Raw genomic sequence first — 72089 nt, 5'->3', positions numbered from 1 at the left:
TATTTTAATTTGACTCAGAAGAAAAGCAAACCTGTAAACTGCCAAAGATTTACATATTTAATTCCATTGCTCAGTATTACAGTGATAAAACCAGTTTGAGAAGGCATGAGTGGGAGGCCCAGGGAAAACATTAAACCTCAGTAGAAAATTAAGCCATGTATTTTGTAGCCACAATTGATTATAAACTCCAGAGAATTAAGCTGATGTATTTGGGACTCTTAAGACAGATAAAAACACAATGATGAACCAGCCAAGTAGGCAGTTTTTTGGAGTTTAATCATGTTTGGTTTCTAAAGTTTTAAATGCAAGTAATAGTGAACTTCTGAGTCATTTATCTGATTTAAACTGTACATTCATTGTCATGTTTTAATATATTGATTTTGAAGAAATATCCCAAAATATTCAGGTAGAGTGATGCTGTATCATCTAATAGCCTTTATTTGATATTCCCTAAGGGACATTTAGATAAGTGCAATCATGTATAAACTCGAAAATAAATATTTTCTAGTACACAGAAATAATTGTATAATCAGTGGTTCTACCTTTAATCACTTTCTTAAGCCACAGATTAAAAAATGTTAATAGATGAAACATAGGCTCCTATTACAGTAAGATATTAGAATAGATAGTATACTTTAATGATAAAGCCTATTAAGTATTGCAGTGGGCAAGTTCTCCTAAAATATTGTATGTTTAGTTGGAGCAGAATTTCTAGGGGATGGCTTCTGAAGTCATCTTTGGTTCCTAAGATCATATATTTTGCTTGCAGTTTTTTTCCTTTTATGAATAATGTACCTTACACATAGCAGTAGTTCTGAAGCCAACATAGAATTGGAGATTTACTATATGACATACCTTAGATTTCCTTGATTGAGTTTAATTACACTGTATCTTCATGTTAGTGGACTTGGAGAATGCAGTAAAAACAACGCAATCAAGAAGATATGTTAGATCTTGTGTATGAGTTAAATTGTTTTAATCAAGTCACCTTTATATACAACTAAAAATAGACCTCAGTTACAACCTAATGTGATTGCCTAAGCCTTCATTTTTTTAACCAAAATGGATAGTATATTTGTGAAAAGTTAAGATTAACAGAAAACATAGTTTTCTTCCATGTCATTGATAAAAAGTAAAACAGATTGCTTGCTAATCCTTTAAAATTGAAAATGTAGTTTAAAATTGAAATTCAATTAATTAAGTCTAGTTTTTTTTCCTTACAAATAATTAAAGCCATATTTCCTGGTATTTACATTCTGTATGTAAATTTACTGCTTTCCCTATGTTTCTCTCTTCCTGTCTCCCTCCTCCTTTTTTCTTTCCCTCCTTTTCTTACTTCCTTCCTCCCTTAATCCCTTTCTTCCTTCCTTCCTTTCTTCCAATGTTAATTTTTTACATTAAAAAATAATAGTTACATACTGAATTAGACTATGACAATCTACATTAACAGATATGTCAGATATTTATTTATAATGGTTCCAATTTTATATGCAAACAAAGTATAAAATAAAATAGTTGTTTATGGTAATATACTCTATTATAGTATTGTAATAAACATCAAATGTATAATTAATTTGATAGGACTTTTTTTTTACTTACTTATAAAAACTTTTTACTGAATTTGCCTTGTCATATAGATTTTGACTTTAATTTTTGATATATTTTATCACCAACTCTATGATGTAGTTAAATCATCTGGAGGTATTATCCCTGTTAGGGGCTAAAAACCAGTAACACAAAAGACTGTGAAAAGCCACATGGCAAATAGAAATACTGGAACTTGAATCTGCATTTGGATACTTTTTCCCGTTATTTCTATAGGAATCAGCATGGTGCATTGCAGCGTTTTCTAAAATATGGCTTAGATACAGGAGATAGTTTTTATGTAGTTGTCTTAACTAGAGTTATCTGTAAATGGGCCCCAAAACAAGGGTTACACTGGTAATGTTATTTGGGAGCTCAAATCCAAGGTGAAGAGGCAGAGTGGTGAGACAAAGAAGGATGTTAACTAAAGCGAAGTCATGTACAACAGTGCTGGCTACTCCTTTAAGAAAAGTTGTAAAGAGACACAAGTCTCTTGCTATGTCTAGGCTGGTGCATGTAAGACCTCTGGGCACACATTGGGGGGAGCCATGTCTGAGAGCAGTCCGTGGAATCAAAGAAAATGAATTTATCTTCTGAGCTCCTTCTTTCTCCCAGTTCCCATTGGTCAAAATTTGCTTCTCAGGGAACTAACTCCCCTGCAATTACAGGTGGAATCATTTGACCCATGTTAGATAGTTCTAAGAAAGGCAGATTTTAGGCTCTGTTGATCTTTCACACAAGTCCAAAGTAATGTTCAAAGTCACAGAGTGGTTCTATGGCTGTTCAGCCTGGCTGTGCGATAGGAATAGTGATGGATTCACCTCATACAATGGACACAAGACTTAGAGGAGTGAAGGAGAAGAGGCACGTGAGGTGTGCTTCCATTACTAAGTAGAGGAGCTACTTCATTCTCATGACTTTCCACCCAAAAGATTTTGTACAAGCTGCTTACATCTGTGTCTTGGCTTATTACCTCACAGGGTCCTTTACTAAAAACATGCATTCTCCCCTAAACGTCAGGAGTTCAACTCCTCCTCTTCCTCTAAAGCCTTGTCTCCCACTATTTCTCTGGCAGTAAATTGTTGGCTTGTTCCTGCTCCCACCCTTACAGCCTCACAGTTCTCAGCACCTCTTCCTTCAGCATGCCCACCTGTAAGCTTTCAGGTCACTTCCCATTCTTCAGCTCCTTAAAGTTTTCTCAATATTCCCCTTCCCAGCCCTTCTCCTTAGATGCAGTTTACCTTTCTGCCCAAATTTCTAATGCCATCAGACCTTCATTTGCTTTCAGCATATCATCCCAGAAAAAGACCCCACACCCACCTCTCACAAGGCATCCCCCTCTCGGCTAGGCCCGCACTATGCTTTCTACATCCCATCTCCTGCTTCTTAGTGCCAACCTTTGTAACGCCAACCGTAAAAGCCTCTCTCCGGGCTCTGCCCCTTCCCATTAATCTGTTGTTTTTAACCCCATAGTTTTAGTTCCTTATTGTATTGTTTTTCACTTCTGTCTAGATTCTGCTTCCTCATTTGCTTATAGAATAATTGAGGAAAATGCTTTTAAGATTTTTCAAACCTTACTACCCAGACTCCTGATCTCTAAACCAAACGAAGGTACAACTTTTCAACTCTGTTGTGGTATAAGGTGTATCTCTCTGAAGGATGCAATACAGAGGGGTCTGTAGAATGGAGGACTTGACCTTTCTCTCTTTTCTTTATGATTGTGCTCTTTCAGGGATGTTCACATCCCATCAGCTGTAGGAGGAGATCTGGAGCCCAGGAGTCTGATGGGAGGCTTTTCCACAGAGTTGGTTGATCTTGAGTTATAGATGAGACATCTGTCCATGGAGTGAGAGTACATTCCAGGAAAGGCTATTGTGACTCTCTGTCTAGCAATGAGGAGACACATGAGATGTTGAGTCCAATGTCATGGAAAAATTATTAAGCTTGGTAAATAACAAATAATGAGATTTTGGGAACACAGAAAAGTGGAAATATCATGGAGTTTGGGAAGAGAAAAAACAGTTTAGATGGAAATTGTCTTACTAGCAATGAGGCATAAATTGATTTGATTATCTCATTTTATTGAATTTTAGTTTCTTTATATTCCAAAAAAAATGATAAAAATTGTAACACTATAAGGATAGTTAGGATGCTAGAGAAGGTAACATAATATTATGTTATAAATATATATTTGAAACATAACAGACATTCAATACATATGAACGCCCTTCTCCCTAGTCCTCTTTCTACCTTACTGAGCACCTTTAAAATATGTGTGCGGTGTGTAGTTGTCATGAAGAAAATACTTACTTACCTAATGCAAGAAAATTTATATGAGTGTTCAGATTGCCTCTGGTGAGGTTTATGTGGAAAAGCATAAGGGCAAACCTCTTTTTCTGTTTTTCTGTGATTTCTGTTTTTCTGTGTGTGTGTGTGTGTGTGTGTGTGTGTGTGTAAATAAACCCTCTCTGAGGAGAATGCATTGTGAGGAACGGGCAGATGGAAGCTCCAGAGGAATGTGTATGGATGGCTCACAAGGCTAGGATGGAAGCAGACATCTTCAGGCCCTTCAGGGAGCAGAGCCCTGCAGCATGATCTGTACTGGCGATTTGGACAGAGGCAGAAATTTTAAGGGAAGAATCTGTGTGGTGCACTTAGGAAGGTTGTGCCAGGACTGCTGCCCACACCTATGGCACTTTTACTTGTATTAGAAAAGGTATCTTTTTGTCTATTATGCAGTCAAGCACAAAGGCTAATGGCCTGATGAGTGGAGGTCTCTGTTCCTCCAAGATCCAACCCTCCCACCAAATGTAGAGTAGCGTAGGAGGGCCTTCCCACAACTCCCTAGCCCAACATCTGTCAGAGAATTAGCAGTGCTGTTTTTAGAGGCCACGTGGACTTTGACAATGATTACTTGAGCCTGACCATTATGTATTGGAGACTTGCAGCCCTCTTCCTAATTTTCGATGATCATAAAACTACTCCCCCCAGATCCTTGCACAACTTCCGTGATGACTGAAACCAAATGCTGTGTCAACAAAGTGGAATTGTTGCTACAATTCAGATTTAATTTCATTTAAAGGAAATAATGTATTGCAAAATTTCTTGCACATCTGAGTTTCTAGGGTTTGATTTATAAAGTTTCTAGGTGAGTTTTAACCTTTTGGATATTTAAATTGCATCCTTGTTTATATATTGTGTATATATACAACATATCTTTTACATATATATTATATATGGTCTTTACATATATAATGTATATAGTTTAGAAATAATTGATAAATTATATATTGCATTATTTTTCAGATTGTTGGACCTATGAGTTTGTAAATATAAAAGGAGAAACCATTTCATAAAAAAGGACATCCTACATAGAAATTAATTCATAATTCTATGTGAATACATATAGAATTCATAATGTCAAATTTTATAAAATATACAGGTGGCTTCAAAACTGTCCTTTGTTTCAAAATCCAGTTTCTAGTTTATTATTCCATAATGCTTTCACTAAAATTAAAATATTTAATCTAGTTCATTTTAGAAAGTTATATAAAGCAAAATCTTTATTAAGAAGAATACTATTGAATATATATAATAATCTTAGTCTCTGAATCATTGAATAAAAGCCCCCTTTAGTATTCAGGCTTTCCTTTACATATCCCCAGATTTTTTCTCTCAAATAATTTTCAGTAACTAAATAGAGTCCTAGAATATGAAACAAAAATATGCAAAATTTTCAGATATCTGTATATAATATTATGTTCTTACTGAGGAAAGATTTAAGACTTCTTTTAGTAAAGAGGGTGTAATTATCCTCCTTAGCAAAATAATTTGCTATTAATTCTATTTAAATATTAATTCTATTTCAAGAGAAACTGGAAAAAAATATAGTTAAATAGATTTGCAATAAGGTAAATCTCTGATTTTCCTAGGTTAGTTGCTTGAAAATAATTTGATCCTTGGCAATTTACTTAACATGTCTAATTATCAATGACATCTTCAGTAACAGGATATTTTTGACATCATAGTTCAAGTATAAAGACAAAACAGAGTTCATTATTTTATTGGTATAATACTGAGAAATACCCATGTATACATAGCTAATTGATATATCAAAATTTAGTCTTATCTGTTCGTGAAGTTAAATGTCAAATCCAATTTGTAAATATATTTCAATCTACCGTTGCTTTCAAAAATATCAAGAATTTTTATTCTGACACCACCAACCCTCCACCATTGGAAATCTTAGGGTTAAGGGACATTGCAACTACTAGTGTTGATTATGGGGAGATGAACCACATGGAAAGATCCTGATGAGAATGCAACTAATCCAAAGACAGGCAGCGGAACTGAAGCAGAGAAACAGATAATGCTGATGCAGTAACATCACTGCCTGCAATAAGCATATGAAAGCAGGAAAAAAATATATTCAGTAGAGTTATATGAGTCAATCAACTTTCCTGATGGCTGAAAAAGTTACAAATTCTAATCAGTTATGTTAAACTTAGATAAGACTTACTAAGTAAAGACTTAGTTTCCTGTACACTTATTTTCTTTAAAAACGTTCCGTTCTATTCCTTGATTTGAATTTTTTACACGTGTTTAGAAAAGAGGATGATAACATCTGATGTATGGCAATTAACATTTTGTAGGAGAGATATTATATGATACTGACTCAGGATCTACTTGACCAAAACTAATTCTAACAGCAACTACTGGCTACATATTAATGAAAAAATTTATACATTTTTATGCTTTTTTCTTTGCCTTTTCACAAGAGCTTGACATTTATTTGTCTTTACTCTTAGCAACTGGTTTATTCTTAAATCAATGTATTCCTGAAAACACAATTAATTGAAAATATTAAAAACAATATGGACCATTTGTCCATGTCTTAACTTTCTTTTAGTTTTTCTGGATTACTTTGAATGAATTTAAAAAATGAAACAAAATATGTGTATTTGTGCAGCCCCATTGTCGCTGAGCTAAACAAGACAAAATGAACTCCTCCCTGTGTAGGTTACTATTGAAACTACAGGAAACCAAATATTTCACAGGGATGTTTTTCACTTAGCTCATTTACACAGGCATATTAAGCCTAATTAGTATTTTTTAGTCATAAGTTATTCTTAATAACCTGAGGACTATTGCATTAGTGTTACAATTTATGGGTTTATAAGAAAAGCAAGTTCGAGAAGGGACAATCCCCTAATTTGCATGTGCTAATTAGAAAGATATTAATTCTAATTTTAAAATCAGTAATTTAACATTTTTGGTAAACTAGGACAAGATAGTAATTCTAATTAGTTATACCAAATTGTTACTAAATGAAACAGATTTAATAGTCCCTTTGAACTTGTTAAGAAAAGTTTGGTTGTAATAAATATCTCTGTGTATTGTTTTGACCTCTGCTTCAACTACACAATCCCAATTTGTTTTAAATGCTTTCCTAGGTACGGGACTCTATGATTAATATCTCTTGCTGTGTTATCTCTGCTGCTAATGAAAAGCATTGGGTGTTCTTTCACTTCACAGAATGCAAACGCAGATGAAAAAATTTCACAGGTGAACTCCTTATGAACACTTCTAATTGCTTAGGAACAGTGTTTGAAAATCTCAAGTAATTTGCCATTATTATAATGAATAGCATAAACTGTAATTTTTCATAGTAATTAACTTGTGTCAGCACCATTATTTTTCATTAATTATAAATGAGAAAGAATGAAAGAACACCCGCAGGAACAGATGTGCGAAATTGTCTCTTAGGTTCTGTTTTAGGTTTTGTTTTTTTTTTTTTTTTTTTTTTTAAGCCATACTCAATATACTATTTTGGGTATACTATCAAACTTGGGGAAAATGCAGATAGTAATATCTCTTTGAGGCCCAAAGGGACAAAGAGCATTTAATTATGTTGTTGCCTATAAAGTCCAGCATTTTAGTAGAGAAAGTTGTTTTTGACATGCCAGATAAAACTATTGAAAAGAAAAACCTTACTTTTGGTTAAATGCAACTAAGATAATTTGAGAAAAGGTATTTTGATCATTGTTTTCTTTTGTTAAAAAAATAAAACTCACTATCTAGTTTTGTCAGATTTTAAGCCTATGATGTGTTATATGAAGTCAAATTAAAAAGATAAGGAGAGAGGGAAGGTAGGAGGGAGGAAAGGGAGGGTGGAAGAAAGGAAGAGAGGGTGAACTTTATAGTCATATTTCGGTGGTTAGATGTCTTTTTTTTTTTTTTCCCCAGTTCTACACAACACCTTTCATGCTATTCCCACAGGACAGAATACAGATATATCTTGGGTGTTTTTGTTTTAAATCCATTTCTTTTAACTGCTTATAAAATAATTCACTGTGTTGCCCTCAGTTTTTGTACTTTAGGCTTGTTAGAGGCATAAAAGTCTTAAAATCATTGTACTGCAAATCTGCTGTGACTTAATTCATTAAGATAGTAACCTAAAGAGCAGAAATCTAGAGAGATGCTTACTCTTGGCTTTTTACAAGTTTTGGTCAGGACCCCTCAGAATCATTCTTATTGCCTGATGTCAAAAAAAAAAAAAAAAAAAAAGGCTGAGTTGCCAATTTTGTCCAATGTGAGTTCCTCTGAAAAACAAATAACAGGTGAAGAAAGGAAGCCATAGCCAAATACTTTAAGGACAAGTTGACAGCATTAAACAAGATTTTTTTTTAAAGTACAAGATTTTTCAGGGCTTATAAATGGATGATGTTCACTGTGACTCTCCAGGAGGAAAATAAAACGTCATAGAGCATTCACTATTTCTCAAACGTTGTTTATATCCTGTAACCACACTTCATGTAACTCACATATCACATCATGTTTTAGGAAGTATGTGCATGTGGCATCCTCAGGAGGAAGTGGTGCTAAAGAGGAGAAGGTATTATTTCTTTTCTATTAGCAAAGACTGTTCATCCCTGTGAAACCAGGATGATGGGTGCAGAAGCTTGAATTAGGGAGAATTTGTTCTTTATCGTAATTCTGTTCAGCTTTGATCCACTTATTTATCTTTCGCTTTATTGAATCTCCCTAGATTTATCCTATGTTTCAGATTCTTTCTACTCACTAAATCCAATTAAAATGTTTCAGCCTTAAAACACAATTTTGAACAGAACTTCAATAGAGAAACTTCAAACAGGGTCACAATAGTGGGCTTTTTTCCCCGTTGGAACTACTGAATCAAAAACTACTAACCCAGATAACAGAAATAATATATTTAAGTTTTAGTCTTACACTAATGCTTGCTTACATTTGGGATTATGATGATGATTAAATGAGATGTCATATGAGTGCATTTAGCAGAGTGCCTAGGATTCAGTGGGTATGTATCAAGCCTTAATCTATTTCAACCCACTTTTCTTTGTATTCTAAGGAGTACTTATTATTCTTCTTCAATAATTTTAACTTACAAAAATTGGTTAAGTACTTGCAACCAAGGAAAATATTTCTCTTCTTGATTTTCATCATAGATTTTTAGTCTTTTAGTATCCTACTTCTCAAATGTTTCTGCCAAATCATCCTTAAAGTGGGAGAAAGGGGGAAAATGTACTTACACAGATATGTGGGCACTTGCTGCAGGTGTAAAGTTTCTCTGAAGCCTCTTCACTTTTTCTAAAATTATGAAAAAATTTTATTTGATTCTTAATATCCCTTGTGAGTTATATTTTCCCCAAAATCCCAAGGAAATTTGAAAATCCAAAAAGCTAGACAATGTTTGTACTATTAACATCCATATTAGTTTCGTTTGAATATGTAATAAATTACCACAAATTTGGAGGATTAAAAATATAAATTTGTTGCCTTACAGTTCTGGAGGTCAGAGGTCTGAAATTTGGGTGTCAGGAAGGCAGCCCCTCCTCTGGTGACTACACAGAGCATTGCATTCCTACCAGCTGCTGGTGGCTCCCTCATCCCTTGGCCCATGGCCACATCACTCCAATCTGCCTCCACAGTCACACTGCCTCTTCCTCTTTTGTGTAGTCTCCTCTTCCGTCTGTCTCAACTCTCCCTCTGTCTTTCTGCTATCAGGACACTTGTTATTGGACTTAGGGTTCCCCTGGATAATCCAGAATTAACACATCTCAGGATCCTCAAATGAACCACATCTGTAAAAGATTCCTTTTCCAAGCAGGAAGGCATTTACAGATTCTGGAGATTTGACCTACGTAGCTTTCAGGTAGTGGGAGGCGTTTTCAACTTACCACAGCTTCTCATAGACGTAAGCTCTCAGCTTCTTAGCCTGGAAATAAGGCTTTTTTGTTATATTGATACAGTTTTTAAGTAGGAACTAATGGGATAAAAAAATGTGGATGCAAAGAGGAACAGAAATCTTTATTCAGGATTTAGTTCCATGAGGACAAATCTTCTTTGCTTTCCTAACACACTCAAAATAGATGAGTAGAGGAAAGGCAGCTCTCCTCTGACCATGCTTGCTATGGTAAAAATAGCAGATTTATATGTATTTAAGAGATTTATACCTATTTATTTATGCCTATTTTTAATACCTATGTATTTGCACCTATTATTTATTTATAACTATTTAAGAGATTTTTACATAGGATTTTTCAAGAGAATAACTTAAGGTCACTGTCACTGTACCACAAGTAACAAGCTAACACCTAGAGATGTCATCTGTACTGTCTTCTTTGAAACACCTTAATTTTCTACAAAATTTGTTATAAGCTTATGATGGAAAAGAGACTAGGGTATTTTTTTAAGTGTGATACATCTATAAATATGCTGATCTCTGCTATTCAACATGTCAGTAAGAAGTGCTGAATATGTACAGGCTACTTTTTGATGAACAGATAGTTAAAATGTATCTTTCTTTTGATACAGAATAGTAATAGGAGTTAGAAGCGTGTGTGTGTATATATATATATGTAGTTTCATTTAGCTATGGTTTCTATAGCCACATTTTTTGGTAAACTATGATTAAATATTTATGTTAGGTTAATTAATGGAAGACTGATATAAGGGCTATTTTACAATAAATGTCATGTTTACTTCTATTTAAGTATAATCCTCTGTTGTCTCTTGTATCTTATTTCAATGTCCCTGTCCTCTCTACTTGTCTCCTTGCTGTACCCTGACCCGCAATATATTTGCTTTTGTCATTCCTCCTACCTGCAATGTTCTTTCCTCAAATATTTGCAGAGTTTGAGACCTCAGATTCTTCAAGTTTTTGCTCAGATCACACATCCTCAATGAACCCCTATTTAACACTGCAAATTTTCCATCATTGGAACACTTTTTCTCCTTTTACTGTATCAATTTTTCTCCATAGCATTGAGTACTTCCCAGTGCAGTACAATATATAACTTATTTTCCATGTCTCCCCACTAAAAGATCTCTTCCTTGGAGGTAAAGGGCTTTCATGTTGCTTGTTTTGTTCTCTTAAATACCTAGAGCACACCTAGTATCTAGTGTTCTCAATACATATATGTTGAATAAATTTACCCCAAAATACCTTATTGAGCATTTGTTGTAGTGGTACTTAATGCTATTGGTCATACCTTTGCCTTCAACCTCATATTATCTTTCAGTTTCTAGAAGAGACTTAGAAATGCTCAATTTGAAATGTTCATCATCTATTTTCTATGCTACAGCCAGCTTAAATGAAATGACATATAATTTAAAAGTTTATACCATGGGTACCTTGAGGCATATTTTAAGTTACTTATACATAAACATGTTTAATATTATTTTGAAACACATTTCAAAATGATACCAATAATAATTAAATGCAATTCAGCTTTCAAGTTAATTAATTAAACATCTTTCTTTTATATGAAATAGTATGATAACTTCTGCAAGTCCTCAGGTATGTGAGTTAGCTTGGAACCAGTGAGCAATAATCTCACAAAGCCTGGGGTGTTCACAGTCCTTAGTCTAGGGTTATTTAGGTGATTTGTAATTTAGTGATAGAATGAAGGTGAAGTCTCACAGTAGGTACATGTTTGTAGTGTGTTTATAGGTTCCTTCCTTAAAGAAATCAAAAAAAATATTCATTCATGGACTCTGACTCTGATTTGACTCATGTCTGAAGGATGGGGCACACTGTCTGGCTTAGTGCTGTCATTCAGACATCTAGTTGTTTATATCTGAAGTTTGTACTTTTTTTTTACTGTTACCTGTTCTTTCTGTTGTTTTTTGGCTATACAAATCACTTGAGATGTCAGTGAATTTCCTAGTGATTTCACTACTGGGAATTCCACAATTAATTAACTATGACCTCCATTAATCAGACCATTCCTAAAGATGCTGTTGCTTTTCCCATCTTAATTCCTGTTGTACATTTTGCCTTGTAATTAACTACTATCTCTTGTGCTCAGCCTCAGTAGGATTATCTCACCTTTGATGATATAAGGGAAGCCCATTCAGTTGTTGCCCTCCCCCACCCCGCCCCCAGCCTTCCAGGCCTATAGAAAATTGCAGATTTGGCTTGGTCTGTTTATTTAGGCTTTGCCACTTTGCCAGCCATAGTAAATTGCAAGGAGAGTAAGTAAGAAAAATGTGGGAATACCTTGGCTTCACGAAGTATCAATGGGTGCAAAACTCATGATGAGCTGATTAAACCTTCCTGTCTCTCAAAGTCTTGCATTTCTTTTTCCCCTTTGGATAAAGAGATTTCTCACATTCATTGGCACTTAACATAGGTTATTTACAGTCCAGTTCTCTTTCATATTATTCACCCCCAAGATCTATTACAACCTAGGCCAGCTGGTTGAATCTCTGCAGGGTGTTCCAGTGTCACTGCGGTCAGTTTGGTTGAGACTTTTGGTTCGTTCTACATTCTTGGGCACTTTGAGTTTGAGATGCTTTTGAGCTAACTTTGGCATTTTTTTCTCTTTATACCTTTTTTGTTCCCCAAACTTTCTGCACTTCCCCACACTCCTTCACCATCAATAATGGCAGAGCTTAAATTCTGGCTCCTAGCTAAGAACAAAGAATTAAGATCTAGGAGGAAGCTGAACTTCCTTTTATGAAAGAGGAGTTGCCTCTGCAAGAAGAATAGTGCCAAGGACAGTATTTCAAGGAAGTTAAGTTATTTTTGTTACCCAAAGCTTCCAAGTGTTGTTATTACAATGACTAGATTTCCCTAATGTTCTCAGCAAAGACAGGATAACTTGTATATTAAACAGGTGGGCTAATTTGGCACTATTCATATATATATATGAATATATATGTTTGTGGTCTCGATTCTATTACTACAGCGATTAAATTATTCTTTCAGCATGGTTATGCCTTGGACAATGTGTAGATTATGTCTTGTGGATTCAAATTTGTCACGTTAAGCTATCCTGTGTTCTAGTGCAGCCAAATCATCCAACTTCATGGACGGTGTCAGTGTTATCAGCCTAACTGACAGCATTTGTATTAAATTGGTCGAGAAAAGTATCTAATCCTTTGCAAGTTTCATTCTCAATCTGCTTGCGTGATTTGATGACCTATTTACCATAATAAGCCAATGGCTGAAGGCTTCCCATTCCATGTCTTTTTTTATTTCTCAATAGCTAATTCTGAATACACCACCTGTGTTGAATCCGTCTTGCTGAAACCCAGTCTAGTACCAACTTTGGTGTTAATCAGGATTCTTTTATTACAGTCAATAAAATCTGGCTCTTGATTCATGCAAATAATTACAAAAACATTTTTTAAATCATGTTTGGATGTATAGTAGGTAGCTCCCTAAATTGATGAAAGAGGAAAAGAATTTCTGATTCAGACACAAAATGAACCAGAGTAATTTGGTTATCTTAGCAACAGAGACTTATTGGCAGTGTTTGACGTGTTATCACTGAGTGACACAGGCTCAAAAATTATTTGGATATTGCATTTCTAAACAAAAATCAAATTGCTCAGATTGAGAGCAAGCTTATAATACCACTAAAATTACTGTTAATTGACTTGGCAGCAATTAACCAAATAAAATAATGATATGGTCCAAAAAACACTCTAAGCATTTTACACATTTTATTTCATTTAATATTTAAAATAACCTTTAAAAGGCAAGTATTGTTAATGCCTTTTTGTTACAGAAGAGGAAACTGGAGCTCAGATAAGTAGGTTAATTGGCACAGGTCACGTAGCTAGGAAGTAGTAAACAAAGATTCACACAAAAGCAGTCTCATTCAGCTTTGGTTCCATCAGTCTTCTATTTCACAAATTGATGGACTAGAACTATAGTTAGGTTTTTCAGCTTTTATATATTATTTTATTTTTCTCATTATGTTGGGTGGGATCTTTTACAAAGTTACAAAAGTCTTTTTGTATCCAGGAGTTAGTCAATTTTGCAAACACCACACTTTGAAAATTATGATAATTAGAGCAACAGATCCAAACCATGGAAATTCATTCCAAGCAAATTCATAGAAACAGTTTTTCTTTTTTTAACTTACTAATTTCAAAGTTAGTGATTTTATTGTGAATCTTTTGATTATTATTGTCAAGTTTTTCATATTGATGTTTGAGAATGTTTCCTAAATATTTAAATTTTATAATTTACTAAGATTTTCCATGACCTAAATTATAATAAAGATATTCAAGTAAGAACAAAATTTCTCTCATTGTAGGACGAGTCTTTAAAATGGGTCTATTGGAACAATCTTAAATTAATCAGATCCTTTGGAATTATTTATTTATTCTCTGACAAATAGAAAAAAATCTCCATTCTTACATAATTTCTTAGATTTTTTTGCTTTATATATTTTGACACTTCACTTTTTACTGTACTTCTGGTATTTTTTTGTGTCTTGTATTCAGTTAAAACAACTATCATTAATCACTCACAGATATTTCTTTCAATAAAATCCTGCCTGACAGTTTCTATTACCATCAAGTCTAGTTTCTTTATTTTTGAATTTTCTTGATAAAAGTTTCTAAAATTGGATTTAATTTGCATATATATATATATATACATATATATATACACACGAATACACACTATATATTTGCCTTTTTTAGTACTCACTTTGAAAGCCTTGTAATATATGAAATTTCAAATCATTTGGCTATACTAGACAAGATGATATGGTTGCTCATACTTATTTGATTTTATGCTTTCTATTTCTGAACCTTCATTTCTATGGCTTTATTTTACTTTATTTTAATACAGAATATATTTGCTTTTATTGATTTATTTTTTGTTGTAGTTTGGGAAGTATGCATCATTTAAAATTTTTTACTGTTCTAAAAATTGTTTTAACTATAAAGATAAATAATAAAATGATATTTTGCTATACACTAACACACATCATCTCTATAAAATGTGAAAATCAGTTATTTATTATCACCCTGTATTCTACTATATTATACTGCCCTGTATAATTGCATTTTAAATTCCTCCATTTGTTTTTATAGCTTGAAATATCATTCCTTTTTGGCACTAAATGATATCCCATTGTCTGTATGTACCATGGTTTATTTATCCATTCACCTACTGAAGGACACCTTGATTGCTTTCAAGTTTTGGCAATTTTGACTAAAACTGCTACAAATATCTCTGTACACGTTTCTGTGAGAACATAAATTTTCAACTCTTTAGGTTAAATACCAGGAGGGAGATTTCTGGGTCTCATGTGAAGAGTATGTTTAGTTTTGTAACAAACCACCAGTGTCTTGTGAAGTGACTTTACCACTGTTCTTTCCCACCAGCAACAAATGAGAGTTCCTGTGGCTCCACATTCTTGCCAGCATCTGGTGTTCCCATTGTTTCATAAGTTGGCCATTTAAAGGGTGTGTAGTGCTCTCTTATGGTTTTAATTTACATTTCACTGATAATATAAGACATGGAGCATCTTTTCATATACTTATTGACATTTATATATCTTCTTTGGTGAGGAATATTTTAAGGTATTTGACTCATTTTTTAAATCATGTTGTTTAACATTTTTATTTACTTTTTTGTGCAGTGTAAATAAAATTTATTTTTATAAATAATGAGTAATTAACAGCCAGTTTAGGAGGTAATTAAAAGGACATTGATAGGAATTGACTGTAAGGCTTGGAAATTTCTCTGTTTTTTGAGATATAATTGACATATAACTTTGTGTAAGTTTAAGGTGTAAAATGGGTCAATTTGACACCATTATATATTGCAATGTGATAATCATCATAGCATTAGGTGACACTTCTGTCAGGTCACATAATTAATTTTTCTTTCTTATATTGAGAACATATAAGGTCTAGCCTCTAAGCAACTTGGTGTGTAATAAAATATTGTTTACTATAATTACTATGCTGTGCATTAGATCTCTAAAACTTACTCATCCTAAGGGTGCTTGTCATTATTTAAAGGCCCCTTCCCAATTTGCCTAATCCCAGACCTTGATAACCACTATTCTACTCTTTGTTTTTAGGAGTTATTTATTTATCTATTTTTTTAGATTCCATAAACCAATGATATCTTACAGTGTTTGTTTTTCTCTCTGGTTTAACTCATTTAGCACAAATGCCCTCAATACCCATCTATGTTTTGCAATTGGCAGGATTTCCTTCTTTCTCATGGTTGAATATATATATGTAGTACATCTCTTTATTCATTCATCTGTTGACAGTCCCTTAGGTTGTTAATGCTGCAGTAAACATGGGAGTGCAGATACCTTTACTTACCTTGTTTTCATTTTGTTTGATTATATACCCAGAATTGGATTGCTGAGTCATATAGTATTTCTATTTTAAATTTTTTGAGGAAACTCCATACTGTTTACCAGAGTGGCCAAACCAATTTACATTCTAGTCAGCAGTGCACAAGGGTTCCCTTATCTCCACTTCCTTAACAATATGTGTTATCTCTGACCTTCTTGATGATAGCCATTCTAACAGGTGTGAGGTGATATCTCATTGTGGTTTTGATTTGCATTTCCCTGGTGATTAGTGATGGTGAGCATCTTTTAATCAGATTGTTTTGTTATTGTTATTAAGTTTTATGAGTTCTTTGTATATTTTGGATATTAACACCTTACCTAATACTTTCTCCCATTAGTTGAGCTTTAGTTTTGAAGGGATGATAGAAGTTTTGTTTTTCTTTTATTGAATAAATTAATATGCAAAATAAGCATCATTTAAAGCAAGATGGCAAGAGGGTAATTTTAATTGAGAATTTTTACTCAAAATGAGAGAGATACATATACTATGTATTTGATGCTGTTTTATGTTTCTCCTCTTTCCCTTCCCATGTCTGATTTAGTACCAACATTAACCTGATGAGGATAATATGATCGGATGGTCTAAGACCTTTAGGAATTATGGGAAAGAATATCCTGAAGGAGCTCATAAAGGGAAATAAAGAAATGATGAGGAAGATTAACCTGAAAATTAATAGAACAGCTTAAATACTATAAAATAAATACTAGATATATACAAGGTGAACCCAAAAGGCTGATCAGCCAAACTTACTCTGAGATTGGAGGAAGTTCCACTGAAGACATAAGAGTTGAGTAGAGATTTAAAGAACTGGTAAAAATTTGCAAGGATGATAACACAGGTAACATTTGGAGAATGGTCAGAATTATATTAATATTGAACACAAGGTCTGAGACACAAGCAGCTGAAGAAGAAACTATGAGAAGCCTGCTGTGTTTTTCATATAGACTAAAGTCTTTCAGCAGAGTTATGTTTTTAATCATTGAGCTGATATAATCTACTGTCATTATGGAAGACAATCTGGAATAGGATGATTATGGAGAATATTAATTCTTTTGTTTAAACGGCAACTGAATGGGTCCTTAACTAACATAGAAGGATTGGGGTGGATAGATGTAGCATTTATATTTAATGTTAAAGATATCAGGAAATCAGAGAGAAGGAGAACTCTAGGGTTAATGCTAAAAAGTATACTACACAAGTATATTAGAAGATAATTCAGTTAACAAGTCCAGGGAAATAGAACATAGAGAATCTATTTTTGATGACAGATAATAAATTTAGTTTTGTACTTGCTAAGAATGAGATTGTGTAATGTTTTCAGGTTATCCATGTACTCATGTTAAAGGGCAAGGATTATGAGTTTGGGACTCTGAAGATAAGTTTAATATAGAGCTGTGGTTCTAAATTTCATTCACCTAAAAATATATCTGATGAAATCCATGGACCTTTATCTTAATGAGCCTACACAATCATACATACACACCAAAAGTGGCGTACCATTCCAGTGATATCTAATTATGTTTGAAATCATGAAGATACATCAGATTAACCAAGGAAGTATTTTAAGTTACAAAAGAACACAACCTTAAATGGAACTTGAATCAAATACAGGATGGGCCTCATGAGGTGGAAAGAGAGCAAAGCAAACAACAAAAAAAGAGGATAAATAGGTAGAACTTAGTAAGAATGGTGCTAAAGAAAACAAAAAAGGCAAGAGTTTTAAATATTAGTGGAAGAATCACTATTGCCAAATGCTATTCTGCAATCGAAGGTGAGAATTTAAAATAAGATATAGGGGTTATCAATTATTAAATTGTTAGTGTTCCTCGTTTGGATAGTCTTTTGATGTGGTAAGAGAACAAACTATAATAGATTGAAGTACGAATTTCCATCACAAAATTTCAAAGATAGTAATTGAACCCATGCTTTCTTGTTTGATACTTGGGTACTGTTAATTGTACCATATTGTACTGTTAATGGTATACATTCATATTGACTATCAGGCTTTACAATTATTGTATAAACACCCATAGCTTTCTTTGTAGTGAAGCTATCCCGTTCATGGTTTCCATAAAAGTAAATGGTAATAAGCCAGGTGACCTCATTTTTATGAGAACTGCTTGGAACATTATCCCAGAATCTGAAGTCTAACTATTCTTTATGCTACTGAATGTATTGGAGTTTCTCTGCATTAGGTCAATAAATTGCCTTCCTACTAGTTTAAGGGGTTTTTCTCTACTTTGCAGCTAAAGAAAAAAATCTACATCAAAATACCTGGTATTTTGATTTTCATTTCTTTGATGATTAGCAATATTGAGCAGTTTTCCATGTACCTATTGACCATTTGTATGTTTTCATTAGAGAAATGTTTATTTAGGTCTTCTGCCCATTTTTTATTGGGTTGTTGGTTTTTTGGTTATTGAGTTGTATGAACTGTTTGTATATTCTGGAGATTAAGGCCTGGTCATTCGCATCATTTGCAAAATTTTCTCCCATTCCATTGGTTGCTTTTTGTTTTGTTTATAGTTTCCTTTTCTGTGCAAAAGCTGATAAATTTAATTAGGTTCCATTTGTTTATTTTTGCTTTTATTCCCATTAACTTGGTGAACTGCTCTAGGAGAACATTGCTAAAATTCATATGAGAGACTGTTTTGCCCATATTTTCTTCTAGGAGGTTTATAGTGTTTTGTCTTCTGTATAAGTCTTTAAGCCACTTTGATTTTATTTTTGTGTATGGTGTGAGAGTGTTCTAACTTCATTGATTTATATGCAGCTGCACAGCCTTTCCAATACCACTTACCAAAGAGGCTATCTTTTTTCTTCATTGTATATTCTTACCTCCTTTGTTGAAGATTAATTGACCATAGATGTGTGGGTTTATTTCTGAGCCCTTGTTCTATCACCTCACACCAGTCAGGATGGCCATCATTAAGAAATTTGCAAATGATAAATGCTGGAGAGGGTATGGAGTAAAGGGAACCCTCCTATACTGTTGGTGGGAATGTAGTTTGGTGCAGCCATTATGGAAATCAGTATGGAGATTCCTTAAAAAACTAAAAATAGACTTAACATATGATCCAGCAATCTCACTCCTAGGCATTTATCCAGAGAAAACTCTAATTTGAAAAGATACATGCACCCCAATGTTTCTAGCAGCACTATTTACAATAGTCAAGACATGGAAGCAACCTAAATGTCATTGACAGATGACTGGATAAAGAAGTTGTGGCATAAATACATACACACATACACACATATATACACATACACACATATACATACAATGGAATACTACTCAGCTATTAAAAAAATAAAATAATGCCATTTGCAGCAACATGGATGGACTTGGAGATTATCATACTAAGTGAAGTAAGCCAGAAAGAGAAAGACATACCATATGATATCACTTATCTGGAATCTAAAAAATAATGACATAAGTGAACTTATTTATAAAACAGAAACAGACTCAGACATGGAGAACAAACTTATGGTTACTAAAGGGGAAAGGTGGGGGTGCATGGATAAATTGGGAGTTTGGGATTTACAGATACTGACTACTATATATAAAATAGGTAAACAATAAGTCCCACTGTATAGCACGGAACTATATTCAATATCTTGTGATAGCTTATAGTAAAAAAGGAAAAGTTTCATATATATATGTATATATATACACACACACACACACATATATACATATATATACACACACACATATATGTAATATATACACATGCATATATAATTGAATCACTCTGTTGTACACTAGAAGTTAACACATTGTAAACTGACTCTACTTCAACTGAAAAAAAAATTCCTATTCTTGAAGGGGCCTATACACTCCCTTAGAAATTCCATTATAAACTGCTGGGGAGAATATAAGAAAAACACTAGTAATTATAGTACTCTACATTCAATAATGAATTGATACCTAACATAATCTATCCCCATTTTCATTAATGATTGATCCCATACTCCTCTGGCTTTAGGAATGGTTGGCTCCTTCTATTCCCATCTCTGATTGGAGAAAAATTCAGTAGTTCTACTGTGTAAGTGGCTTGTCTACTGTTTAATTAATTTGCCATTCTTAGCCATTTGTCTACTGTTTAATTAATTTGCCATTCTTAGCCATATTCTTAAACACTTCCTTTATTTCTATTCAAGGAAAGTTTGCGCTAATAGTTTACCCTATTTCCCTTTTTGTTTTATTCACTTACAGTTCAGGTTATTTCAATTAAGGTATTTTTTATACTGAGATACACATTACTTCTTCTTCCTCTTACATCTCTTCCCTTTCAACTCCTCTCCAGTTGTTGTAGGAAGGTCTGTGTGACCTCTCCTTCTTTTCTCCCTTTATCAATATTCCATTTTTGTGTCAAAGAATGACCTCTCTTAAGGGCAATAAACATAAAGGAAAGCTAATGGTAAACATATATCAAGGAAAATGAAAATCATATATTTTAAATGAATTTAGTCTTAAAGAAAAACATGTGACATTAAAGTTGCTTAGATTTTCTCAAATGAACCTCCACAAACTTCTATCTACCTCTTTTATTCTCCTTTAATGAAACTCTTTATCCTTCAGGAGCCAGAATTCATAGTAATCCTTTAAATTCCCATTCAAAACTTGTCTTTATTTCTGCTATTATGATAATATTTTCATCGAATTACATTGAAAACATACAAGCTTTAGAAAAAAGCATCATGGGATAAAACTGATACTTGTTTATAATATTCTGAAACATAATCAGTATGCAAAATGCTGCTTCTGCGAGTAATCCAGTCAACTTAAAAAAAAAGACCATTTTGAAATTGGAATCTTCCATTATTATGAAACACTGAATAAATTAACAACAAATGGAAATAAAGGAGTTTAAAAACAATCTTCAAAATAAGTCAATGAAAAACAGATACCTGAAATTATATGATCTCAACGTTTTCATTAGTAGATCTTTTCTTGGATAATCACCAGTTTTTCTATCAAAGTTAACTTTTTACCAGCGGTGAGCAAGTTTCCCCCATGATTAGAAGCATCTAAACCTAAGCAGCTCTCTTTGGCATAACTCTAAATTATACGCCATTTATTTAGCAGTTACTGTGTAATTAGTGTGTCTTAATTTGAGCATTAAAAATGTATTGAGTTCCACATGCAGCATTTATAATTACAAGATCAATTTGTGGGTAACTGATTTCACTGCTAAGATTTTATATCTGGAATATTTATATGCACTTCCAAAATTGCCACAGTAGAGAATTTTGTGTTGAAGAGTACTTCAATAAAAATAAATCATTTGTATTTTATGGTAGATTAATATTAAAGCATTCAAAGTACAAAACCCATGAAAGAGCTAATCATCCAATAGAAAGAAGCTGTTACATAAGAAATCATATACATATATATATATACACATACAATTATGTGTATATATACACACATGCACACTTATACATATATTGTCATAACAGGTTAAAATGCCTATTCAGGCAAAATAAAGCCTTTGTTGTGGCTTGATTTATATTCTTCCAGAACCAGATATTTTAATGTGGTATGACTTTTTAAAAAATTTGTTTTATGACCTCCATAAGCAATGCTCTGGAAATACTCCTATGTTGTATATCTGTATTGGCAGAAACATTTAATCTTAAATTCCATGTAAGTTCCTATGCCACTTAAACTTCAAAATGACACAAGCTTGATTTTCTCCCAGAATCAAGCACAAACATGATTGACTTGGTAGACTGTGTCATGTTATAGACAGGTTTATTCTTTGACTAAAGTTGATAAACTGATTTTCCAAGGGAAAAAAATATAAGTTTCAGAGTGCCATTACTTGAAGTTGCAGAAAATTAAAAAGCTATTTAAGAGCATACATCTGGAGCACGGCATATTCTGCTGTAGAAAAGCATAATTAGATACTTAGTTTGGTGTACAAAATTTTGCATGAAAGACCCTGTTAATTTTTCCCTTTAAGTCAAAACAAAAAATACCCCAAAGATTCATCTTAAAAATGAAGGTTCAGCAAAGTTGGCACACACTGAGTTTGGGATTTTTAATGAAGCATTGGGTTACCAATTTGGGTATCAAAGAAGAAAGGATACAAAAATACAAAACAAAAATTGGAAAGGAAAAAGAATATTTAACTGGAAAGCTTGAAAACAAAATAAGAACTATAAAATATCTATGGAAAAATGAAATATTTAAAATTTACCACCAGAGTTATATTATTAGAAATTAATATAACATAAAATTGGAAATCAATATAATTAATATATAACTTTAGAAATTAATATATTATACTACAATATAACTAATGTACTTTATAATAATATACTAGTATAATTAATATATACATTACTATAATTTTTTAAAGTAGGAAATTTGAGAACGATATTAAAATATATGCATTTCACATAGCCCTAGTGGTATATATTTAAAGCATGGGCCAGTTGCTTTTTCTGCAAAGTAGTCCTTCACTCAGTTTCACCCATCCTTTCTGAGAAATGCTGTTGATTGGCCTTCTATCCAAAGAAGCAGCCAATTAAAATGAAATACATTTTCTTTCTGGAACTGTTCCGGGTTGACACCTGTCACAATCTGGGCTGATCATATTCCCAGTTGTAAGAGTTTTTAAAAATGGAGTGGAAAGAAGGGGAAAAAATGAGATAGGAAGAGAGAAAAGGCAGAAAGGGAGGGAGGAAGGGAGAGAAGAAACAAGAGGGAAGAAGGAGGAAAGTGAGAGACAGAGACAGAAGATAGAGAGATGGAGCAAGAAAGAGAAGTCTGTCTTTAGTGCCAGTAGTACAACATAATGTGCCTCAGTGATTAATCTGCCAGCGGTACTAAGATGGAGGGGCCACTCTGCAGCAAGAGTGAAGAATGAAGCAGAAATGCACAGACAAACAAACAAACAAAAATAACAAATATCATCTTGATGGGATTTGAAAACCTGGTTCCCAGTAGATTCTAATACGAGTTAAATCCTTGCCTCAGATTCACTGAAAAACACTAAAATCTTGTCCGTTCAAGATGGTTGAGTGGGCTTCTGTCACTTACAATGCAAAGAATCCTCATTTTGTGAAATGAAATTAGATGAAGAGTGATAATTATAGAATAAAAGGTCTAAAAATAAAGTAATTTGGGATTAAAGATTATAGTGAATAAATTAGCAATGAATTAGAAAGTACCACGTAGTTATGGTTTAAGTATATTCATATAAATATTTCCTATTAAGAAATATTTCATCTATAGAAGAAAACCATAGGCTAAGGTCATAGGCTAGAGCAGACAATTACGTATTACAATCCAAAAATGTTTAGAATTTACCGTTTTTCATCCATCTCTAATTTACTGCAGAGAACTCTTGTAAGTAGAGTCACTGTTGCAAATTATGGCCTGTCAAGAATTGGATTAGTGAGATTCAGCAGTTTTCAATCCATTTTCTCATAATGACATCCCATTCAGTTCCAATTTCAATCTGTAAGTGCTATCTATATTTGTTTTATATTAATCGTCTGGCACAATTTCATGTTACAATAAAATTCTTTATTGATAACTTCTCCCAAAGAGCTTTTTGTATGAGAATGCTACTTTGATTAATAAGAGCTAAGGCCTCTGCTAAATGTCCCTATTAATAATATACTGGAGGTGCTCTAAAGATGAATGTCAGTAGCCCTTTGGTCAGCACTTCATCTGACAAATATCTGTACCTCAACACACACAGCAATACACAGATATCAGCTGAGCACCAAAACGGTAGTCAAATATCTGTCCTTAGACACTGGAAAATAATTTTAAGAAAGATACTTACTCAGTTTTTTAAAAATATACAACTTGTTGTATGAAGAGGAAAGCATTAAACCACTGGCTGGCAAAGATTAGAGTTTATCAGAGAAGTGATCAGAATAGCTCTTTTATTTTTGCTACATTTTTGAGCTTGGTTGAATAGGTAAGAAAAGGGATACCTAATAAATCTTTGTGCTTGCTTTAAGAGTTGAGGAAAAGCAGACTAAATGTGAAATAGCATTACTTTTATTGTTTGTATAATTTAGAAGGAATGAACAACAATCTACTCCCACATACCTCAGTTATTCCTCTTTTCTCTCAACACCCACATTTCTTATTTAGGTTGAAATTATAAAATATAGCAGAGGATTAAAGATCATTAAATGACTCTAAGAAATGCTGTGGGACTTCCATAGTAATTTTTAAACAATAAACACAAATTGATTATCACTATGGCTTGGTTTATTGGCTTCAATAAAAGAATCCATTTTTGTGAGAAATATGTTTTAAAGTGAACTTTATACTCTACCAATGTCATTAACACTACATCAAATCGAATGTACAAATATTTCTTCTCTTTTACTAGTTTCCCCCCAGTCTTTTTCTTTTCTGTAAGTGTGAGCATTATTGAACACTAGGCATACCTCTCTTCTTTTTTGTATGCTTTCCAAAAGAATTTATGTTACACCAAGCCTTCAATACCATCAGTACAAATGACACAGATCTATATCTGGAATATTCTTCTACTTTTACATTTTATTATAAAATTAGGGATATTCAACTTTGGGAATTATACAACTATAAAATCCAATAGAAAACATATGCTTTAGTTCTTTTATGTTATAAAAGAGTCAATTATAGTAAAAAAATATATAATGTGATAAATGAGAAGCAGAAACAAATGGAAATCTTTGCTTCTGTTATGTCACTTATTTTAAATTAGAACATGAAGTTACACCAAATAATAGAGTAATTCTTTTGAATATCAAATATTTGTAAGCAATAAGGTTAAAATTAAAAAAAAATTTTGATCAAATGTCTCCTTTTAATTCACTCTTAGTCTAAGATTTATATAGTTTTTTGATGATGCTTGGAAATTATTTATCAATATATAGTAACGTTCTTATTAGCACAATTGGAACCCATAGTTAGAAATTAACCTGAGATTAGAAATAAAAATCAGATTGTTCCAAAATCTATGGTAATATCTTCTAAAATCTGAAGAAAGGATGAAATGAATGGAGTAAGTAACATGATACTTCCCATGAAAGTCCAGGCTGAGAAAACTGCAGGGGTGTATTCAAGCTAAAATGTAATCCTTTTAAAGCATAAGTTATCTTCGTACAGCCAGATTATCACTAACACAAAAGTCTGACAAAAATAATTATTGAAGTAATAAAAAATAAACCTGACTTATTAATGTTCAACTTTATAAATATTACCAAATATAATCCAGTAATACTTTATAGACAAGGAAATATATCCCAGAAAGGCAAGAATAGATTATTTGTTCTAAATCTATTAATGCAATTCAATTTACTATTTTGGAAAATGAAGCACAGGGGGAATTCATAAAAGAAAACAAAACAACAAACATTATGGGGGCAAAAAGAGATTAAATTGACTTCCCTAGAACTCAATGAAATACAAACTTAAAATAACATTTCATCTTCAATTTATTACAGATGGAAATGAATTATAATTAGTGACACTGAGAGCTAAGATAAGTAGGTAATTTAACATTTTAGAGCAATTTGTCAATGTGTATATATATATGTATATATATATGTTTTTATAAGGAGTACATTTTTTATTTAAGAATTCTGCTAGAAATGTATTCTATGGAAGTAACTATTGATATGCTCAAATATTTAAACAATAATATTTTATTTGATTTAAAATAATACAAAAGAATATTGGTTAAATAAAATAGATAGCTTACTTTCTATAATTTAATGATTTTGTTTAAGAATATTACACTAATTATTACATTGTACTCAGTGAAAAATTAAATCACTTACAAAGCCATATGCTTCCATATCTCCAAGGCAAAGAGCTATATAATCCTGCATACACACACACACACACACACACACACACACACGTACAAATGTTGGGAAAAAATTGCACATATGTGCTTTGTTCTGGGAAAAAGTTCTATAATTTTAATCAGCTTTTTAAAGGCAATTATAACCTCCAAAAATTCTAAAGAACATTATATAATAACCAGGATGGTCTTGCAATTTAGAGAATATGAGCAATTTTAAATTTATTTTAGGGATATCCAATTTTATATTTTTTAAAATTAAGGATATATTATAATCTTAAAGGAGTGCTTACAATATATACTTATTGGTACCAAATGAATATCCATACTTATCTGTACCAAATAATTCTAAATGTAAACTTCAGACTAATGCTAGAGCCTGTTGTAAATGTTCCTTCGGTGTACATACAGACTTCTCTGTATTCACAAGCAATTCTTTTGAAATGCATTAAAAACTTACTGAAACACATTTACCGATCCTCTTCCTATGGATTTTCTTGGAAATACTTCTGATTGTGTTTTGGTAATGATTATCATTAGTTAGTGGTACATGGTAGATGGTACAAAGGGTATTAGCCCAGTTCCCCTGGGAAGCCAACACCAGCACATGATTAAATATATAAGCATTTCAATAACAGAAATGACTGTATGAGAGAAAATAAGAAGGGAGCTGGACAGGCTGAGAGGGTCATGAATGTCTGACCGTAAGTGCCATGGAAGAAGAGAATGTTGGGTGGGAACATCTTAGACTGTTGTACAGTTTAAGACAGTTTTGGCAAGCCCTCTGGGAAGTCTTCAAGCTAAAGTTGATTGCCAGAGAAATTTGCTTATATCAGAAACAGGTCTGCCTTAGTATCTTTATCGTACTGAGTCTTGATTGGGAGTGCTCACAGAATATGTGTGCTTGCAAAAATGTGGTAATGAATCTCAAAGTGCAGCAGCTGGGCCATTCCTTTATTATATTATCAAGGCTGCCATAATTAGTATATCTAAAATCTTACTTTAAAGTAATTAATATAACTTAATATATATATTTATTTCCATTAATTTCTTTATATTTTGTGTAATTATTTCTTGTATTTATGCCTGTGGTATACATCAATATATATGCATACATATATGTATACATGATATGCATGCATAAATACATAGAAGCAAATGATTATAAACATAGAAATATATATTGATATTTAAATATATTGCTATATATATATATATATACACACACACATTCTTCTCAGATGCAACATCTACTTAAGTACTGCCTGAAATCTTAAAAGAGCAGTGTATCATTGTCTATGACTAATTACAGGTTTTAGAATATAAAAACATTTTATGTACTGTGTAAAGTTCAAAATAGATAAAATGGTTATTGTTTCACATGCTTTAGAAATTCAAAGTTTCTCCTGAGAAAATAATGATTATAAATACCATTTGCATAAGAAACAGAGAAATGGGGAAGTAGCCAAGATGATGGAATAGTAAGACTCTGAATTTACCTCCTCCCATGGACATACCAAAATTACAACTACTTACAGGGAAATAATGTACAATCTACTTCAGGGAAAACCTGAGGACTAGCAGAAAAGATTCCCACAACTAAGCACAACATAAAGAAATAACCACAAGAAAAGTAGGAGGAGCAGAGATGTGACCTAGTCAGGACTCACACCCTGGGTCAGTGATCCGCAAAATGGAGGACTATCACAGTCATAGAGCTCCCTGGAATCATAATGTCCTAGAAGAAAACATAGGCAGTAAATTTTTTTACATTGGTCTTAGCAATATTCTGGGGGCCTGTTTCCTCAGGCAAGAGCAACAAAAGCAAAAATAAACAAAAGGGACCACATCAAACCAAAAAGCTTTTGTACAGAAAAGGAAATGATCAACAAAATGAAAAGGGAGTCTACTGAATGAGATAAGTTACTAGCAAGAGCATATTTGATAAGTGATTAATATATAAAATATACAAAGAACTCCTACAACTCAACATAAAAAATCTCATTTAAAAAATGGGCAATGGGCCTGAATAGACATTTTTCACATTAAGTTACACCGATGGCCAACAGAAACATGAAAAAATACTCAACACCAGTAATCATCGAGGAAATGTAAATCAAAGCACATGAGATACCATCTCACATCTGTTAAAATGTTTATCATCATAAAGACAACAAATATCAAGGGTTTGCTAAGATGTGGAAAAAAGGTAAATTGGTGCAGCCCTTATGGAAAATGGTGTGGATGTCCTTCAAAAAATTAAAAAATAAAACTGCCATATGATTTAGCAATTTCACATGTATTTGTTTATACAAAGAAAACAGAAACATTTATTTGAAAAGGTATGTGCACACCAGTGTTCACTGCAGTATTATTTACTATAGCCTAGATGTAGAAGCATGTTAAGTGTCTAAAGATAGGTGAATGGATATAGAAGATACACACACACACACACACGTGCGCGCACACACACACACACACACACACACACACACACACACACACACACTGGAATATTACTCTGCCACAAAAAATGAAATTTGGCCATTTGCAACATGGATGGCTTTAGAGGGTATCATGCTAAATGAAATATTTCAGATAGAGAAAGAAAATTGCTGTATAATCACAATTCTATGTGGATTCTAAGAAACTAACATAAACAAAAAGATTCCTTGATATAGACAACAAAATGTGGTTGACAGAGCAGAGGAGGGTATGGGAACAAAATAGATGAAGAGGATTAAGAGGTATAAACCACCAGTTATTAAAAAAACCCAGTTATAAAATAAAGTAATATACAGCATAAGGAATATGGTCAGTAATGCTGTAATAACTGTGTATGGAGACAAATGGTTCTTAGCCTTATCACAGTGACTATTTCATAATGTAGGCAAATGTCAAATCACTATGTAGTATACCTGAAACTAACATAATATTGTACATTGATTGTGTTTCAATTTTTAAAAAAGGAATAGAAAAATGTATCCATGTTAGCATGTAGAATAGTAGTCGATTTCTAAGAGAATCTTTAATTAACTTAAAAAAATTACTACCATTCAAGTCCATGTGTTACAAGTTTCTATTTATTGTTTCTTTAGTTTTGGCATTTCTTTTGTAGGAAACGTATCCATTTCAATTAACCAAATTTAATAACATAAAAATTTTATAGTGTTGTATTTTAAATCTCCATTGTCACAGTAATTTTATGTTCTTTTGTTCTATACTTTATCTTCAGCAGTCTTGTCAAAACAACACAAAAACTTGAACAATCTTCAGCTGCATTACTTATTTTTAATCTTTGTGATTGTTTTTGTTTTCTATTTTATTGATTTCTATCCTTATATCTTCTTTTGTTTCTTTGATTTCATGCTGTTCTTTTTGCAATTTCTTTAGGTGTTTTAATTTTCTCTTTCTTGTGTTCTGATACATTGAAAGTGAAGTCTTCTATATATTAACATTTGCAGTTTTTATGTGATCACTGTATGCATGCATGTTCAGAGGCTGGAGTGATGACATAAAAATGTGTCTAGCTGAATATCAGGGTACATGCTTTAGTCTTTTAAATGGATAGAAAATAGACTATGGACCATTGAAGGCTCTTAGCTGTCTCTTACTGACCCCTCTCAACTTGTTAAGTAGCAAATCAGAAAACGTATATGATTTTATGGTAATTGGTACTGGATAATTTTCATCATCATTGATGCAATTGGGACGTCATTCTGTTCAGAGTGAATGCCGGGGATAATTAAAATCAGTAAGAAGAGTATTTTTAGCATGCTCAGCATATACAAACTGATTAATGTGTTCGAACTATATTTAATATTTTCAAAGTGTTCCAATATGTTTTGTTATAGGAATCATGAAAATGAAAAAAGAACATTCTAGAGTAAAAAAATTCCAGTTAATAAATTTAAAGTGTTCATATTTGGGTCTGGATCTATATTATATTGTTGTAGAGCCAAATCTATTTCTTTTTGTTACCTGACATTCTTATTTAAGTGGTAAATGCAAATGTCTTTAAAATTAAGAATTTATTGACTCAGTTTGTGGGAATGCTACTGGCTCAAAAAAACTCAGAATTTATTTATGGTAGTTTTTTCCTTGAAACTTGTTTCTTGACCTTAGCAATTCCCTTCTCATCCTGTGCTTCAAGGAGTCAATGCAACTATAGTATGTGGTTGCCTGGATACATGTGCAGACACTGCCTGATGAAAGTGCAGTGTAGCAGCTTGATTTGTCATCAAAATGGAGAAATCTTGAGGGAAAAGTGCTGTGGTGAGTGCAACTAGAATTTGAAAATGCTGATTACCCTGTAAGTTAACAAAACAAAATTTTTAGAAAGTTGGTACCATGCATGTGTGTGTGTTATCTGTATACTGAAATGTGGTTGTATAAGTACATATTTCTAAGGTGAAAACTACATGGGAAGAAATAACAATTTATAACAGTTTATAATTGATATTTGCTTAAAAAGTTTGTGTTTCCTATATAGAATCAGCAGATAATAAAATTACATTATTTCCAGGATTAGTTTGTCATACCTGCTTTAGTCTTATCATTTTAATAGTGTAGTAACAATTGACTTTTTAAAATTTATTTTTATTGAGGTAACATTGGTTTATAAAATTATGTTTCATCTGTACAATATTATATTTCTACTTCTGTATATTCTACAGTGTGCTCACCACCAAAAATTTAGTTTCCATCCTTATATTTCATAGTTAATATATATTACCATTACAAAATTTCCAGAAGAATCTTACATAAGCTGTGATCACTGAGCTTAGAATTTGTTTTATCCACAACATCTCCAAAACAGACATCATTTTGAAAAAGTACTTACTGAAGAGAATTTTTAAATGAACTTCACCCTTATGAGCCTATGACTATGTAATGTGAAGTATCCACTAGTTAGAGTTCTCTGGAAGATGGAGTTCTCTGCAGTCCTAGAAGATATTCAAAGCATTGCATAATATTTATCTATACAAGGAAGATTTTTTAAGAAATTTTGAATTATTTTTATAGCATTGATACTATACATAAGTCCTTAGATAATAAACTAAAGTACCATTGTTTATTTCTAATTATAACTTGATTAATTTTGTTGCATAGAATTCTTCTTAATTTTGTAGTTTTATAGTTTTTTTTAACCTATTAACTTTTAATGGAATGAATGTGGTTAAAGATGATTGATAAAGAGGGCTAAAAAATGAGAGGGAAAAGAGATTAAAATTTTTAGTGAACTGGGAAATGAAAATTTTAAAGGAGATGTGAGGTGACTTATGGGTCATTTACTGTTTAAAAATTGCAGACCTTTGTAAATTAAATTCCCTCAGTGCTCCACCCTTGCCATATTATTAGAAAACGAAAATATACAAATCTAATCTTTTATAAGATAGAAAAACTCTTAAAGAATTTCAAGTTGTAAGGAATTTCTGTGTCAAAATCTTACATAACATATAGACATTTAATTGAGGATATTAATTTCTGTACTCTAGATGCTGACACATAACCATTTAACATTCATGTCATTGACAGATATTTATTTCACCACTGCAAGATATAACATATAAAAATTTAATTATGGATATTCATTTCCTTCTTTTAGCCTTGATATATACCCCTTTAACTCTCACATCATAGATATATATATTTTCACCAAGGCAAGCTGTGAAATGTTAAAATTAAACTGCAAACATTCATTGCCTTGTTCTAATTTCATGCACATAAAAAAGTCACCAAATTTTAGACAAACAGCTATTTTACTGCCAAATACTTATAATAAAATGATATTTTCAACCATTAGTAAGTGAATATTTCATCTTTTAAGGATAACTGTAACTATAAACTTAGATGTGACCAATTATCTAACAATAAACAATATGAAACTGAAATAATTTAATACAACTTCAAAAATAAAACTTAGATTTTTTGTCAAAATGAAGCATATGTGTTATAAAATGTCAAACAGGAAAAAAGCACACAAAGTTAAATTCATACCAAATTCCTAATATTTGAAGATGGTCTTACAAGTTTTATTTACATTATAGACATTTCTCTACTGTACTAACAGAGATATAAACATAGAGATAGATAGGTAGGTAGGTAGATACAGAAAGAATACTGCTTTAGAAAAACGTGATTAAAATGCCATTGCATTTAAACAAAGAAAATGAAGCTAAAGACAAAGTGTAAAAATTAATGAATTTCAGCTAAAGCTTGATTTACCACAGAGATGCAGTTACTAAAAAATCTGTTTACATTTAGAAAACATACCCAGAACTGTGTAGCTGCACACTGGAGCGGCAGAGAGAGCACTTAAACACTGGTATCTATGTCTCACCCTCATAAATTCTTACTTAGTTTGTCTAGGAGAATGTGGCTGGATTATCAAGAGTTTAAAATATGGTTACAGTGTGAAGTCAGAGTTGAGAATGCCTGTTCTAAAGCATAGAAAGTTATACTGAAAATTGTGTTATGTAAAATTATAAACAGCTGTAACTCTTGTAATATTAAATATGTTTTAACAATATGAAAGTATACACTGATAAAAAAAGAAAAGAAATTGGCAGATTTATACTTCTGTTATTACTCTCTCACCTCCTTACTTTTTTTCACTTTAACAACTAGGAATGAAGTATAATGAAACAATCGTCATTGTTGTTTAATCTCGGTTAACTATTTGAATTGGTTCAATGACCACAGATACACTTTCAGTATTGCTTCCTGTTCTCTCTTTGTTTTCTGTTCTTTATTGAAGTATAGCTGACTTACAATATTATATTAGTTTCAGGTGTACAACATAGTGACTCAATATTTTAATACATTATACTTCACTTAAAGTTATTATAAAATATGGGCTATATTCCCTATACTGTACATTGCAATCTTGTATTTTACTTATTTTCTGCATAGTAGTTATACCTCTTAATCTCCTACCCCTGTCTTGTCCATCCCCCATCTCTCTCCCCACTGGTAACCACTAGTTTGTTTTCTGTTAACTGTAAGTCTGTTTCTGTTTTATAATTTATTTTCTTTTAGATTCCACATTTAAGTGAAAATGTACATATTCATGTTTGTCAGACTTACTTCACTAAGCATAATATACTCTAGGTTAATCCATATTGTTGCAAATGGCAAAATTTCATTTTTGATGGCAGAGTAATATATATATATATATTAATGTATGGTAGAGTAATATATATATGGCACATCTTTATCCCTTCATCTGCTGGTAGACACTTAGATTGCTTTCATATCTTGACTATTGTAAATCATGCTGTGATAAACACTGGGAAGCATGTATCTTTTTGAATTAGTGCTTTTATTTTCTTCAGATATATACCCAGGAATGGAATTGCTGGATAATATGGTAGTTCTTTTTTTAATTTTTTGAGAAACCTCTATACTGTTTTCCATGAAGTCTTCACCATCTTACATTCCCACCAACGGTGTTGGAGGGTTCTGTTTTCCCCACATCCTAACCAACACTTGTTATTTCTTGTCTTTTTTATGATAGCCATTCTGACAAGTGTGAGTTGATATCTCATTATGGTTTTGATTTGAATTTCCCTGGAGAATAGAGATGTTGAGCATCTTTTCACATGCCTTTTGTATATCTGTATGTCTTCTTTGGAAAAATGTCTATTCAGGACTTCTGCCCATTTTTCAATCAGGTTGTTTGTTCCCTTCATATTGAGTTGTATGAGCTATGTATATAATTTGGATATTAACCCAATATCAGACATATCTTTTGCAAATATTTTCTCCAAATCAGTAAGTTTCTTTTCTTACTTTTCTTTTTTTTTTTTTTTTTGATGCTTTCATTTGCTGTGTAAAAGCTTTCAATATAATTAGATCCCATTTGTTTATTTTGCTTTTGTTTCCCTTGCCTGAGGAGACAGATCCAAAAAATATTGCTAAGCCTTCTGTAAAAGAATGTACTACTTTTATATTTTCTTCTAGGATTTTTAGGTTTTCGATCTTAAATTTAGATCTTTAATCCATTTTGAATTTATTTTTGTATATGGTGTGAGAAAATGTTCTAATTTTGTTCTTTACATGTAGCTGTCCAGTTTTGCCCATGCCACTTATTGAAGAGAGTATTGTTTCCCCATTGTACATTTTGGCCTCTTTTCTTCATAGCTTATTTGACCATATATGTTAGGATTTTCTCTGGCCTTTATATTCTGTTTCATTGATCTGTGTATCTCTTTTTGTGCCAGGACTATGTTTTGATGACCATATGTTTGTAGTATAATCTGAAGTTAGGGAGCATGACACGTCCTGATTTGTTCTTTTTTCTCAATATTCCACTAGCTATTTCGGGGCTTTTCTTTTTTATCAAGATTGTATTAGCTATTTGTGGTTCTGTATAAATTTGGGGATTATTTGTTCTAGTTTTGTGAATAATATCACAGGTATTTTGATAGGAATTTCATTATACTTGTAGATTGGTTTGGGTAGTATGGACATTTTAACAATATTATTTTTTTAATCAATTAACATGGGATATCTTTCCATTTATTTGTATCATCTTCAATTTCCTTCATCAATGTCTTACAGTTTTCAGAATATAGATCTTTGCCCTCCTTGGGCAAGTTTATTCCTAGATATTTCAATCTTTTTGATGTGATTTTAAACACAATTATTTTCTTGCTTTCTCTCTTTGTGGTAATTCATTATTAGTGTATAGAAAAGCAACAGATTTTTGTTTATTAATCTTGTATCCTGCATACTTATTGATTAATTTATTCTAATAGCTTTGTCATAAATGGTCTTCATTATGTTGAGATAGATATATTCCATCTATACCCACTTAGCTGAGAGTTTTTGTCATAACTAGATGTTGAATTTTGGCAAATGTTTTTCAGCATCTATTGAGATGATCATATCATTTTTATTCTGTATTTTATTCATGGGTTGTATCACATTGATTTATTTGCAGATATTGAACTATCCTTGCATTTCTGGAATAAATCTCACTTGCTCATGGTGCATGATACTTTTTATATTTTATTGAATTCAGTTTGCTAATGTTTTCAGGATTTTTGCATCTATATTCACTAGAGATATTGCCCTATAATTTTTATTTGTATTGTCTGTCTGGTTTTGGTATCAGTATATTGGTGGCCTTATAGAATAAATTTGGGAGTGTTTTCTACTCTTCAATTTCTTGGAATATTTTGAGCAATATAGGTATTAACTCTTTTTTTTATATGTTTTGTAGAATTCACCTGTGAGGTCATCTGGTCCTGAACTTTTATCTGCTAGGGGGAGGACAAGAACCCATGCAGCACAACACAGTGGTTATATTCAGGAACAGAGTAAACAATCATGGATTGTGGGAGGCTGGCTTTGTAGTAATGAAAGAATAGGTGACACCTGGTTCCTGCAGGAAATTTTGATTGGATTGTTTGAATAATTTCACTGGCTGGTGGGGAAGTGAAGCTCATTAAGTTAAGGACCCAGTGAAGTATAGCTGATCTGGCTGATAATAGAGCTAGCTGAATGGGGAGTCTTTCCCCCTGGATACAGGGCATATTCTTTGAAAGTGGGTAAATTGTGGCTAGGCCTTTGGGACTCTGTGATACTCAAAGATGTCAAGGTGGCACTTAATACTGAATCTTAATTTTAGGCCTTACACCTCAAGGGCTCACTAGTGGCGAGCAGTAAGTTTAATATCAGGCCAGTTGAAATGTTTTTATATTTTTAATCCCATTAGCTATATTTATGTCTTACATTGTCTTCTTTAAATACATGTGACTTAATGTTCTTTAAGATAAATATTTTATCTAAAATATCTATGAAATCATTTATAACTTTTTCCTTATAGTTGTTCTGTGTTTCTTTGGATAACTCTTCCTAAATTCTTCTTTGATTTTTCTCACCTTGTTCATTTGCCCCACACCCAGGATACAAGATGCCTCTGTTTTTGATTGATATCCTTAAATGAGCTCTATATACTTCATCATATGGTGTTCTTTGGAAGGAATAGGCTGAGATGCTCACAAACTCTGCTTTGGCATGTCTCAAATGCATATTTGCCATGTTTGTTATTGATTTAGGGATATGCCTTCTCATCAGTTTTTAAGATTTTGCAAGTCTATTTTACTCACAGCAATGAGAAATATCCTATGGATTTCAGTCCTTCATGTAGTAATGGCTCATTCACTCTTCACCACACTTTTCACATAGGACAAAAGCCTAGACAGAGATGATAGAGATACTAAGGATAATATAGTGAGTATAGTTTCTTCTTTATTTCTAACTCCTGTATTACTGTGCAGTTTGAATTAAACTTCAATGCAACGGTGAAACCTGATCTACAGCCCTACTCCTACCCTATAATGAAAGAATCATTGTGAGATATTTATGTTGGTGAAAGAATTTTTTTAAATTAGAATCTTTTTAGAGGCATACTGGCATATGTTGACTCTTAGGTTACTGATTCACCTTGGAATAGACACAGTATGTGGCAATGACAATACTTTTGCTTCATCACAGATTGTGTTTTGCCCTCTCTATCTCTGCTCTTATTTTCTAAAATTTGTTGCATTAGAGTTCATGGAGGAAGAATGGGAAAGGTATTTCTATATTCCTCTCTTTAACTGGAGCTGCATTTCAGTTTATACACACAAAATTTGTTTTAAGTTACTTACAGAAAAAAACTAAGTGGAAAATAAAGGCAGAGAAGTTGTTATTTTTAAAATGGTTATTCATTTCTAGGTACTGTCAGAAAGGCCCTGTGCAATGTCAGCAAAATTGGCAGAATAAGGATTTCCAAAATCTCTTCTTTTTAAAAGCAATAAGACAACTGGCAAATATTATTCCACAACTCTAGGAATTCACCAAAGACTTGTAGTAACCTATGGAGCATTTACTAAGAAAAATGGGTGACTTTCCATAAGAAGAGTGAGTTTTGTGATGCTTTACCTTTCAATACTCCCAAACTTGCTCCCCAGCTCCATGATAACTTGAAAAACTAACAGGCTGCATTCACAGCAAAAACCAGTATGAAGAAGGAACAGACAAGAATTGGAGGTCCTTTAAAGCCTCATTCTGAAGTAATTCATAGTACTTGATTTTTCAAGTGATTCCCTGGAAGGCCCCTGGCAAGGAGCTCTAAATCTGACATAACTCGAAGCTTTCTTGGGATGTGAAGTCTTTTTTCTGAGAGAAAGAAATATTGAAAAGAATTGAAGGAAATTGTATAACATTGTGGCTTTCTGAGGTTGTAGATGAAGTTGGAGAAACTACTTAAAATGTGAACGGAAAGCTGGGAAATGAGTTATCCAGAATGCCATTGAAAAGTTCTGACATATTCTTTGGAATCTAGAAAGCCATGTACATGGTTAGGGCTGCAGGTAGGAATGCCAGGGCTGTACACAAGCTTAAGGAAGATCTGACAACACCGTAAGCTTTCACATCGGATTTATTTTGAGGCCATACACAAATAGTAAGTGAAGGCTAAGGCATAGTTGTCAACTGCCTGGCTGAGTGTTGAAGGCATGCTCCCGGTAAACATGCAGTGCCCCTAGGTAAGCACTGAAAGACTTATTGGTTCTTGGCATTTGAGGAAATCACTGTCAATTATTAGAACCACTAGGTGACACAAATGGAGACTCCAGATCATACTCATTACAGAGTACAGATTTTACAAAATTAGTTCAGAAAAGCTATGGTAATTAAACTATGTGGTACTGGCCTAAGGAGAGACATATAAATCAATGGAATAAAGTTGAGAGTCTAGAAATAAGCCCATACATTTCTGGTCAAGTGATTTTTGATAAGAGTGCCATGAAAATCTGTTGGGAGAAAGTATAGACTTTTAAAAAGTATTTTATTACTTTTTACATTATTATCTTTTTAAGTTTTAAAATTTGTATAAATTTTAAAGATTACTTTCTACTTACAGCTATTACAAAATATTGGCTATTTTCTTCCTGTTGTTTTATACATCTTCGAGCCTATCTTACACCCAATAGTTTGTACCTCTCACTCTGCCACCTCTATATTGCACCCCTGCCACACTGGTAACCACTAATTTGTTTTCTGTATCTGTGTGAGTCTGCTTCTTTTATGTTATATTCACTAGTTTGTTGTGTTTTTAGATTCCACATATAAGAGATAACATATAGTATATTTATCTTTATCTATCTTACTTCACTTAACATAATGCCCTCCAAGTCGGTCCATGGTGCTGCAAATGGCAAAATTTTGTTCTTTTCTATGGCTGAGTAGTGTTCCATTATATGTATATGTATATACATTTATACCACAGCTTCTTTATTAATTCATCTGTTGATAGACACTTAAGTTGTTTTCATATTTTGGCAATTGTAAATAATTCTGCCATGAACATTGGGGTGCATGTATCTTTTTGAACTAGTGTTTTGGGCTTTGTTTTTGGATTTATACCCAAGAGTGGAATTGCTGGATCATATGGTAGTTCTATTTTTAGTTTTTTGAGAAACTGCCATACTGTATTCTACAGTGACCACACCAATTTACAATCTCACCAACAGTGTACAAGCATTCCATTTTCTTCACATCCTCACGAACATTTGTTATCTGAAGACTTTTTGATGATAGCCATTCTGACAGATGTGAGGTGATATCTCATTATGGTTTTGATTTGCATTTCCCTGATGATTAGCAATGTTGAGCGTCTTTTCATGTGCCTATTGCTTATCTGTATTTCCTCTTTGGAAAAATGTCTGTTCATTTCTTCTGCCTATTTTTTAAACGGTTTGTTTCTTTGATGTTGAGTTTTATGAGCTGTTCATATGTGTTGGATACTAATTCCTTATCAACCATATCATTTGCAAACATTTTTTCCCATGTAGTAGGCTGTCTTTTCATTTTGTTGATGGCTTCCTTTGCTGTATAAAAGCATTTAAGTTTAATTAGCTCCCATTTCTTTATTTTTGCTTTTATTTCTTTTTCTGTAAGAGATGGATCTAAAAAAAATATTGCTGTGATTTATGTCAAAGAGTGTTTAGCTTATGTTCTCTTACAGGAATTTTATGGTTTTGTGTCTTACTTGAAGGTCTTTAATCCATTTTGAGGTTTTTAAAAAATATATATATGGTGTTAGAAAATGTTCTTATTTCATTCTTTTACATGTAGCAGTCCAGAGGTTTTTAGGAACCAATTATTGAAGAGACTGTGTTTTCTATAGTCTTGCTTCCTTTGTTGTAGATTAATTGACCATAGGAGCATGGTGCTCTAACAACTGGATATTCACATGTAAAATAAATAATTTGTACACCCACCTGTCACTCTCTGAAAATTTAACTCAAAATGGCTTAAAGATCTAAATATAAGTGCTAAACTATAAAAGCTTTATGAGAAAACTAAAATGTGAATCTTCGTTGATGTAAATATTTATGACCTCAGGTTACAGAATGATTTTTTAGACATGACACTTAAAACACTAGTGACCAAAGAAGAGATAGATAAATTGGGCTTCATCAAAATTAAAAACTTTTGTGCTATTAAGAATACTACCAAGAATATTTCACAAAAGGGAAGAAATATTCACAAATCATACATCTGATAAGGGTCTAGTATTTTGGATATATACAGAACTCTTCTAACTCAGTGTTATGATAATAAATAACCCAATTTTTAAAAATGTACAAAAGACTTAGATAGAAATTTCTCCAAATAAGTTATACAAATGGCCAATACATACTTGAAAAGAAGTGTAACATTGTTAACAAATTGCAAATCAATAAATAACACACCACTCATATGTAGTAGGATGGCTGTAATCAAAAAAGATGAATAACAAGTGTTGGAGAACATGTGGAGAAATTTGAATCCTCATATAGTACTGGAGAAAATAAAAATGGTACAGTCACCTGAAAAAGTCCCAAGAGCAGGTAAACATATAGGTACCATATGAAACAGCAATTCCACTACTAGGTATATAAAGAAATTGAAAACTTGTGCTCATGATAAAAAACAAATAGACAAAAAAACCTTGCATATGAATATTAATAGCTGCATTTTTCATAATAACTAAAGTAGAACAACTCAAATGTCTATTATCGACTGATTAATGAATAAACAAAAATATGATATTTCCATTCAATAGAATATTTGCCAGTCATTAAAGTACTGATACATTTCCCAACATGAGTGAATATTATGCTAAGTGAAGAAGTCAGACACAAATGCCATGTGTTTTATGATTCCATTTATATGAAATATCTAGAATAGGTGAATTCATAGAGACAGAGTAGATTAGTGATTGCTTGGGGGTGGATAAAGAAGAGAATTGGGAATGACTGCCAATGAATGTATGTAGATTTTCTTTTTGGATTATGGAAGTATTCTTGGATTATGGAATTAGATAGTGGGGATGGTTGTACAACCCTGCAAATACACTAAAAAACACTGGACTGTACACTTTAAAAGGGTGAATTTTATGACATGTGAATTATATCTCAAAACAAATAATGAAATGATACATCTAGATAGGATCATCCAATGGCTATTAAAGCTATTAAGTGGAAGGTTGATGAGGAGCTTTATAAATCATGGATTTGTCTAATAAGCAGTGAATTTTATTCAAAATTGAAGTGCCATATATTAAGTGCCTCCTGATATGATACACTAGGAAGAACACATACCATTTAAGAAATATTCTTTCCAAAAGAATTGCACTTGAATTTATCAAGTCTGTTACTACCATTTTGCATGAAATATGAAGGAGAGAAACATGTTTAGTGATTCCTTAAGGATGCAAGAAATCAAATGAAGAAGGAAGAAAATTCTACAAGGACTTTTGACACTAATAATAGTATATTCTTACCCCATTATTAGTCCTTCTTGGCCTCAGTTTTCTTATCTATAAAAAGTATCATAACTCCTTCCTCATTGTAGACTTGAGAGGATTAAATGAGTTAATGTGACAAAAAGGCTCACAGTATGGTACTGACATATATTAAGCAGTTAATAAGCTTCCTACAATAATAATTATTGTGGCATTACATATTATATATTACAGTATATTATTTTGTCATGATATAAACAGGGCAAATAATAGATGATTATTATAGATAATAAATCATATGCATTATTGTATTATTTTATGAAAAGAAAACTTAAATGAAATATTATTATTGCAATGTGTAGCAAATAATGCAGTGATAGAATACTTAAGGCAAAAATTCTAGAAGTAGACAAAAACTTCATTTTCTATCTATATTTATATTTGTAATTTATAACTATCTTATCCTATAAACAGAAAAAAAAATGTTACTGAACATTCACAAATGGTACATTGAAATGTAGGTGCAAAAATTCTCGACAATTCTTATCAAATAGAATGCAACTATGTATAAAAAGAATTATACAGTGACCAAGTGGGATTTGTCCCATATGTGCAAGGCTTGTTCAACATTCAAAAGTCAATTATTGTAATCCTTCACAGATTTTTAAAATCACATTTTCATATCAATGGATGCAGAAAAAGCATTTGACAAAATCCAACACCCATTCATGATAAAAACTTTCAGTAAACTATATAGAAGGAAATTTCCACAATCTAATAAAGAATAACTACAAAAAACCTACAGCTAATATATTCTTAATGGTGAGACACTTAAAACTTTCCCACTAGAACCAGGTACAAGACATCCTTGAATCTTACTACTCTTACCACTGCTTATCAGCATTGTGCTGGAAGTTTCAGCTAATGCACAGGAGAAGAAAAGGAAATAAAAGGTATACAGATTGGCAAGTAAGGCATAAAGATGTCATTGTTCATTAAAGCTGTTGTTCAATCATCTACATAGAAAATCTAAAATAATCAGCAACAACAAAAAAAGTCCTAGAACTATTAAGTTTTATAGCAAGTTTGCAGGATATAAGGTTAATATGCAAAAGTGTCATGACTCATTTATATTTCGTAATGGAAAGTTTGTACCTCTTAATTTTCCTTACCTATTTCACTCATTCCCCCAAACTCCCTCCTCTCTGGGAACAACCTATTTTCTTTACCTATGATTCTGTTTCTTTTTTGTCTTTGTTCATTTGTTTTGTTTTTTAGATTCCATCTGAGTGAAGTTATATGTATTTGTTTTTGTCCTACTTATTTCACTCAGCTTATTGCTTTATAACTTCATCTGTGTTTTCTCAAGCAGCAGAATTTCCTTCTTGCTCATAGCTGAATAATATTTCAAGTATCCATTGAAGTGTATCACATCTTTATCCATTCATCTGCCATGAATGTGTATCTTGATTATATTTATATTAATACAAAATAATTTGGCAATAATGAGAGAGAAAATTAATTAATAGAAAATAACTTACGTCTAGATATAAACTTTAATATAAAATGATAATAAATAATTGAAAATTAGCAGATTCACCATGTGTTTACAGAGAAATGCACTTGAACATTCAACAGTGGGGGTGAGTTTTGTTATCAGAAAATAAAATAAATTATAAAATGAAATTATTTTTTACTTTACAAAAAAAGTAGACTCATTCCATGTAGAACACATATTTATTGGGAGTTTATAACTTTGTAATCAAATGAAAAAAATCCTCTTTTACATAGATATGTTGGTATTGAAACCATCATTTGTTTATGGTTGCGTCGATATTTCTCCCTCCTGTATTTCCAGTATTTTTACATCATTCTTTTGGTTCAAAAAAAAATTTTTTTAGCACTAGTTGTTTGCTTTATTTAAATACTTTATTTAAACTCCTTGAATGTGACATTTATTTCTTTAATGTATAGTTGAAAAAATCACCTAGAATGCACTTAGATGGACAGTGAAAATACAGCTTATGAATAAAATTGTTCCAATATTCATCATGAATTGAAGAAGCAAGGAGAAAACAAAACAAGACAAAATTTTCAGTAAGATATTTTCAGGCTAATTCCTTACCTCTTTAGATTACTTAGTATGTTTTGGTTAAGTGGTCAGTTTTTGAGATAGTCTGTATAAATTCCTTCTCTTACCTAAAATATTATCCGTGTTTATAAAGGGACATGGCCAATTTCAAACTACTGATATGATCTCCTTAAACAAGGAGTTAGAAAGACATACAGTCAACTCCAGCCTCATGGATTGTAGGTATCAGAGGCGAATAGGTTAGGTCCAGAGTCATAAGGTTAACAGTCAGTTAAAACAATTGATTCTCTTTTTGAAATATTCTCAGACTTTCAGACATCATCCCATTCCCTGATCTTCCCCTCATTGATATCTAAGGGAGAAAGAAATGCTTACCAATCTCTTTTCTCAGCCTCCAAATTTATTGCCTAGTCATAAGAATGGCAGACGGAGAACAAAAAATTTTAATTGATTTAAATTAAGCAATCCTCAAAATGTGAATATGTGAATTAAAAAGGTTTCTTTTCCCCCCAAATGCCTTGGTTTTCATATCTATCAGTGTCCTCCTGCTTCTGGCTGCTCTAGTCACACCAAGGTCTGTTGATCAAATGGCCATTCTTTATTTTGATAATGTTCATGTTACAACTTCTTATGCTGCTTAAGTATTTGGCTTGAATATTAAATTAAGCATTGTGACTGAAATGGATATTCCAGAGTCTTTCTCCCGGCTTGGTCAGGGCCTATGCCACTCTGGCAAGTTGCTTCCCTTTTACATCTTAGTGGCATTATGGACACTTCTGAGTCTTGGCCATATTCTCCATCCAGCGCCTGAGAGAGTCTCTGTCCCTCATGTCCCTTCAGTGGAGTCACCATGATCCCTGCTGTATCGTGATGATACCCTGCAGCTCGTGGAGACCTTCTCTCAACGTGGTGTCACACTAGGTAGAAGTGAAGGCTAGTTCAGGTGCACAGTGATCCCAGCTGTAGTTCCAAGCCCTGTCTCTGCATGATCTTGCTGTCAAAGTTGCATCTACTCTGGATCCACTCCCTTTTGATAAAGGCCATTCTGTTGATCTTCCCCCACTATTTCAATTGAACATGGAGAAATAACCCCTCTATTATGTGCTTTTGAAACTCAGAAATATTTTGACCATGCCACAAATCTTGCTATATTCCTTTTTAACTCAGTCTTCTTTTCTTACAAAAAAACACTGGGAATGAGGAGGGAATCTTTCTTTTACTTTTACTTTTTTTTTTTTTTTACCTTGTATACATGATTCTTTCTAATTTTTATTGAGATATAATCTATATACTATAGAATTTCATATAACTTAAATTCATCATTTAAATGGAATATTTCAGTAACTTTTAGTATATTCACAGGGTTATGCAATTATCACCACTACTCAATTCCAGAATATTTTATTTCCCAAAAAGAAACACCATAAATTAACTGTCACTCACTCCAGTTCCTGGGAGCCACTAATTTTGTTTCTGTTTCTATGGGTTTATCTACTGTGAGCATTTCATATAAATAGGATCATACAAAATATGGCCTTTGTGTCTGGCTTCTTTTACTTAGCATAACTTTTCAAAGTTTATCCATGATTTTTATTTCACACGCATTAGGATAGTTATAATTAAAACAATGAAAAATAACAAATGTTTGCAATGACTGGGTGCCTCATACTTTGCCTCATACCGCTAAACTGTGGGAAACAGTTTAGCAGTTCCTCAAAAGTTAAACATACAGTCATCATATCATCCAGCAGTTTTAATCCTGAGTATATACCCAAGAGAATTGAAAACACATTTACAAAAAAACTTGAACACAATTATTCACAGCAGCTTTATCCAGAATAGCAAAAAGTGGAATTAACCATTCAAATGTCCACTAACTGATGAATGGATGAAAAAAACAGCATAGCCATACAATGGAATATTATTTAGCCATAAAAAAGGAACTTTAAAATATTTTAAAATGTATTTTGTTCTATTTTTATCAGGATAATTTTTGTTTTCTCTCTTTTCTGAAGCAAATAATGATAGGATGTGGATAGGTAGACAGATATTTTATTACTAGTAAGACACATATAAATCAGAGAATATTTTTGAAAATATTAAATTCTGAAAGATGACAAGCTAATATGAAAGTTAGATATGTAAATATTTAATTCAGTAGTATATGAGGAATGATACTCTATCTGAGAGTGGTATATCTGGCAAGATGCTATATAATAGGTGACCTTTATTTACCTTGATAATGTGTAATTATTTATCAGGGGACCAGCAGGAAAGAGGCTGGCATTCCATTCAAAGAACCTGAGGCATAAAATAGGTTATGTCTGAATTATGAGAAATAAAACTGGATAGTGTCCAAGGAAAAATCCAATATGGTCTTGACTAACATAGAGAATGTAGGTTTTAATGTACAAACTATGAAACATTGTATATGAGACTAGAAGTAGGGTGGGATAGATACAAGGAGTCCACCTAGGAGGCCATATATATGTTAAGTTGAAGATGGGTGGACTATCTAGACAGGGAGCATGCAATAATAAAATTCAGGAAAAAGATCAGGACTTGACACAGATTTAGGATTCAGTCATTTTTTATTAATTATTGAAGCAATTTTAGGAGAACACAATTATATTGCTTCATATTATATTGAGATCCACAGATATGCACACTCATATACAGTATTTGGGTTTATGGATATTCAGCTTGAAGCATTTATAATTTCAGTGTGTAGAGAAGGAATTTAGAGTCAACATATCTAATGAACACATAAATATTCGTAGAAAATTTCCCATTGGAATATTTAAACCAAACTGAAGTTTCAATATTATTGAAATGAAAGCATAATACCTAAGATTATAAGTCTTTTGTGTTATTTAAATTATAAAGTACTTATGTGAGTTTTACATTGGCTCTAGGCTTATATTATTTAGTTGATGGTAGCATTAGGTCCTACAAGTACTATTTGTGTACTGTAATTCTATAGAAACAATGATTCCTCTGAAAATTTTAGTTAGACGCATCCTATTTTGATTTATATTTTTGTTACCCATGGGCCTAGAATTTAAATCTGTTGAATTGCAGTTATTCCCTTTCACTGGGGATACTTAACCATTTTGGCCAGCGTTTATATACTTTTAATGCCTTACCACAGCTAATTTGCATGCCTATTTTATATTCAATATTAACTCCTTTGGATGTGTGGGATTCTCCTGAAAGAATCCATTGATGTATAATTCATTAACATTCACTTGGAAGCTTCTGCCCCTAACAGATTTTAGGGAAGATAATTACTAGTATTGAAAGATAGCTTTTGGTATATTTCCTATATTAGAAAATATGCTTTACATTAAAAACTCATCAAATATGCATAGTACCTTATTAAGACCATTATTATTATTTACTGAACAAATATGAGGAGTTGACTCCCTTTGTGTGGTACAATATACACATATTAAAAGGTATAATGCTTGAGTCCATTGATACCACATTGTAGCTAACTGTTTTACTTTATAAAGTGGTTTTGTAAATGATTTTGCTGATTAGGGTTTTAAAGAATCTAGAAGAGAATTAGGGGAATAATATTAAGAAAAAGACTAATGGCCTCATTAAAAACTGTTTTGCAGAAACTGCATGCACTAAAATGCACACAATAGCAACAATTAGTTGAATGAATAGGCAATGAGTCCTGATTCTCTTACCTCACCAGTAAATTCTGTCAGTACATAATTTGTGAGGCATAACATTACCTGCTAATGACTCTATGATACAGTTCAGATAGATTTTTTACAAGGAGAATCAATAACTTCAGACAGCAGTTAGAAGCTTTTACTTGGATGGCTAATATGATTAAGTGAGGGGGGGAAAAGACATCTATAATTTCTTTAAGCTTTGTCTTGCTGGAATAATAACTTTTTAATTAAATAAATCCATAGTGATTTCTACCCTAAAGAATAGTTTCTTAAAACCAAAACAATAGGCCTCATATAGAGTCACTTATTCTAAGCCCTAGGTCACCAAATTGAGACTTAGTTACAGTTTTGGTATCTTCCAGAAATGGATTCTTAAGCCAATTAATCAGGAATCACCTGGTCCGCCCTAGTGAGGTATTCTGCATGACAGACCCCTGCCACCCCGTAAGGAAACGTGATCTTGCCACAACCTAACAACTGCTTACTAGTATAGCTTTTTTGTTCCCACTCTCTTCTGCCTCTAAAAAAAGTCTTTCATTTTGTACAGCTCTTTGGAACTCCTTTCTACTGCTACCTGATTCATTAATGTTTGAATAAAACCAATAAAATCTTCACAATTTACTCAGTTGAATTTTGCTATTTAACACATTTAATAGTTTTTTCCAATGATTTTATTGTGAAGTTGTATGTATATTTTTACTTATTTTTAACAATCACAAATGTATTTCTATTATTGCTAAAGAAAATAACATCAACAGTGAGCAAGCCATGACAAACCTAGTCTCAATTATGAGTACATATCCTTACTGTAGTTGCATAATACAGTTTTAAATAGATTTTTTTCTACCTAAGTACACAGTGCTGTACATTATGTTGCTGTGAAGGATGAGTCTACACTTCTGCAGTCTTGTGGAATCTCCTTTGCCTGAGTGGTCATAGAGCATCTTAAGTTTCCTCAGGCTTACTTGCGTCCCAGTAGAGCTTTGACTTAAGATTCTCAGGAAGACTTTTAGATGCAGCCAGAGAAAGGAAGCAAAACTCCATGGTATAAAGTATGGTTTATCTTTGCATTTGAATTTCTTGACTCTTGCTGTTGTGAATTATAACCTTACTACCAGTCATGTGTAGATTTGGAGGCTGGGCATGTGATGAATATATAAATAAGTCTTTAAGTGCTTTTAACTGCTACTGATCCAACTCAAAATTCATTGCTGTCCTCCTTTTCCAAAAACTCATCTGTATTTCTGCCGACACATTCATTTTGTGTAGCAGAAAAATCATTTTGTATAGACAAGCCTTTTCTTCTCCACGTGTTTTTAGACTTAACTGGGGTTCAAAGATACTGATATATAATATTATTTTAACCATAAATCTTACATCTTTATTGCAGCTTTGGATTTCAAAGTTTTAGCCTTTAGTTTTTCTAGGAAAGATTGGTGTTTCCTTCATTCAGTTCCCTGAAAATCATTCTGTGAAGCAGATTGCCAGTTTTATAATATACTAACCTTAGTGGGGTACTTTTTAGACATCTAGGAGAAATGACACATTTCATTGATTTTTTAAATATAGTTTTTATGATTCATGCATTCATTTATTTATTTTACAATTATTTATTTGATTCAATCTATACTGACTATTGGGCTGATGTTATGGAGACCATAGAGAGAGCTGGGCATAATCCTCCCTCTTCAGCAGCATGGAATTTTGTTTTACTCAAAAAACAGGAAAACTAAGGAATTTGATCATCTTTAACAAAGGCTAAATACTTCCCCTTTCTCTGAAAGTAAATTACCTGATGCTGCTTACCTAAATCATTAGAGAATATTAATATCAGTCAGTTACTCATTTGGCACATGTTTATTGAACAGTAGCTGTGTTTTGGAAATTTTCTAAGATCAGGTAAAACCATGATAAATAATTAAGGCTCCATTCCCTATGAGATGTTTCGTTAGTATCTAAGAAAAGAAAAAAGATAAAAAGACAGCTAAAATATGTTGTGATGGGTATAAAGGAAGTAGATAACATGAGATAACATTGAAGTATCCTCTAATCTAGGCTAGACTTGGTCTAAACTAGATTGTATGTTGCATGTTATCCTAGAATAAATGATACCTAAGAGAAGACCTGTATTACAAGCTCTAGGTAGATGGATTTAGAGAAATGGGAAATGTATACTAGAGAGAGGAAACAGCATGTACCCTAAACCAGAGTGAAACAATGGAATACTTAAATAACTGATAAATGTTAAGCATGCAAGATAGGAGAACTGTGAGAGATGAGGGTGGAAAGGTAAGTAGGAGGCAGATCTTACCATATCTGGATATTAGCATGTGAGTGATGGGGAGCCAGTGAATGGCTTTTTAAATAAAGAGCAATCCAATCAAATGTATGTTTTTGGAGGCTTCACTCTGTACACAGTGTAGAGATTGAATTGGAGAGAGGAAAGATTTCATTGGAGGAAAACTGTTGAAGTAATTCAAATGAAGGATGTCAGTTATCTAAACTAGTATGGTTCTTAAAAAATGGAGAACTGTTTAGCAAAATAAATTTATAGAACCTGGTAATTGAAGGGATTTTTCTTTCTTTCTTTCTTTTTATTTATTTTTTGCCTTCACTGCTAGCTTTATGGTCCAGAATGTACAGTGAAAAGTAATTACACCTCAAGAAAATTCCCAGTGCCCTTGGTGAGGAGTTGACTCAGATGCAATGCCCCGTAAAGTCCTGCTATCTGGCTAGGAAAAGAATAAAAGGTCGGAATCTTCAGCCTGGGCACAACCTTCATTCTGTCAGGAGGGTAAATGAGATGCTTCCTACCTTCCATGCTGCCCCTTAATAATGGCAAGAGCAGGTCTATCATCAGCCTGGTTGTTGAAGGGATATAAGTCAAAGATGGCTGCCAGTATTATATGTATTTTTATTTGTTTATGTGGATGGGATTACTATCATTGTGCTTATGAATCACATTGGGAGGAACAGATTTTTTGGAGAAGATAATGAGTTTTCTTGTAGATCAGTTAAATTTAAGGTGGCCTTGGGTATCCAAGTAAAGATATTTAACTGTTTAGCTGAAAATGTATAGGCAAAATGTACTGACCAAGGGCTTAGATGATATTTGCCAAGGAGAGTCTAGATCAGAAGAGAAAAGAAAGAGGTAAAAGTCAAGAATGATGACAAAGAAGGAACTGCCACAGAAATGTGAAGTGAACCAGGAAAGCTTAGTTATCATCAGATCCAGGTCAGAGAATATTCCAAGAAGGAGAGTTGTCAATGCCACTGAGAATTCAAGAAAGATAATAATGGAAGTTGGGTTTAGTAACAACAAAAATATTGATAACTTGCAAGAATATTTTTCGGAGTTATCGTAAGTATAGTAGTTAAATTCTAAAGGGTGGTTCAGAGAGTGGGAAGTGAACAGGTAGAAAAAGCAAATTTAAATTAACACAACACTACCTGAAAGTTTGGCTGGTGAATTAGCAATAAGAGAGGAAGCAGGAGTAAATAGAATCACAGGGAGCAATTAGCTTTACGTAAACTCTCCTACTCAATTTCCTTTCCCTCTAGTTTATCTTCTCAGAAGGGATTATCTTTACATTATCCTCCAACTAAATATTATCAGTAGTAGATCCTCTTTGCCTCCAAGTAACCTGGAATACAGATGCAACCAGATGCATATTAAATGATAATCAAGTAGGGTAAACACCATCAATGTTTAGAATACTACCTCAGCCATTGGCTGAATGGGAATGACAAAGGGTCCAGATAAAATTTAAAGCACTGCTTTACTTTAAAAATCTCACTGGATTTTGTATCCCAGGGCTCTATTCTGCCACACAAAGGTACTACCTTAATACCTAGGTCTTTAGGGGATGACCTTTCTAGGCAGGTGGAAGATGTCCCTTATGAACATCCCCACCTCCAGTTTCCATTCTCCTAATCTTCTTGGGTCCCTCTTCTTTAAGCAAACATCCTCCCCTTATTTCTGGTAGTCTCAGACATCCATTCCTTCTAGAGATGCCCTAACTCTCCATATAGAATGATGAAATTCCCATTTCTCAGTCCTTTCTTCTGTTTTATAATACCCTAGTCTTTATTACCTGCTAATTCCAACTAGTTTCCTTTGGCATCTTAAATAAAAGGGAAGCAGTGCTTACATAGCAATGAGAGTGGCTCTCCATGCAAATACTGAGTTCTGTTTTTTTCATGGGAGGGGAAACATGCTGGGGACTTCCATGTCCTAGGGAGAATGTTTGTTTTCCATCTTTTATGTGAAATAAAATAGAGGCTAACATCACTATGTAACATGGCTTCTCATTTAGAGGAGAAAGAGAAAAGGCTTCTATATCACAACAGAAAAGAAAGAGCATGAGGTAAAAGATCTTACACTACCTCTCATTCATCGCTTTGTAATCTTGGACAAATTACTTAATGTCTCTGATAATCAATTATTTTGATCAGTAAAATAGGGACAAGAATAATGTTTACTCAGGAAGACAGTGGTGAGAATGAAAATGACAAGGTAAAAAGTTCCTAGTACATGGTAAACTCTAAATAAATGTTATACATTATTACTGATGACTTTCACTCTTAGAAAGTAATAATCTTACTTTCAAACTTACAGTGCTAAAAGAACCTTTACCACATTTTCACCTAAACTAAGCTTTAAAGTTTCTTTAGGTCAAAAATGGTCAAATATTGATTTCATATTATTCAATCTAATATTATTTAAAAATGAACAATGCCACATGTTTGACCATGAGACAGTAGTAAGAAGTGTTTTGAAGGAATATATTTCCACTTTCCTACCATTCTTAGGAGGCAAGAGAGCTTCTTTTATAAAAGAAGGACAGAAAAAAGATATTTGCTAGTGTGGTAAGGGTAGTAGCCGACTTCTAAAAGGTTATTTATTGAGTAGGTTAACATATTATATCTTTACAATTTAAAAATTGTGTTTATGGTTTTATTTGGGTCTGAATTTGTTATAAAATTAAGCATTAGTAAAATTCAGAGTATATAGTAAGCTTTATTTCTCATGCATATCTTTCATGATTTAAACACATTATTAGTTGATATTAATGCATTTTCCTAAAGATCAATGTAACTTTCCTGGAGCATCTGGTCATTTTAATGATACTAAACCTCCTTCTAATAGTGCCCCAGATGGAACTCCCTTTTAAGCATTGGCCTGCAATAAATATTAAATTGAGTAATTATGGACACAAACTTCTAATTGTTCTCTCTGATTACAGAATAAGAAAGCACTCAATTGGGCATAGCACTTTAGATATAATTTAATGGAAAATGTAATTTTCAATACATATTTCTCTGTGGTCATAAGGAAGCAAAATGGGAAATAAATGTTCTTTATTCAACGATTAAAGTTTTAATGTGATTTCCAATAATTAACTTGAAATTCCCCAACGAATATACCTCAGTCAACAAGTACACTTCTCAAGCTTTCTTCTCCTAGAGTCTATGACCTTTTGTTCAGGAAACTAATGTTTAAAAGTAACAAGCAAATTTTCAGCCAGAATTTTACTATTCTTGAGGTGGGAGAACACACAGGAGAAAGAAGACCCTAGGATTAAATTCAAACTCAGATAGACATTCTATGGTATTATCTAACATTATGCAGAGCCTACTAGGATTCATCTGTTAAGAATAAGACTGCATATTAAGCACACACACACACACACACACACCCCTTCCAGCTACTGTTTCTGCTCCGTTCAGCCTTTCAGCAAGATACTTTCTCTTGGGCTCTGGTTTTCTCAGTTAACTTTTCGTATGAAAGAATCTGTAGTGCCCTTCTCCATCTTCATCTTCTATAAAGGAGGGATTCTTATGATAAATATATATTCTGCTGTTAAATTTTTAATAGCGTAATACAGATTTGTTGAGTGCCAGTTAGATAAGGGGAAATGTTATATAACACATAGAGAAGAGTATTGTGGAAAATGGTAGTGCAAGAATGAATGAAACATTTTTCTCTTAAACCACAACTCAACAGTTTGAGTGTTACTTAGTGCAAGTGCAGGATGACAGGTCTTAGGAAAAATTTAAATCCATTAGTTTTATGAAAACACATACCTGCCTCTTATTTGGCAACTTGTTAGAAAGAAAGAAAATCAATAAAAAAAAAGAAGGAACAAAGGAAGGAAGGAAGAAAGGAAAGAATCAAGCAAGCTAGATATGAAATGTTGCAAAATAATGCCTCACTGAATAAAATTATGTACTAAGATTTGGAATATTAATAGAGAGCTGAGAGAACCTCCACTTCTGTCTGCTAGTTGCAAGGGCAGAAAGGTCTCAGATGTGTCTAACTCTCAGTGGATAAATCAACCCCAATTTTAAAAAGGATTTTTTTACCCTTAAAAGGTCTACCTCTATGCCACAATAAATGGTTTGGGGATTATCTAACACTCTGGATTATCTGCACCATTAGTGAGGATAATAAAGAGCTGACTGCATTTTGCATTGAAATATCACGGTCTGTTACGCTCATGAATAGTCTGAGAATGAAGCATTGGAAAGTCTCTTGCTGCATTTATGCACAACAGTTTAACTGACTGCAGCGTGGTTGATAGGATTTTTAGGTTGTTTACAACTGATGGTACATCCATCACTTATTCAATGATTAGTCTCAAAATTATCAAAATTGATTATAGTGGATATTTATACAGATATGGTCTCAAGAAACTCTTAATTTTTATTCTTCAAAACAATGAGGTATTATTTCACAAATGTCTTGTCTTGGGTTTCTGTGTTTCAGTTTTCTTGGAAAGTACTAGTTGTCATTTTTGCCCTCCTTCTGTTTTCAATGGCATCAAAAGGAATTATCAAATACTAATAATTTTTTAAAAATTTATTTTAAGTAATGTAAAGGAAACCAATCTCAGTTACCAGCATTTAAAACTCTGATAGATTGGCAGAAATGCATTTTCCCTAAAAATATTCCAAGCATTTCTGCTTATGGAAATCATAAAAACTTAAATGAGTTTTTTCCCCCTAAACATTACCACATGTCTAGGACTTAAATATCCCTATCAAACTTATGATAGAGATAAAATTCCTTTGTGTTCTTCTCCAAAGCTATTTTTGTTATTTTTTCATGGTCCACGAATCATAGTGATGCTGGAGAAAATGGCATTCTTCACTCACTAAATCAGGCATGAATTTGCAATGGTATTTCATGCAGAATGTCTGGCATAGATCATATTACTCTTTCTAATTTTAAAGTTTTAAAAATAACTGTACAGTGTTTTATTTCTTTTAAAAAAATACCCAAGTACTAGGAAATCTTGAATGGTAATATTAACTACATCATTTATCTCACAATGATAATATTTAATTAGAAATAGCCTTTAGTGCATTTTTCTGCATTTATAAGGAAATAATAAAAACAAAATTTGGATACTGCTGTCACTAAAGAGGTTTATATAAATGACTTTAGGAGACATTTCCCCTGTATCACAAAGTTCATTCATTCACTATTATTCCATTCATTTATTCTTATCTTCATAGAACTTACATTCTAGTGGGATAGGTAAACTGTAAACAATAAACTACTCTGCTTCTGACTTGAACAAAATACCACAGTTTAGAGTGGGGAATCTTGTTTCTTGAGTGGCTGCCAGACAATGCAACCCAGCAGGGTGGGAAAAGTTAACCCTCTGAGGAATGAATTTTACTCAGGGCAAACTGAAGATGGTAAAGAAGTAGGCAGATAATATTCTTCTCATTTCTCCTTTCCATGTATTATTATCAAAGAGAGCAAAACTATCTTTAGATTGAGGGTGAAAAAAGTTCTAGACCAACAAAACCCGAGAGGATTTAGTATCAATAGATTTGGGAGATAAGATCAGAACAGTGTTATAGAGGAAATCTATTTGGAGGTACAAAATATACAGTGTCCTCTTTTGGAGAAACCAGTACATGACTTTACCCTTTAAATTGTAAACTTTTAGAAGTGTTTTGTAGTCAGGAGGCAGACTTGTAATGTGTTCTTTGGTTTCTACAGTAAGAATCTGGACACAAAGCCTTAGGCATTATATGCCAGTTAAGCAGCAGTTCAAGTTAGCAGTCTATACCTTGTATGGCATGTTAGGCCACAGGTTAGTAGCTGGTTCAGTTAGTCGCATGCCTGAGACAGTTAGTGCTGAACTCAAAAGAGCTGAAGATCTCACTTAAGGAAAATCTAACATCTCAGGAAAGACAGAGGCTATTTGTCTAAGCAACTAAATAGAGGCCTTAATCCTAATCAAATGTTGGGCCATGGAGACCGCAAAGACACATCTCTTATTGCAGAATGAGTACATGCCAGTCACCTGGGCCTCAGTAAAGGTGGTTCATGGAGGCCATCTTAGCCAAATGGAGGAGAACATCATGTGAAATTATGCAGGTGCAGCTACATCTGGAATCACAAGCCTGGCAGAGATGGTATCACATTTTTTTAGGTATAATTGAACAGAATAGTATTTGTGACTCTAAAACTGAAGGCAGCTGGGTTTTACCTGAACTAATAGCACTTAGCTTTGAACTGTCAGTGACTGTGATAGACAGCTCACATCTTACGTTTTATTGACTAGGTTGAATAGAAAACAAAGACAGTTCATACAGGACCTTGAGGCAATTCATCATTACATCACCAAGCAATGAGACCATAAAAAATTCTTTTTAGAGCATCTTCTCCAGAGGCTAATGTTTGAATTGTTTTGTAAAAATGATGAACATGGGGGCCAGTGATCTGATTTGTTTATCTTAGGTACGCTATTATCTTTTTGGGGCTCTATAAAAAGCAAAGCACAGAGATATCAACTTCTAGGTACAATAGGGCTGCTTCAAAAAAAAAAAACAGACAAAGTACAAATGTAAATGTGTCTGTGTGTGTGTTTACCATACCCATTTCACAGGTCATGTTCCCTAGGGATCAGACTGAGACAATAGACAATACCTGGAAGAGAGTAAAAGAATTGTAACTGAGCAGAGGAAGAGTTGGCCTCCTATAAAGTTGTAACAAATGCCTCAGCCAAACCCATAGAGAACTTTGGAGCTAGGATTTTGTTATGCTGAAATATCCTAACTTCTGTCAGGTTTGTTTGCCGAGTCTGTCTTTGTGTCCCCTGCCTTTACTGCACAATTTACATTGTAGAAAAGAATGGTAAAATTATGCATATTATACTACATATAATTAATAATATTTATATACACAAAGTGTGTGTGTGTAAAGGACCTAAAACTTCTGAATCAACCAGAAACAGGGAAGCAAAAGCAAAAATTCAAGAATTCCAGAAAAAGGAGGAACTGCAAAAAGGAGAGGTAAATGATACCTATTTCCACTCCAACAATTGCCAATTTTTGTTTAAAAAAAAGAAATCCAAATAAATGCAGCATTTGAATGAATACATGTGTACCTCATGCATATCTAGTCATTCAATTTATGTCAAAGACGTTACTGCAAATAAAAAGAAAGGCATGATCTCTTCATTAAATGGTGCTGAGTCAAGTAGACATCAATCTGTAGAGAAGGATGAATGAATGCTGACTGATTCCACTTTTACTCTGCAGAGAAAAAAGTTAATTTCATAGAGATTGAAAATCTAAATAATAATGATAAATTTATAAATGTTTTAGAGGAAAATGTTGAAAAATATTTCTATAATTTCATGAGCATTGGGTAGACAAAGATTTCTTGAAAGAACAGAAAAATTGTAACTTTAAAGAAAAAAAAATTGGACTATTTTAAGGTAAAGAAATTTCATCTATTTTTTAATTAAAACATTGAGGAGGCAAACCAAAATGTTAGAGAACATAATAAGAATGCACCAATAATGGAATTGTACTAGAATATAGAAAGAACTCTGTAAGAAAATGGTAGATAATCCATGTAAAAAGGTAACAGAAATGTTGAATTTCACACAAGATGCTTTCCAAAGACCTCTTACATATGAAAAGATGTTCAATTTCTCTAGTCATCAAATAAATGAATTATGGCCATAGTATAATGCCACCACATATTAATCAGAATGATTACATTTAAAAAGACAGGCAATATTAAGTTTTGGCAAGAAAGTGGAGAAACTGAAAATACTATTCACTGCTTGGAAAGAGAAATTTGGTATGGCCAGTTAAGGAAACTCTTTGGCAGTATCTACTGCAGTTAAACATAAAATATAGCTTATGATCATGAAATTATAATCTTAAATATACACTAAATTGAAATGTGAATATAGATCACCAAAAGATGTATATAAATATATATATATATATATTTTATTAAAAATAGCTCCAACTAGAGACAAAATGTCCACCAACTATAGAATGGATATATAAATTATAGTATGTTCACAAAATGAAATTCTCTATGGAAATGAAAATCAATGAGCTCTTGATCTATGCTTCAATATAGATGATCTTTTTTGGGGGGGTGGGGGGTGTTAATTAGGTTTATTTATTTATTTTATTATTATTATTATTTTTTTAATGGAGGTACTGGAGATTGAACCCAGGACCTTGTGCATGCTAGACATGTGCTCTACCACTTGAGCTATACCTTCCACCTGTTTCAATACAGATGAAAGAGCATACTTTTGAGAATGAAGCCAAACACAAAAGAATATATACTATATGAGCCCACTTATATGAATTTCAAACATATACAAATCTAAACTATGATGTTAAATATGAGAGAAGTGGTTTTCTGGGCAAGAGGTAAGGGAGTAGTGACCAAGTGGAACATGTTGAGGGTTTCTAGTTGTCAGTGATGCCTCATTCTTTTAATTGGGATGTGTACTAATTATATGAGATATTAATGTCATGAAAATGTATTAAGCTGTGTACATATATTTATATATTTTTCTGTATGCCAGTTAAACTTGAATAATATTTTTACCAAAAAATAAGAGGAATGTAAGAGCAATGGGGATGGAATAATCCACATTATAAAATCTTAAAATAATTATACATAGTTTCACAAAACAGAGTGCTGCAGCTGCAGAAAGAATTACAGCCCTGCTTAGGCTCAAGAAAGTCTCAGGCTAAGGCAAGAAGAATAAGAATTGGGGCATTAATTTAATTGCATAACTTTTAAATCAAAAGAAGAGAGATTTTTATTTTAGAAAGTAATTTCTTTGGTTTTGTGGTGTGTGTGTGTGTGTGTGTGTGTGTGTGTGTGTGTGTTTGGATTGTAACTTTTATTGGGATTTAGTTATTGAATACATTTTAACCCAGGCTTTTGATAACCAGAGGGATTTATATTATATTTTAACATGGACTCTTTAGGTTAACATTGTATTGTTGGAAGTATACACACACACATATGTATAAATGCAGAAGCAGGGCTATATGGCTGGACATATCAGCAAAGGATAATACAGAGAGTGAATAGTCAGTCTTGGGTACAGAGGGGCTTTGTAATTAATTAATGTACTATTTAGATTAATTTTAGAGCCTCTGGAAGCAAAATGATTATTTTCCATCACTCCCAGAAATTCCAAAGAAATATTGATTGATAATGGAGGTATGATCACATGAAGGTGGGGACATATATCCTGAGAGATTGCTGATCTCTTCTCACAAATGAGATGACCATAGTCCTGTTGACTGTATGCTGATGGTTAAGGACAGAGAGTAAATAAAATAAAATGCTAGTACAGTTATAGGGTTATGCTTCTTCCCAAATATTTATTTGTATTTTAAAATAGAAAGGTTGAATGAAGCTCTCAGTCATGCCAAGGATGAAAAAAATACTTTGGTCAGACTTTCTTTTATTTATATGAATAAGTTTTTGATCTCAGTATATGGGTAGATTTCTGAAAACATAAATATAGAAAACTGTACAATAACATTGTAAATAACTTCGTGTTAAAATTAAGCGGTTATGTCCATTAAATAGATAATAGAAAAGTGAAAAGAAAAGAAAAATTGAGAACATTGTTTGTAATTATGCGACTAAGGGTTGTTATCTTGATTACATAAAAATTCTCAAAATTCTTTTAAGAAAGGTAGCTTTCTAATAATGAAGTGGGCAAAGCAAATTGATAGTCATTTCAAAGAAGAGAAAATATGAATGGCCAATGAAATATTAAAAGATATCTAAACATCATTTTAATAATCTAGAAATGTAAATTAAAACAATATACATGTTACAATATATGATACCATTTTACTGAAATTAAAAAAACTTGAAAGTTAAACAACACCAGTTTAGCCAACTTTAACAAAATGAAACAATGTGAATTAGTCAATGCTATTGTGGTTCATAAGATTGTTCTTTGATACAACCATTTGGAAGACAATATGGAATTATATCAGATGTTTGAAATTGTGCATTCCATCAAATCCCTAAATTCACTCCTAGAATTATACACTATACCGAAACCTTTGTACATGTGTAATCCAAAATAAGTAAAAGAATGTTCATATCAATACATCAGCATAGATAATAATAGCAGAATCCTGGACACAATCCAAATGTCAATCAAGATCACATTGGATAAATAAGTATGGTCTACCAATTCAAAGGGCTGCTATATTGCAGTAAGAATGCATACTCTATTACATTGTAAAGCTTGAAATAATCTTATAATTGTGATTATGATAGCATCAAGAAATGAAAATGGCTAGGTATACATTTTGTGTCCAGATGGGGAAAACATAAAAAAAAAAACCCTCTTGTTCAAAAGTGACTTCTACAACTGAAAATATAAACCATGTTTTTTGGTAAGAAGATAGCATAATTGAGATATCAATTTTACCAATATTCATTAAGAGTTTTAATATTAATATAATTAATTGTAATACCTAAATTTATGTACTTTAAAATATTATAGGCTTAATTCTATATCTTAATATATATGAATTTGTGCAATCCTCCAAATAATCCTAAGAGATAGATAGTATCACTGCTGTCACTATTTATAGGTATGCAAACTGAGGCACAGAGAAATTAAATAACATGCTGGATAGTATAAATGCTGAGATTGAAATAGGATTTAATCTATAGTATGTGCTCTTAACCACAACAATATGCTAAGTCTGTGACTAAAAAGAAAGAAAGACCATTTTCTTTTCATGAAGTAGACAGCTCCTAATATATAAATTGTAAAATGAATAATTAAGAATATTCATAAAGGTATTTTAAAAAAAGAATAAAGAGAGTGGAATAGCCTTTCCTAAACATATTATAAATCTTCAATAATTGAAACTTGAATTTGGCACATGAACAGACAGAAAAAATTGAACAGAATAGAAAATCCAGAAACAGACCCAATTATACATAGTGTTTTAGAATGCAGTAAAGGTCTGTCTCAAGTCTACAGTGTAAAATTAGACTTTTTGAATAAATGATATTTAGACATCTGGTTAGTCATATGGAAAAGATAAATTTTGTTTCCTACTTCACCAAATTGTACATCAGGATAAATTCCAAATGGATTAAAACTTAAATTAAAAATATGGAATAATAAAAGTACCAGAAGTAAATATGGGTATATACTTTTGGGGAGAAAAGAACAAAAAATTTGGAACACTATTAGCATTTTAAAAATGCAACACAAAACCTGTAAGTCATAAGTTAAAGATTGATAAAATTTATTACACTAAAAATCTAAAAAGCAAAATACTATAAGTGAATAAATAGGTTAATGACATATTGGCAAAAAATTATTGGCATCTCATCAGACAAAAAGGCTGTCTTAATATACACAAGACTCCAGGAAATGAACAAGAAAAACTCAAAATCCAATCAAATAAAAAGGAGGAAAGGACATACATGGACACTTCACAGAGAAAGAAAGATAAATGGTTCTAAAACATATAAAATATGCTCACACTCAATCATAATCAGAAAAATGCAAATTAATCTACAGTGAGATGCTATTTTCATTCAATGGATCAGGAGAAATGCAGACTTTGACAATATATTTGTTGGCGACATTACAGAGATACAGCCTTTCTCACTAATTTTGGGGGTGAATCTAAAATGCTGTAATGCCTATGCTGCATATTTTGCAAAAAATATATCAAAATATTAAAAAGGAATTTGTCTACCCACTTGGCCCAATAATCTCACTTTTGGAAATTTTTTTTTCCTATATATCTGCCAGTTTACAAGGTGACATTCAATAGTATTTATTGCAGAATTATTTATAATTACAGAGTTTTGGAAACAATAGTCCATCACTTTTATCATTTCCATTAATTTGGCCAATAGGGCACAATTTCTATAAAATACATTTCATATACAAAATAAAATACTGTGTAGCTATAATGCTTCATTAGATTTCCTACTTTTAATGTAAATGACATTAAAATTAAAGAATCATAAAATTTATCAATGATCTGAGTGGCAATTTATTCTAACAGGAAGTGAAAAAATCAGAAATAATTATCATGGAATTTGAACAATTATGAATAATTTGAATAATTACCATTATTATCAACCAGTTCATTCTTCAGGCATAAAACAATTATAGAGACGGTTCTTTGAAGTCAATAGCAAGTCATAAGTATTTCACTGCTTTGATTCACTAAGGTACTTCCAATACTTAGTTTTTTTTTTTTTTTAACCTAAACCTTGATGATAAATTCTAATTTATTTTAGAATTGAGAAAGAGTCAGTCTTGATCATACCACTTTCTCTAACAAAATACAGCTACTTTTTCCTTTGGCATACTCAGGTATGGTAAATATTTTCTTGTGTTATGATTGACATTTTATTATGAATAGATTAATCATCTGTCTTGCATAATATATACTATTGGTCTAATCTAAAGTTGCTATATTGTTACATCCTTTTGTCTTGTTTTTCCTGCAATTAAGCTTTATTACCACCAGGTGGTGATGAAAATACCTTCTATCCATGCACTTCAAGTTTTTTAAAAACAGAATGGTGAGATTTTTTTTAACCAATTTCTTACTACATTTAAAAATACAACCTCTTTTAATGAGGTCCAAACCCTCAAATGTTATATCTCAACTCAGCTAAAATCTGTAATATTTTTCCAGTTTTATTGAGAAATAATTGGCATACCTCACTGTATAGGTTTAAGTCATACAGCATGATGGTTATGAATGCCTTCCTCCAATTTCTCCTTACCCCAATCTGTCTTGGGGAACCACATTTCTGATTTATTTTTCTATGAGTTTGGTTTGTTTGTTTTGTTTTCTGGTTTCTAGGTTTTGTCTTTTTTTAATTCTGCATATAAATGAAATCATACAATATTTTTATAACTCTGTCTGACTTATTTAGCACAATGCCTTCAAGATTCATCTATGTTGTGACAAATAGTAGGATTGTCTCTTTTTTCATGACTGAATATTTTTATTCCATTGTATACCACCATTCTTTATCCATTCATCCATCCATGGACACTAAGGTTGTTTCCAGGTCTTGGCCATGGTCAATATTGCTAGTGTGAACATGGGGTTCAGCTATCTTTTGGGGTTATTGTTTTCATTTCCTTTGGCTATATTCTCAGAACTGGAAATGCTGGATCATAATGTAGTTCTATTTTAAATTTTGTGATGAACCTCCATTCTGTTTTCCATAGTAGGTGTACCAATTTACAATCCCACCAACAGTGTACAGGGGTTCTCTTTTCTCCACATCCATGCCAGCATTTGTTACCTCTTGATGATGGCCAATCTAACAGGAGTGAGGTGATATCTCTTGTGGTTTTTATTTTATTTTCCCTGATTATTAGTGATGTTGAGCACCTTTTCATGTACCTATTGGCCATTTGTATATCTTCTATTCAGTTCGCTGTTATTTTTTAAATTAGATTATTTGTTGTTGATGATGTTTGTTTTGTTTTTGTTTTTCTATAGAGTTGTATGAGTTCTTTATATATTTTAGAAATTAACCCCTTAGCAGATACATGGTTTGCAAATATTTTTCCCGTTCTGTAGATTGTCTTTTCAGCTTTTTAGTTTGATATAGTCCCACTTGTCTATTTTGGATTTTGTTGCTTATGCTTTAGGTATCACATCCCAAAAAATCATTACAAGATCCACATCAAGAAGCTTTATTACTATGTTTTCTCTAGAAATTTCAGCTCTTACATTTAAGTCTTTAATCCAGTTTGAGTTAATTTTTGTGACTGGTGTAAGATTTGGTTCCAGTTTCATTCTTTCACATGTGAATATCCATTACCCCAGGACTGTTTATTGAAGAGCCTGCCTTTTCTCCATTGAGTTTCTTGCCTCAAATATCAGTTGACCGTATATGCTTGGGGTTATTTATGAGCCCTTGATTCTCTTACAGTGGTCTATTTGTCTGTTTTTATGCCAGTGTCATATTATTTTGATGATTACAGTTTAACTTGGAATCAGGAAGTGTGATACCTCCTGCTTTGTTCTTCTTTCTTAGAATTTCTTTAGCTGTTTGGGGTCTTGTGTGGTTCCATATAAATTTTAGGAATTTTTTTCTACTTCTGTAAAAATGTCATTGGAATCTTGGTAAAAATTGCATTCAGTCTATAATTGTCTTTTGGTAGCACATTTTAACAAATAATAATTCTTCCAATCCATGAACACGGACTACCTTTTCATTTATTTGTGTCCTCTTTGATTTCTTTCATTAATGTCTTATAGTTTTCAGAGGAGAGATCTTTCACCTTCTTGGTTAAGTTTATTACTAAGTATTTTATTATTTTTGATGCTTTACATGGGACCTTTTTTGCATTAACTTTTTTACATTCATTTTTCAATAATGTATCAAATGTTTTATTTGGGATTCATTTTGATTAGAAATAATGCCCAGTAATTTTCAATGTAAGTTCCCAACATCAATGCATATACATGAGAACTTACTATATTCTGTCTATTGTTGAAGTTCAGTGAAATTATTTCATTAATAATGCAACCAACCACTCCAGTCAAGAAATTTGCATTGATAGTCTTATATTATACCTAAACACAAATCTAGTATCTTCTTATTTTGTTGATAGAATGTAATGCAAAAGTTTGGATATCAATTTACGGCTGTGAAAGGGAACGCATCTCGTCTGTCTTATTACTGTCACAGCTGCAATGCTGAGAGCAGTCAGCATCTGCTTCTTGGTAATCACATCAGTTCTTTCTTTCTTAGTATACAAGTTCAAATGGTAATCACTTTGAAATTCTACAATAAAATGCTGATAGATAGGGGACCTTGCCATCACCCTGGAAAATCACCTGCCTCTTAGTATTTGCCATTTAATTAAAACAGCATCTGAAATAATGGAACGAGGGCGCTGAATATACTCTAGGAAACAAGTGCTGCGGAGAAGCTGTGGTGCCTGTTGTTAGACAAGCATTATTATTTATTAATTTATGGATTGCAGTGCCCATGTATCAGCGGACTTTATGACAACAGAATCAACAGTGTAGCCTTGAAAACAATAAAAATCCAAGAAGGTATGCTTTCCTCAAACAAAGAATAGCAGTAATGCCCTTTTGATTTAATAGAGAGAAAACTCTAGATACTCAGCTTCTTGACAAATACCACATCCAGAATTTTAAATTCTCAGGGAAATTAAATTGCCTTAGATGACCTTCAATCAATTGTAAAAGAGGAAAAATTTTTATGCTTTAACCCTCAGTCCATTTTGGATTAGCACAGTTTATTTTAAGCCTTAATGGTTATATTTCCTATATCAGTTTTACAAATGTGTCTGATATTTCTATCAGTTTTCTGGAAATGTACCTGTCATTTTTGTCCACATTAAATAAATAAAATAAATTTATTTTTTTCAACTCTTGAGTAAATTTTATTATCTTTAAATATGAGGTCAATAGTATCTTTTGATTTATGTTTTAAAATATCCTGGGTGTATTTAGAGCCTAAGAAAGATAAAAGTGGAAAGAAAGTCATTCTGTTTAAAAAAATCCTAACTAAATCACTGAAAAATAAATAGACTTAATATAAAGCTTATTTAATTCTGTACAGTAGCTATCACTGAATACATTCCACTCGTTTTGTGATGTATTGGGGGAATGTAATGACTGTTGTCTCCTCAAAGGCTATTCTTGGTCTTTACTCTCAATGCAATTCAAAAAATAAATTATTTAATAATCCAAAAAGAAAAAGAAAAAGTACAGCTATTGTTGACTGCCACTGAATATAAAAGTACTACTTTACAGAAGAGATTAAAATGAGACGTCTGTTCAAATTTTATTTCAATGTTTCACTCAGTGAAATTCTTAAGACTGGCATGAAAAATTTATATCAAAAATTAGAGAGGAGCAAATGTTAAGGAGAAGGTGGGAATGTAGGAAAATCTAAAATAAAAGAACCTAGAATTCAGTATACTAAAATACCAATACCAATACTGATATTAATTAATAAATATACTTTTTAGAATGTTGATTCAAAATGCTTTTTGAGGCATCCTCTTTTTGAACAACCTTAAATCATTAAAATATGTCATCTTCTTAAGCATTAAAAATCGAAGCTTGTCTTCAAATGCATGGACAGTTAAACTTTTGGTTTTCAGCACCTACAAAAGGATATTTTATGAATAAATTGTAGACAAAATAAATTAATTGAACGAATAAATCATTAACAATAACAGCACAAATTATTTTGGTTTTGAATTTCATTGTCAGTTCCTTTATTTTAGTCTGACCTAAAAAATTAGTTATAAAATAAAAACATTTGATTTTTTTAATTTGGTTATAACAAAATTTCTCCTAAAAATTAATTTAATTTATTTTAACTAATATTTATTGCTTTCCTCCATGTTTAAGTCACACTGCTATAATGCTATAACTAGGGCAAAAAAAAGAAAACAAACAAAAAAACCAGCCAGATGGCCATTGACCATTAACTTGAAGCTCATTAGAAAGGCAAAATAACAGTTATGATATGATATAATCAGGGCAACTTTAGTCTGCCTGCTTGTACTGGCATAATCCATAGTGATAAATGGACAGTTGCTACCTCTGGGTAATGACATTTGTCCAGTGGGAGGAAATGCTTATAGCAAGAAGTTAAATTACCTGGAACCAAGTCCTCTGAGGGGACTGGAAAGAAGACCTCTAAGATAAGCCAATTTGAAATAGAAAATTCCAATTTTACGTGTGACTGAAGAAGTAAAAATGTGTATCTACTTGAACTAAAAGTTAAAAACAAAAGATAATTTCATCTGTAGTCAAATTCAGGAAAGTAGAAGGGACATATGGATTTGCTTAAATAGCATTGAAATATTCTTGGAAAATATTTTTCAGGGCAAAATCAGGTAGTATCCTGGGAGTAAGAAGAATAGACTTTTGTGTGACTCATACACTTGCTATCAGTGTAACTCTGAGCAAGCCTCTTAGGTATCTGAGGGCCAATTACCTTGACTGTAAAATTATAGTTTTGCAATAAATGACTTTCAAAATCCATTTTTACTCTGAAAAAATCTATTAAGACCTCTATAATATCCCTTTCCAGAAAGATTAATTTAAAAATCCTTTTAGTATCCACATACATTCATAAAAAGAATTTAATGAATTAAAGGTATATTACAAATAACTTGTATACAAGTGATTCCAATTCATAATCATTTGTAATATTTAATACTGGAAATAAAATACACGGGTAGTAATAGGACATTGAATAATAAATTTTCATATATTCAAATCATGGGAATAACATGTAGACATTTACATTATATTTTTCAATATATTTAGATACAAGGTAAATTTTCGTGATATAATATTTGATCAAATATGCATTTAACTTGTATTTTTTGTTAATATCATATGATCTTAATTTAAATAACCATGTATCTATATACAAATTTATAACTTTTGCTAGATATATGCACATGTAGATGTGTATTTGTGTCAGTATAAATATACATAGCTAAACACATACATACCTTCCCACAAAATATATCCAAAAAGGAAACATAAGAAATGTCAATTGTGTTTATCACTAAAGAAATCATAGGTATATATTCCTTAGTGAAGTTTTCTGTATTTGTCATTTTTCTGTAATAAGTATATATTGATATTACTTTAAGGTAGAAAATTATTGTTATTTAATATATTTAGTCAACACTTAATATTTTGAACATTTTTTCTATGCAAACACTATGCTAGGGGTTTTATATGCATTTTTTTCACAACTAACTGTGAAATATAAACTAGCTTTTATCACATTTCACAGCAGAATAAAGTGAGGATTAAGGAGATTGCTTTTATTTGGAAAAATGTATGTCCTTTTAGAAAATCGGGTGAAGTTTCAATGCAAAGTATTTGGTATATAACAAAAAGTAGAGTAGAATTATATGTAAAATATTAACCAAGGCATCAATTTTTTCATTTTTCCATAAAAGTCATTTTTTTTAAAAGCCAATTTTGTTATAACAAGAACAAAGCTCTTCATGAATCAACTGCAAGATGGTGTAAAAAATAATTGCTTATCAATATAAGATAGAGAACATTAGAAGGGGAATGATCATTTGTAAAAGAAATAATGGCAGTTGAGGTCCAGTTTCTGTGTTACTGTGTATGATGGATGAGTTAATTCCTCTGACTAACGAACCAAGTCTTTCTCTTGGCCAGAACTAATGAACTAGGATGTTTTGCAGACTCAATATTGTAAGGTAACCTCTCATCTGAAATAGACGTGGGCCTTGATGACAGCAATCATGTTAAATAATGATCATGGTGAAACCTTACCTGAAGTCTCTATTCTTCTTTTTTTTTTTTTCTTTTAAGTGTTTTAAAGATCATGGAAGGAGTGTGTTAATGGAATATAACTAGGAGACAACAGGGAATTACCTCATTTCAGGAAACAAGAGATTTCTTTATTGTTTGGTGGATCATAGTTAAAGTTAGGGATGCAGCTTGACAATATTATTTATATAATTTGACTCTACATTTGTCAGCTTTTGTTCATATTTAGTTTTATCATCTCAAGTACATACAATAATCCAATGACAGTAATATCATACAGTGTACTCTTCTACATGAAGAAGAACATAGAATAGTAGAGTAATCCTGAGTGAAAAAGAAGTCCCTGAGAAATACAAAACAGGAAGGGATATCAGGACATCTGATGAATGAGACACTGTCTGAATCTAAACACTATTCACAAACTTTTCTTAGCACTCTAAAGGGATATTTCAGCATCACAGACACCTAGACAAGGTATACCCCTTTTGTTAGTATTGTGTTTTATTATTCCTGCACAATCCACCAACTACAGAACTTATAAAAACAAGAATAGTCAAAAGAAGATGAACAATACTACCATTGCTATAAAACATTTCTTGACTTACTATTGCTTATGAATACTGTCCAAGGTTTCAGAGAAATGACCCTGCTTTAAATTGTGCCTAAACCTCTTGTGTCAAATTCCTAAAAATCTCTCATATATTTGCATTTGGCACCATATGGCAGCTGGTAAAAAAAAGAAAAAATCAAAGAGAATTAGTACAGACGGTGGAGCCCAGTGAAGTGTGTAGAACAAGATTTTCAGAATTATTTTTCAGCATATGCAAATATCCCTCCCACAGCTAAAAAGACAAAAGTTACTTAACAAACACATGCAGAACTTACTGTGTACTCAGCATTATTCTCAATTTTATAAGCAATAACTGAAGTAATCCTTATAAAACCTCTTCTAGGATCCCTCAATTATTAGGCCCATTTTAAAGATGAGAAAATAAGATACAGAAGTTTAGAAATTTGTCAAGTTACACAGCTGGAAGTGGCTGAAGAGGGTTACAAACTATGCAGTCTGGCTTCAAAGTCATTGCTTTTAAACATTAGGCTTTGGTGTGTGTCTCTGCAGGGTTTACTAAGATCCTAGTCCATTCAAACCCTACTAGAACCACCAGGGTTTCAACTTCAGTTCTACCATTTACTAGCAAACACGGGATAAGTTAATTTAGTTTCCTGTAGTCTCAGTTTCTGTATGTATAAAATGGAGATCATAGCATTTATCTAATTATCTTGTTATGTGGATAAATGGGATAAAATAGGACATCTGTTTTGTCCTCTTGCCTCCTTTTTCTGTACTTTTGGAAGAACTAGAAGAAAGGAAAAATACATCTTGTCATCTACATCCTTTTCTTCCCCATGTCTAGACCTGCCATTGTTCTTTTTCATTAAGATTATCAGATATTTTCCTTAACTGGAAACTCTTAAAATGAAGAGCATGTGTATTTTTCAAAAAGTTGACAGAATAGCATCATTCTAGTCACCATGACATGAAGTCATTGCAATAAATAAGAATCTGTGCAGGAAACTATTACTCTGGGATCACCACACAAAGAGGGTGTGGCTAGTTGGGAGTCAAGATGATACTACTAACATATGTTCAAACTCTGGCACCTGATTTCTACACACCTGAGACTGATGCTTCAGGTTTTTGGATGTTCTTCTAGAAAAACTGAGGAACTACAATCTACATAATTTCTCTGGGAAATCGCCCCTAATTATACAAAAGATTACTAAAATGATCAAGGCAGTAAATTCCCCACCCCTCCCAGATCTGTCAGAAGGCCCTCAGCTGAAACATTTCTACACAAATAAGAAAAGGGCATCTTTGACTCTACATTCTTGCCAATTGTCCTTCACTTTTTAGTTTCATCTCAAGACTTGCCTATTTTCTTAGTAGTTGATGACTCTGTCTCATTACTGAGCAAAGTCCAGAGAGTGATGTCTTAGTTTCATCTTTTATCCATCTTATATTGGCTTTTTGGACCAATTCTTATTTAATTGATTCTACATTCTTTACTGTTGACTTAACATTGTGTCTCTTCTGTTAATAAACTAGTCTCTTCAAAATGTTTTTTTTTTTTTAAATAAAAATATGTTGCACTAACTTATCTCAATTGTAACCTGGAATTTTAATAATTTATCTCACACTTACAGGAAAGATAGTCTTCTTTATGTGCTCTCTCTCCAACTTGTTATGCTTTCTACCACTATTCATCTATTTTATTGATGCATTTTCTTCATCATTTCTTAAAGGGAAGGCATTCTTGGTCTCTAACTGATGACATATTTAGAAAATTTATGCTGTTGTTTCTTTTATTGACTTATGTATTTCTTCTATCGTGCTCAATAGGGTAGTTTAAAAAAATTATATTCTTACATTTGCCAATTCTATAGTGTAATATCCTGTTTCAAGAAACACTAACTCAGCTGATTTATGTATTTCATAAGCCCTGTCCTTTTCCTGATTATTCTCTTCTCTTCAGGTAAACCACATCAGTATACAGATTGCCTGAACTCTTTGTAAACTTGCATTCCCTCTCTTTGTCACTCTCACTTATAGCAGTATCCCATGTATTCATAATCTCAGAGTTTACATTTGATTTCCGTTGCAATTCTTGAAATTAATAACTTAAATTTGTAAATTTATCCATCATTTTTGGATAGGAATAACTTGCATTTAGTTTCTACTGTGAGTTTTCTAGCATTTTTTACTACCTCCTGTGCAAAATAGTCACATATAAAATTTCATAAAATAAAATCCAAAAATAGTGTGAAAAAAAGATAATGCATTTGGCAATTCACACTGATACCTGAATCTCCAGCTAGCTAGATGTGTACACTCATTCTGGTCATTCGTTAGTTATGAATTTTATGTTTCTGAGGTTATACTTATAATAAAAGTTATTATATGATTAGTAATAAGTAAAGTTGATTCAATCATCAGAATTATTTGGGGCTTCTGACTAGCTTTCAATTATTTACCTGCATGGTCATTGTCTTCTACTTAAGTATGAAGAAAAGGTCTTTGACGTAATTACTAGAGAATATTTTATTTGTTATACTCCTCCTCGGTGGACACGTCATCAAATGTCTCTTTGGAGAAGGTCAGATATATCCAGTTTTCCCTATCAGTAATCTAACCACAGTTCTGTAATTAATCATGGTTTACATTGATGGTAATGTGTGACTTTCCTATATTTGAAGAAATAAAGCATTGGGAACAATAATGGTTTAAAATTCAAACATTTTGTTTTACTGTTACACTCTATGACTTTCTTTGGTGACTTCATTATTTATTCATTAAAAGAAATAGCACAGCTGTAAAACAAATAGTCCCTTTGGGAGCACTGTGAAGGTTATATTAAAATGGAGGAAGTAAGTATGTTTAACTGATCAATGAATTTGTGACCACTCATTTTCTGTAAAGAGTGATGTCTCTGATGAGGGCAAAACCGAAAGACAACAACCAGCACAAAAACAGTCCATGGAGTTCTGTGAATCTGTCTGCCTTACTGTGGTGTAGGTCTTAGACACTAAGGTTGCATTAGTTATTATGGCCTTAGATATGCTTTTTATTCTTCGATGGGTAGCTGCTTTGTAAAAAATTCTTAGTTAATCTTGAACAAACAAATCTTAAACTAGACAAAGGCAATCATAGCTTGACTAACTGAAAATTTTATACTTTCCATTAACAGGTTTTAATTCTCTTTCCACCAGAGCCTTTAAGAGACAGCTAGGTACTCTTCAGGTAGTTTTGCCTTATCCATTCTTAAATTAATGAACATTGACTTCTTTAAATGTCCCTAGTAAATTTTATTAATATATCTCTTCTCACCTATTCTGGAATTTGGGAGATATAATTGCAAAATCAAATTCAGCATCAAATTAATCATGACAGTAAACATTTTAATCACATGCTTTATGTCAAGTCTCTAAGTACAGGTGTTACATTTGTGATCAAAATTAAAAGTATCAGTTCTTCCAGAATGGATGTTTTTGAATATGGATATTTTTAGTTTTCTTGATCTTCAATGACTTCCTCTTTCCCTTAGTGATTAGAATGAAAAAGAATCCACTAGTAATGGAATCTTTTTTTTTATATAAAGTTATTAGTGGAAAGATAATCTGAATCAATCATTTTTATAAATTCTATTTTCCTAGTGTCTCTACATTTCTGCTGGCAATGATATAGAAAATTCTGGAAATCCTATTCTCCAAAAACATGAAACAGATTAGAGGAATATGAAAATGTATAGGGTTATAACTTGGAATATTGAGAGAGAGAGAGAGGAGATGAAGTAATAGAGTAGTAAGCAAAACACAAAAAAACTACTGTTTGAGTTAATAAGTGATTTCCAGGAAGAGAGGTCATTTCTGGATATAGCTTTTCACCATCACTAAGATGAACCAACTATTAGAAATACAGAGAAACACCTGAATAGTGTTTTGAAGTTTATCAAATCAGAGAATGAAGTGAATTTGAAAGGAGAAGACTGCCTGCTGGGGTGGGCAAACTATAATAAACTAAATAGTTTAAAAGAAGAGGAAGATTTTGTCAGGTAGATTTAAATTCTACGCAATTTAAATCAATTGACCGTGTATATCTGAGCCTGCTTCTGGACCCTGAACTCTATTCTAGTGGTCCACATGTGTGTGCTTGTGCTAATACCGCACTCTATTGCTTGCTACAACTTAACAGTAAGTTGTGAAATGCGGCATGTAAATTCTCTACTTTTTTTCTTTTTTCT

General features: G+C 32.4%; 1 long non-coding RNA gene across 1 annotated transcript; it reads left to right on the top strand.

Annotated features, from left to right (window-relative positions):
- Nucleotides 1-41779: 41779 nt before the first annotated feature.
- On the top strand, nt 41780-58410 carry LOC116662641. Its single transcript, XR_004318620.1, has 3 exons — nt 41780-41977; nt 43215-43221; nt 58399-58410. It is a non-coding gene; the product is annotated as an uncharacterized LOC116662641 (long non-coding RNA).
- The last annotated feature ends 13679 nt before the right edge of the window (nt 58411-72089 follow it).

The sequence above is a fragment of the Camelus ferus genome, chromosome 3 (genome assembly GCF_009834535.1).
Source record: "Camelus ferus isolate YT-003-E chromosome 3, BCGSAC_Cfer_1.0, whole genome shotgun sequence".
NCBI lineage: Eukaryota > Metazoa > Chordata > Mammalia > Artiodactyla > Camelidae > Camelus > Camelus ferus.
Note: the sequence above shows the minus strand (reverse complement) of the source record. Positions and strands in the feature narration are given on the sequence as shown.